Raw genomic sequence first — 72,089 nt, forward strand, 5'->3', positions numbered from 1 at the left:
GATTTTGCAGAGCTCTTTCAGGTGGAATCCACCCGGAAAAGACGCCGTGTGCACCTACCCTAAAAGCATAACAGGAGCCAACATGTTTTGGTAATTAGACCTTAGTCATTGGCTGAGTTAGCCAAAACTTTGTGGACCCTTGATTAAAAGGACTCTGTCAGCACAGAATGACTGTTCAAACCAAGTTCACTCGCTTGGTGCATTATGGTGGGGCTAATCATTTAACTACACCTTCCCAACTGCTTAGTTTCCATCTACAGTGGCTTGCAAAAGTATTAACCCCCTTGGCATTTATCATGTTTTGCCCCCCCTAAACTCAGTACTTTGTAGAGCCTCCTTTTGCGGCAATTAGGCTGTGTGCCCACGTAGCATTTTTCAAGCGTTTTTGATGCGGAATTTCCGCAGCGTAAACGCTTGAAAAACGCTTGGTAACACGCACCCCATGGTCCCCAATGGGATTCCGCAAGTTCTATGCACATGCTGCGGATTTTTCCGCAGCGTTTATGCTGTGTTCAAAAATCCGCAGCATGTCATTTAATTTTGCGTTTCCGCAAGCAGAATTGCCTTTGTTCAATGCATAAAAAACGCAAGGCAATTCCGCATGTGGAAAACGCGTGATAAACGCGCGAAAAAAGCGCGATAAACGCGTGCGGAATTCCGCATGCGTTTTTCCGGGAGAGGACTTGCATTTATGCAGCAGAAATTTTCTGCTTCATAAATGCAACGTGGGCACATAGCCTTACAGCTGCAAGTTACTTTGGATAAGTTTCTATGAACTTTCCACATCTTGCCACTGGGATGTTTGCCCATTCCTCAAGGCAAAACTGCTCCTGCTCCTTCAACTTAGATGGTTTCCTCTGGTGAACAGCAATCTTCACATCTGACCACAGAACAATCGGATAAGGTCTGGGCTTTGACTAGGACACTCCAAAACATTTACACGTTTCCCCTTAAACCAGTCAAGTGTTGCTCTAGCAGTATGCTTTGGGTCATTGTCTTGTGGAAGGTGAACCTCCGTCTCAGTCTCAAATCACTGACAGACTGAAACAGGTTTTGCTCAAGAATATCCCTGTATTTCGCACCATCCATCTTCCCCTCAACTTAGACCATTTTCCCTGTCCTTGCTGCCAAAAAACATCCCCACAGCATGACGCTGGCACCATGTTTCACTGTGGGGATGGTATTCTTGAGGTGATTAGGTGTGTTTGTTTGGTGCCAGACATAGCGTTTACATTGGTGGCCAAAAAGTTCAATTTTGGTATCATTTGACCACAGTACCTTTCTCCATACATCTGGGAAGTCTCCCACGTGTATTTTGGCAAACTCAAAATGAGCCTTACAATTTTTTGTGTGTAAGTAAAGTTTTTTTTCATCCACCTCTATGGAGTACTTATTGTGGTCATATGGACATATACTCCAGCTCTGCAGCTCCTTCAGGGTTACCTTTGGTCTCTGTTCTATCTCTCCGATTAATGCCCTCCTTGCCCAGGCTGAGAGTTTTGGTGGGCTGCCCTCACTTGGTAGATTTGTTGTGGTACCATGTCCTTTCCATTTGATGATAATGGTGCCTTTGGGGATCTTGAGAGATTGGTATATTTTTTTTAACCCCTAACCCTGACTTGTACTACTAAGCAACTTTGTCCCTGACTTGTTTTGATATCTCCTTGGTCTTCATGGTGTTTGGTTAGTGGTGCCTCTTGCTTAATGGTGTTGCAGCCTCTGTGGCCTTTCAGAAAAGGTGTGTATATACTGACAGACCGTGTGACACTTAGATTGCACACAGGTGGACTTCCTTTCACTAAGCATGTGACTTATGAAGGTAATTTTCTTGCACCAGAAATTTTTAGGGACTTCACTGCAAAAAGGGTGAATACATATGCACATAACAATGTTCAGTTATTTGATCTTATACATTTAATTTATGCCTATATTTTTCTCACTTCACTAATTTAGACTATTTGATTTTGATGCATCACACACAAATCAGATTACAATAATATTTAAACCCTGGTTGTAATGTAACAAAATAGGTAAAAAGCCAAGGGGGGAGCGAGAATACTTTGGCAAGCCACTGTATCTCCATCTCCCTGTTCTTTGATTGACAGCTTTGGCTTTATAGAGCCAGAGAAGGGTGGAGATAGAAGGAAACCAAGCAGGTGGGAAGGTGTATTTAAATGATTGGCCGCCATGATGCACCAGGAGCCTGTACTTGGTTTGAAAAGTCATTCTTTGCTGACATAGTCCCTTTAAAAACACTTATGCAAGCTTGTAAGACATATGATTTCAAATCCATGGATGGTAATATAAATTAGGCTCATCTCTTGGGGTCACATGACTCTTCCCTTCTGGGAAAGGATTCCACAAGATTTTGGTTGTGTTTTCAGCATTCAGCTTCCTTGCTCCAAAGCAGTGTTTCCCAAACTCCAGTCCTCACGGCCCCCCACACATCATGTTTTCAGGATTTCCTTAGTATTGCCCAGGTGATAGAATTATTATTAAGGCATCAGAAACTGCCACAAGTTCTCTCACCTGTGCAATACTAAGTAGATCCTGAAAACACAATGCGTTGGGTTCTGTGAGGATAGGGTTTGGGAAACACTGCTCTAAAGGTTTCTATGGTCTATTGCTTCAGGATTGTTGTCACACCTAGACTTTTTCACTATACTGTGGCGCCCTGCTGTTCACAGGTACCACAGGACCCAGGGTGCATGGATGGACTTCTCCAGAAGAGGCCCTCATTACATACAAACACCTCCACCCTTCCACCTCATACCACCAGAGGGAGCCCCTTAGGGATATATATATATGGAGTGTGGAGCCAGGCAGTTCAGTCAGAGTTGTTCAGTCAGACAGAGTCAGAGAGTCTGAGAGCGTGCTGATGCTGAGAGCAGCGAAGACGCAGCACGTCTGCTGCCGTATTGAGGGCACCGAGTGTGGCCGACGGCAAAGAGGAGGAGAGGAGAGAGGAGTTGAGGGGGCAGAGGAGCATCATAAGCTCACCCCCAATATACAAACCGGACACCGGGTCCTCGCCTACAGGGTCCTTTATACCCAGTAGGGATCACCGGCATACCAGGAGGACTACAAGTCCCTGGCTGACCTGAAGCTAAACCCTTAACAGGATCAGGAACCACGAAGGCCCCAGCGTTACCAGGGATAGTGGTTGCCAGCAGAAGGTCCTACTACCAAGCGACAGGTGAAGGAACAGCACAACACATAAGCTAGGCCCAGTTGCAGGCTGGCCAGGAGCATACAGAGAGGCAGACACGGACCAGGAGGCCTTATACCCGCTCACTGTGGAGAAGTCCTGAAGTGCACCCATCCTACTGAGTACCCTGGACCGTACCTGACATCCGCACCAGTAAAGGTATTGAAGCGAATCCCCTGTCTCTGTAAGTTACTCCTGCTGCGCCATCCGCCTGCACTACAGGTCCCAGGATCACCACCCACCATCAAACTCTACCCTGCCCTGAGGCCCGCTCCACCTGTGGGTAGCCGTTCCATCCCAGCTGCCTTATCAACTGCCTCAGAGGTCTGCAGCAGCGCTGGTACAAATTACAAGAAACCACAGGTGGCGTCACGATCGAACTATAAACCCCCTATAAACTTTCCCCCCTTTTTGTTGACCGCCCTGGGCCACGGACCGGGCCAGCCACTGTGACATATCCCTTTCCCCCAGCATCTATCGGCCCGGACTCCGAGTACCCCATTGCCCTGGGGGTGCGACGATACTACAATAGCTCTAATACTTGACCAAAACAGAACTAGTAGATAAGAAATTTCACAAACACTCACTTGTGGGAAAAGTGGGATCCTGTGACAGCAGGGCCAATCATTTACATGTAGTATAAGGAAGATGCCAGCTCACTTGCAGCAATTCAGAGAGTTGGAGCACGGAAATTGATCCTGATTCCTGACCAGACGGATGGCATTCATCAAAAAGGGAATGTTGCGTTTCAGATGCAACTCAAGCATCCTTTGTCAAATCTGCTTTGAGAAAGGACGCCTGAGTTGCGTCTGAAACGCATCACACTATTTGTCCATCCTTTTCTCCCCCTTTCCCCTTGGGATATGTCATATTTAAGGAATCATGAATAAATTTAATTATTTTTTTAATGGAACTGGAATACCTTCCCTTTTTTCTGAATGCCAATATACCTTCCCCCCTGCTTGTTTTCCCTTTATCTCAACCATTCCTCTTTGATTGACAGCTCTGACTTCATAGAGCCAGAGAAGGCTGGAGATAGAGGGAAAACAAGCATGTGGGTAGGTGCAGTTAAGTATTTGGCCATGCCTTTGTGCACCGAGCGCCTGTACTTGGTTTGAACAGTCAGTTTGTGCTAACAGATTCCCTTTAAAATCCCTAAACTCTTTAGAATAAACCATGCATCTATCAAATGTCAGGGTTCATTCAGATGACCATATAACCAGTGTGTGTGTGCACGACAGACCGCACACGGACCAATTATGGCCAGTGCTCATGTCCGATATTCATTCTTTATAATGGTCTGTGTGGGTCAAAATGGTAAAAAAAACAAAATGAAAAAAAAAAAAAAAAAATGCAGCATGTATATGCAATGAAAGGCAGCTCCGACATCCGTTCAGAATGAGCATGAGCACACAAAGCCAATCATGTCAGCAAGTTGTGGTCGCGACTGGTCCGACTTTTACACTATGGCTGTTTGTCTGAACCCAACCTTTGTCGGAGATCGCATGGCTATGTGCTTGATTATATGCTGCTTGCATTGGATTTGGCTGAAATATATCATTCTCCTCACTAATAAGGTGAGTGATAAAAAAAAAGGTACGTGTAGAAATAAAGCGTGTATAAAATATTTGTAAAACTGCAAAGATACTGAAGAGATCAAGATGAAGCCAAATCTGCATTTCCTGACGGCCCTGCTGCTTTTTAGCCTTTCTGCTGCTAATGTATCTTGCTGCGTTTTAAAGTGTATTAAATCATAAGAACATAGGAAATGTGCCTAGGATAGGCATCATTTCATGATTGGAGGAATTCTGGCCTCCGAGAGCCCTATAAATCCCCAGAATGATGAAGCAAATGGCCTTTCTGCAGCTTCTCTGCACAGAGCGGATCCCATCCTAATAATCCTACTAAAATGTCATTCAATGGGATAACCCTTTATTGCAGAAGCTTGCTGCTTTTGTAACATCCCTCCAAAAACAAAGTTGCACTTTAAATGAAGAAGTGTTAACAGATGCTGAGCGTATAATCATTTGTCGAGATAATAAACCATTCTTTATAGCTCATTCTTCTTTGAAGTACATTTTATCTGGATCACGGCTGCCAAGTTTTTTATGCATGAAAGGGATCAATCTTTCTATTGTTCTCTTGAATTTCAATGCATAGATAAATTATCTGCAAACTGGAAAACAGTTTTCTGTGCCAGCAAAAAGGCAAATCTGGAACTTCGTGAGAAGTAATTAATAGTGGCATACTAGATTCTACATCAGCCTCAGGTTACTGTATTACTTTTCAAGTTCTCATGATTATGAAAGGTTTACAATGCCAAAGAAAAAAAGATGTACCATACCTGGCACGCCAAGATAAATATCCAAGTAAAGAGTTGAAGAAATGCTTTGTTGCCTGGGCATGTCCAATACTAAAGTGTTACACACAAATTCTCAAATGAAGCCTGCAACATCAGTAAAGTTTCTCTTCTATTTGAGTGATATGTAACCCTTTAGTTAATTGGAAATTATTAATTTTTTTTCTATTCGTTAAAATTGGTCTGTTGAAATCCGGTCTTGCTTGCAGGAGATTTAGCTCCTGTAGTAATTTTGTCATAGGTAAAAAATAGTGCCAGATGTGCATTACGCAGACCTCATTAACCCTCAACTGGTGATGTGGGGTTTCCTATACCCCAGTGTTTAGAAATCTCTTATTTTTACAGAAAATGCAAAGATCATGTTTGTTTTAATCGTTTTCTTATTGGCGATTGATTACACATGAGTATAACAAATTTTTGACACCCACAAATGGATGGAAGCTAGAGAGACACGTATCCTCATACCAGCATTTTTCAATGAATGGCAGCCGAACAAAAATTCCCTGGGGTGTGACAAACCCCACCTCACCAGTTGAGGGTTAAAAAGGTTTAACGGCATGGTATAGGCGAGATGTCCATATGACCTATTAAGAGTATATAAACATAATAGAAAGGTTTTGCAAATAGGACTTTCTCACAAGGACCGTGCCAAGTTCATGTATTACAGAGAAGGCCTCATGTATAGGAAATGATTTGTCAGCAGCATCTGCTTTAAGAGGTAATATCAGCAGTAGGATGACTTCACAATCTGTTAGTCAGCCAACTGCTAATCTTTGGGATGGAGGCTGTGATATAAACTAAAGGTGTCCATTGGACTTAAAGATTGGTTGAACGAACAGTAGCCATCTTTCGATCGAAGTCGATCGCAGCATTCTGGGAACAAGGGGTGGTAAGCACGGCTTACTTACCTCCTCTCCGGTGTCCCACGCTGTCTATGCCGGGTCCTGGTAGTTGTTTTGGTGACCTGATGTCGTCATGATGACATCCGGGTTACCAGACAGCAAGAAGTTACTTTGCCCATGCGCAGTGCACAATCAAAGTAACTTCTGCCTGTGCAGCCCTGACACGCAGCATAGCATAGAGATCGCGCTCCATTCCTCCAAAGTCTTGCCGTGTGGCTAAGCAGTACTGCACAGCCACATATGGGGTATTTCTACATTCAGCAGAAAGTGTGACACAAATTTTGGTGCCATTTTTACCCATTTACCCTTGTGAAAATGTAAGATCTGGGGCTAAAACAAAATTTTTGTGGTAAAAATTTAATTTTTTTTTCTTCACTGCCCAATGGTATAAAATTCTGTGACACATCTGTGGTGTCAATAGGATCACTGATCTCCTAGATGAATTCATTGAGAGGTGTAGTTTGTAAAATGACATCACTTATGGCTCTACGTTATAAACTTCTGTGAAGCACCTGGGGTTTCAAGGTGCTCACCAGACATCTAGATATATTCCTTGAGTGGTCTCGTTTCCAAAATGGAATCATTTGTGGTGGGTTTCTACTGTTTAGGCATATTAGGGGCTATCCAAAAGCGACTTGGCATCCGCTCTCAATTTCGACCAATTTTGCATTCAAAAAGTCAAAATGATGCACCTTCCTTTCCGACCCCTGCCAGGCGCCCAGACAGTTGGGGTATCACCGTATTCAGAAGAAATTGCACAACAATTTTTTGTGGTTTGTTTTCTCCTGTATCCCTTGTGACAGTGTTCCAGAGTTATTACCTCATAAAGTGACATTGGTCAGAGTTAAAAAATGAGGCCTGGTCATCAACCAACAAAGTGGCTCGGTCCTTAAGGGGGTAATTACTGCACCACACCGACGGGGTATTGAAGCCACTAGAGTATTCAAGACATCTTGAGGGATCTTGCTTCATTCCATTTGCAAACCATTACTCTTTATTGCTTTGGGTACTGGCCTCAACTTGTCACCCTAACTCTCCTAAAGGTGCTGTATAGGGTTTAAATCAGATGATTGGCTCGGCCATTGAAACAGGCGAACATTTTGCTTTGTTAACCAATTTTTGACTAAATTGGATGTGTGCTTCAGATCATTGTCTTGTTGGAATGAGCAAATCATCCCATCGAAGTTCAAATCACCTCCTTTTTCCAAAATTATTATATGTTAGAATTGGGGTTGCTCTGCCACAATGCAAAAAAAAAAAATAAATAATATGTAAGACGATCAAAAAAAATGATATAAATAAAAAAAAATTTGTTTTGTTTTTTTCTCCACAATTTCTGATTTTTTTTTCCAATACTTAAAACAAAAACTATACGTTTCATATCTTTGTAACCGTACTGGAGAATCATACTGCAAGAAGAGCGTTCTAAAAAAAAAAATTGCAGAATTGCGCTTTGTTATTTTGCCATTTACATTTTTTTTCCCCCTGCTCTCCAGTGCATCACATGATAAAATGGATGGTGTGATTCAAAAGTATAACTTGTCCTGCAAAAAAATAAGTCCTCACATGGCTATATCAACAGAGAAATAATAAAGTTAAAATAAATAAAAAAAATATGAAGAGATGTAGTCATAACAAATATTTTTAAAGTCCGGTCTATCACAATATAAACTAACTTGTACTGTAACGAGAGGGAAAAAAAAAAAATAAAAAAAATCAGAAATTAAAAAAGTGCACTGACCAATAGAATGGTGTTCACAGGTCACTTTTGCTATGCAATGAATACCTTAAAAGCAAAAGCCAAAAAGCAACAACGGAATTTCATTTATTGAATGCAGGTTTATTGTGAATGCAGGGAGGGGAACTATTTGAATATTCACCTCGGGCAGCAAAAAAATAAAATAAAAAAGATACAATCAGCCGTGCCTCCATATACATGAGGTTGTCGGATGATTCCACCCAAAATAACCAAGTTTAGCCAACGTTTATCTGATGTGTTTGGGGGTTTTTAGAATTAGAAGATAACTTGCTGATCATTAGGGACCCAAAGCGATCAGGTCACAATATGGTGGCATTGTTTTAGTTACAGTATGGTGGTGCTAAAGTCATGTCATAAAGGTATCATTTTAACTGTATGGTAGTATTAGTTACAGAATAGTGGGATTATCCAGATCTGGTATAAATAGAATCGGTTATTGTACGGTGGTAAGGTCCAGTTAGCGTAGTTAAGTGTTTCTGACCTTAGGGGTGCGCACTGGAGGACCAGAGAAGATGGCAGATTACATTAATAAGTATCAGGACTGCAGGAGACTCAGCCATTCCGTGGCAGACAGTGGCACTTCGTTGAGGCAGCGCCAATCCAATGGATGTCCACAGTGTTTCTCAGGACTGAAGTTATCATCTAATACATGATCTGTGCTCAGAAAGTTATCACTGGATTAACTATGGTATCATGCTTATTTTTGGGGAGGAGGGGGAATTGGTTATGTGTTGGGGATTGAGCCCCCTGATCTCTTCTGACCCTAGCAATGCCCCTGCCACACACAAAACATTAGAGCTGATAGAATGTTGTTCCAGCACCAGTTGTAGGAGATGACCTTGCCCTACAGGGGTATTCCAGCCTTGACATGTTAGATACTTTAAGGATGCTGCTGTATAGGGATTTCATACATTGTGTTAATCGCACCAGATCGTATGGCAGGAGTGGAGAGAGGCAGGGAGGCTAGTGAGTGACAACTGCAGGACACCCATGGAGTCTCCTACAGAGGTCTGTTCTTATCAGTAGGCCTCATGCATCAGCAACTTTACCACATAATGGCTTCCTGCATCTCTCCACATCCAATGTAACTACTTTAAACTGTCTTGTCATCAGAACCACAACGGTAGATTATGGGCATTGTGCCATATGACCTACATGTAGTGTGTATGGAGTCCATACCCTCCATATAGGGTGTGACATGATTCAATCCCCCATGTTGGTGTCGGATCCAACATTGTTAACAAAGATGAAATATTTTTATTGAAGCTAAACTTATATTGGAGACATACAAGAACCATCAAGTTACTGGAATATGGCAGATGGAAAACACAAGTGGGAGCAAATATTAAAATTGGAGGAAGGGAAAGGTGTGGCCGTTACTCATACAGCCAGATACCAACTTCAAGCTCTGAAAATGAAAGAAGCACATTAGTTTTGAGCAACGCTGACACCAACACAAATGTGAATAAAACACAACACCGCTTCCATTATCAGTTTAATAAATAAGTTGCATTCAACATCATCCATAGAATCTCATGGTAATTGGAATCTGCTGCTAGACTATGAGGAAATCTATCAAACGTGTTAATGAACTTCCGTCTTTCTGTTTATCTTCTTAGCAGCTTCAAGGACAGCTGTCAGATTTGCTTTATCTCCAAATTCCTTCTCACGATGTTCAAGGAGAATTCCCTGGAAATTGTGAAATGCAAGGAGTTAGAAAAGCAAGGCTGTGGCATATGTGCCCACTAAAGCTGGTCACCACATTAAAACTGTAATATATATTATATATACACACGTACACGGCAATATCTGATAGATAGACTGGCCATCCATTTAATGTTTGAGGCCTCCAGTCTCTCCTCTGATGGTGCATGTTGAGGTAGACATGTATCGGGCAGTTACATTAATATCTCCTATCCCTTTTATTCTCAGACTTTGGCAGTGCATTTGTACTCTCTAACAAGCTGGCCGGACACATGTATGAGTTGAACCCATTGAATTTGGCAGGATCAGTGAACCAATTGACTAATGTTTAAAGGTGTCTGAATCTCCCCCTAAAGCAGATGTAACAAGAGATAAATATTGGGCAGTTAGATTTTAATATGCCCAATCCTTACATTTTCAGATGTGTAGTAGCAATTTCAGCCGAGACTACAAGGCGACTTTGCCCGCGTTGGTACACGGCAGTGTAGTACAAGTGAATGGAATCACATTACGACCCCGACACAAAAGTCGTTCAAACACAGATTTCTTTCCTGACTTGCTTGCTGCCAGTACCCTCGGTAAAGTCACATGTAGCTGTAGCATTACTTTCCTCTCTCGTTACAACACATGAATGCTCAGCTGAGCCTGCATGTGTATGGAGGGTTTGTGAGAGGTAGCCATTAGTCAAATGAGTGTTTGCCTGGCAATGATCTAATGTGACTGCTCAGCTTCAGATGCCATAATCTACACGCAGGCTTACATGAGTTTGAGACCAAGAGAGGAATGATCATTTTCAATTTAATAAGCTGCACGATTGTACCATTCATTTCTTTCATCTCTATATGAAATAACATAAGCCTTGAGGAAACAATATATATACGGCCAAGTCCACTGGAATGTGTGCAGCTATATCAGACATGAACTGTTGCACTGAGGCAATATTCTTGTTTTTACAGGAGTTAATCATTTAAATATTCAGGCTTTATAGTTTTGCTACCTACAAGTAATTTATTAAATTGCTCCACAATTTATGGAATATTTATGGGGAAACTGAATACCAAGTAGATTCTTAAAAAAGTTTCTTGGCAACTTTTTGACCACGTTTTTAGATAACAGACCGTTTTTAAAATGGGATATACCTAGTTGGGATAATAGGGATTCTCTGACTCTTGACCTACAAGGCAAAGTGCATACAGGCTAAAGTCAGACAGGACTTTGCTGCTCAATGGAGTGGTTCCAATTAGATCTGTGGGTTATGGAAACAGCCAACAGTAGCCTCATACCAAGTTCACTGCCCCCACTGCAGATGCCGTTGGCCCCATTGAGGATTTTATGGTCAGTGGCTGCCACCTATGGTATATAATATTTAGTTATGCTATAAATGGCCAAGGTGGAAAGATTGCTTACATGAATTACTGACTAGGAGGGATTGATAAGGAGCAGGAAAGGTTTGAAGGGGCCTCTGATTAGTATGATTGCACATTTGCCATTTTATTGTCTATAGACAGTGATGTCATTGTGAGAGGAGACACCCTGACCAAATGAACATGCTTCACAAAAAAGGGAGCAATCCAGAAAGCATAGAACAGCTGGAAATACATAGAGAGGGGAAAAAAAAAAAAACACTAAAATGAACAGTTGTAAAAAGAAATTCATGTTGTTACCTGTTTCCCAGAACCAACCACAAACACTCCACCAAGAATAAGGCCTTCCCCTTCCAGGTTTCCCTCGAAGCCCGCTTTCCAGGCTCTACGGAAATTCTGCCATACTCCCAACCGTATAAATCCCAGCAACATCATCTTCCTCTTCTGTGGTCCATAAAAACGTTTCTGCAGCGCGAACAAAAATAGATACAAATGGGAGTTGGATACAGGTACTGTAACTTTACAAAAAGTTCTTTGTTCCCTTCTACCAAGCTGTGCCATAAATGACTAGCAATTAGTACTAGTACCAAGTAACAGTGTATATTTGTTAGACTGTGTACTATAGTACTAGCAGTTGCAGCTGAGGAGGCCAAGTCAGCTTCGTAGTACAGTGCATCAGCAGAAGAACACCATACCCTTCAGTGAAGCATGGTGGAAGCAGTTTTTATTTTATTTTTTGTGCAGCTGGAACTGGTGGATACCCAAGGTCCTGCAATGCCTGCACATGAGGAAAGACCTAGAGAATCAGAAAAACTATACATTTCTATTTGGAGGCATTTGCTAATATTATTACACATACTACATATTGGGATAGGATCTTGGAGATGGGAACACCCTTTTAAAAAGGACATGTTCGGTATTTTTACAAATACTGATGTAAGCCAAAATTAGGAGGAGTGGAACAACCAGAGGAAGAGTAGAATAAAAAACAAGTGCACCACTTCTGCATTTTTCACCCACTCCTGATTTTGGCTTACAAATACTGAATGTGTGAACATGGCTTAAAGGTGTGACTATTTACACAACTACATGGGAAAAATGAAACTGCCAGTTCTTTATCATTTTCTAACCCCTTAAAGTTAAATAAAATGTAACAATAAAAAGACATCAGTACCTTTACGTCAAGAAAAAGATCCCCTTTAAAGTAAGGCTGGAAATCGTCGATCTCCGTTCCAATCTTCTCCTTCACCACACCATAAAGGGGGACTCCTAACTGGTCAAGCTCTGGCTTGAGTTGGGATATCTCAGAGGCCTCCTGCAATAGAAACACCCATGATATATTTTCTCTTCCTTTTCTCATACAGGCTTTGGTTAGGCAGTGCAGGCGGCAGATCAGGTTTAAGAGTTCAAACCAGGATTTTAAAGAATTAACTCAATTCCATTGCCTCATTTCTCATTGTGAAGAAATTCTCTGACATGCTTTGATGACATGCCTTATTGTTTACACAACCTCAGGAATTGTAAGAAATCATGCTTACGATCTTCAGTCCTATCCTCCGCATGGCTAATTATAGAATGCTAGTGGAAAAAAAAAAAATGCTACCATGCGGGTACGTCTGCAAATGCTGAGCTTAGAAATCCGAATCTTCATCTTATAAAAAAAAAAAAAAAAACACAACAACAACACACACACACACACACACACCTCACTACAATATGCTGTAAACTTATTTCAACTATGTTTTGCCTATTTTAGTTGATGGATACAGCTGCCTGATAAGTCTTCAGTTTTTTTCTAATTCATGTGGAATGCACTGTATAAGTGAGAAAGTAGCCTTAAGCAGTTCTTTTTTTCCCCTCAGGAAAAGCCAGTCACACGCATTTCACAGCAATAATGAATAAAACGACGTGCACCTACTGTATGCTTTGTGTGGCTCTGTAGAGCCCCATTACTGGGATACAGAGCCCCCTGTCTCACAACATCTTGGAGTCCCAGTAGTCGGACTCTAAGCCATCAGTACGTTATCTGGGAGTAGCCTTTTAAAGAACTATATTCTCCATCAGGCTACAGAAAATCTCACCCGTTACTACGCACAGATTACGGGTGCGGTAATTACCTTACTAGGCCTGACGACCATGCTTAAGTTTTGTATGTACAATTAAAAAACAGCTGCACAATAATGTATATCAAGTTACCATCGTAAATGAGAAGCGCTGATTACACACAATGTGGTCTCCTGGTTAGTATATTTTTTCATAAGCAGACAAAGGGCGATCTTACTCTATATGGGCATAGTTATAATAGGTGCAGAGGTGGCAGTCATGCCAGGTCCTGGTGCTTAAGGGGCCCTTTGGCCTCAAACGAGACCAGGATCCCAGGCAGCAAGAATCAACCAGCTGTGCTATTGCTGCCGTGTGTATAACTAGGTTTTCTCTGAAATTCTGCAGCACTGGGGTCAGAGCCATACGTCTCAGGTCAGGAGTCCAAGAGGTTGGTCCCCAGTGGCTTCCTCTCACCCCAATAGACTGTTTGGTCTCTCCTTATCCATGGTCATAGGTACGAAACCAGCATAGGAGCTAAATAAAATTAGAGAAAGCGGTCTGCATTTGTTTTTCTCAGAAACCTCACCACTCCTATCCATGGGCTGTGTCCGATGCGGCAGCGTCGCCTCGTTAGTGTACATAAGGCTGACCTACAAAACCAGAGGGGCGGATTCCAGGAGAAATCTCAGATAACCAATATGCTCATGTAATCTTGTAAGACAAAGGTGAGGTAATCAACACTGAAGGTTGAGGTGCACCAGGTGCCTTCACTATAGTAACCTGCAGCAGGAGATAAAACGGACACCTGCCGGCCATCCAGATTACATAATATACCAGACACAATAATCTGTGTGCTCAAATACACCCATTAGCCCCAAAGTGCAATGGGTCTATGAAAGCAGAAGTAGATACAAAAGGTTGGGAAAAATACCGGAACTGTATAGGGAGTTCTCACCAAGGGTTAATCACATCAAAATACAATAAGTGTCCCATATAGTGGTGCAACTTCAGAGACCATGTCCTGTGCATATGGCACGATCTGAGACCCAATATCTATCCACTGAATAAAACCTAGGGTCCACTACCAAAGAGTTCATTGTATGAACAGGAGACAGTCCTATCGGTTGTTGGGCATGTGGGGGTTAATGTATGGTTTTTGAGGGTGTACAATTCTCAATTCTTAACGACACAGAAGAAGGCTCCTATATGACACTGTATAGAACATTACAAGACTATCTGACAAAATCTTGGACTCCTCAAGTAGAAGACAGATTTGATTTTCCTTTTGCTGAATTACCTCTCTGCATAAAAAACAGCCAGGCCTGCGCACAGCCATGATCACCGCTCCATTCCTCTCCCACAGTTCTTTTGCTTTGAGGGTTCTGGATTCTATAGGAAAAAAAATTTAATTTGCAACAATTATATCAGTGTCCGTTGGTCAGTCAGCTCTGCGCTGTCCCGGATATATATTGTATATAGGAATTATACAATAGCTTTCTAAATTACAGACTGCATCTATTTAAATTAATATATAGTATTGCAAGAGATTAGATGAAATAATGACAATTAGACAAGGATTCTTACAACTGCAGTCCCTGCAGCCATCACGCGCAACTTCAGAAACCCATCTAACCCACCACTCCCACAAAGTAGTAGCCTTCTCAAAACACATGTGCCCCCCAAAGAGGGCAACTTTGGGGTGGGGTTCGTATAAGCCCTTCCCATTACGTGTGTGTATCTTTTCCTGCTTTATTGTTCAGGTAGAATCTTCAAATTATGGAACTGGAGCACCACCATTGTAGTCACTGGAAGCACCATCAATGAGGAGTGACCAAAGGAAACTGTGCCATTTTGTAGATGTTTACCATGTGGAAAAAGATGCCCCATAAGTCACTAATCCTGGAACATGTAGGCATTTACTAAAACAATCATGAAAATGATTGCAGGGGGTTCTCATGTGGGGAGAGGGCTCAGGAGAACAGTTCTCATCACACACGGCAGATGCCCAATAGTAGGAGCTGAACAATGTTCGCTGCCATTTACCACTACAACTGTGAACACTTGGTTTTCTTTTTATTGTGAAGCAAACAAATAGGACAAAATAACTGAAAACTTCAGTGTGCATAACTATTCACCCCCCTAAAGTCAGTACTTTAGACAGCCTACTATTACTGCAAGCACAGCTGCAAGTCACTTTGGATAAGTCTCTATTAGCTTTCCACATCTGGCCACTGGGATTTCTGCCCATTCCTTAAGGCCAAACTGCTCCAGCTCCTTCAACTTAGATGGTTTCCTCTGGTGAACAGCAATTTTCAAGTCTGACCACAGATTCTCAATTGGCATTAAGGTCTGGGCTTTGGCTAGGTCACTCCAAAACATTTACACGTTTTCACTTAACAACCCTGCGATTTTCCGTTTTTTTTTTTTTTTGCATTTTCGTTTTTTGCTCCCCTTGTTCCCAGAGCCATAGCGTTTTTATTTTTTGGTCAATATGGCCGTGTTATTTTTTGCAGGACGAGTTGTACTTCTCAACGCCATTACTAGTTTTACCATATCGTGTACGGGAAAAAAATTCCAAGTGCGGTGAAATTGCAAAAAAAGTGCTATACCACAAATTTAATTTTTATTTAAGTGGTGAAAAAAATTCCAAGGTTTGCAAAAAACAAACAAACAAAAAAAACTGGCGCCATTTTCCAAGACCCGTAGAGTCTCCATTTTTTCGGGATCTGGGGCTGTGTGAGGGCTTATTTTTTGCGCGCCAAGCTGAAGTTTTTATTGATACCATTTTGTGGTAGATCTGATGTTTTGTTGGCCCGTTATTGCGGCAACCAAAAAAAGTAGTTCTGGCGTTTAGAATTTTTTTCTCGTTGCACCGTTTACCGATCAGATTAATTCTTTTTTTATAATGATAAATCGGGCGATTCTGAACGCGGCGATACCAAATATGTGTATGTGTTGTTTTTTTTTAACCATTTTAATTTTGAATGGGGGGTGATTTAAACTTTAAAAATATTAAAATTAAAAAAATATAAAACATTTTTTTTTCACTTTATGCTTGCTTCTATGGTCTCCATAGGAGACTAGAAGCAGCACTTGTCTGATCACCTCTGCTACATAGAGGTGATCAGCAGATCACCTCTATGTAGCAGAAATGGTCCTGTGCTATGAGCGCCGACCACTAGGTGGCGCTCATAGCGATCAGCTCATGACAATTACTGGAGTCTGCTGCAGACCCAGGGTTGTCATGCCCACGCATCGGTGACGAGAGATCACGTGACGGGGTCACCGATGGGCGGGGTGACGCGTTTCCGGCGCAGTTAAATGCCGCTGTCAGAGACTGACAGCGGCATTTAACATGTTAACAGCCACGGGTGGATCGCGATTCCACCCGTGGCTGTTGCGGGTACATGTCAGCAATTAGCATGAACAAGTATACTGTGTTAGCAGTATACTTTGGGTCAATGTCTTGGGAACCTCCATCCCACTCTCAAATCACAGAGACTGAAACAGGTTTTTCTCAAGAATATCCCTGCATTTCACACTATCCAACTTACTTTAGACCATTTGCCCGGTCCCTGCTGCACAAATACATCCCCACAGCAGGATGCTGCCATCACCATGTATCACTGTGGGGATGGTGTTCTTGGGGTGAAGAGCCGTGTTGGTTTGGCGCCAGATAGAGCATTTACCTTAGTGCAAAAAGAGCTCAATTTTGGTCTCATCTGACCACAGAACCTGCCTCCATATACATTTGGGGAGTCTCCCACATGTCTTTTGGCAAACTCAAACGAGCCTTACACAAACATATTGTAAGTAAAGGCTTGTTTCTGCCCACTATTGCATAAAAGGCCATCTCTATGGAGTGTACGGCTCATTATTATCATTATAGTGCCCTTTATTCCATGACACTTTACATGTGAAAAAGGGGTATACATACAAAAACAATTACAATGATCTTTAACAAAAAGTGACGGCGACTGGTACAGGAGGAGTGAGGGCCCTGCCAGCGAGAGCTCGCAGTCTAGCTCATTGTGGTCGTATGTACAGATACTCCAGTCTCTGCTTGGGTACCCTGCAGCTCCCTCAGTGTTACCTTCGGTCTCTGTGCTGCCCCTCTGATTAATGCACTCCTTGCTCGTGCTGAGAGTTTTGCAGGCGGTTCTCTCTTGGTAGGTTTGCTGTGGTACCGTGTCCTTTCCATCTGATGATGGATTTTATGGTGCTCTGGGGTGGGGGATAATCAGAGATTGGGGTTTGTTTTTTTTCTCACCAAGGGGGTGAATACTTTCGCAAGCCACTGTATATGACTGAATGACTTCAGGTGCAAGTCCCCTAAAAGGACTTAGGGGAAAAAAAAAAAAAAAAAAAAAAGTGTCTTTATAGGGAACCTGTCAGCTAGAAAATGCAATCCAACTGCAGTGAGCATGTTTTAGAAAGCAGGAGGAAATTAACAGATTGATATGGTTTTGATTCATTTAAATCCTTGCTTTTTCTATGGCTAGGAGTCCAGTGGGTGGTCCCACTCTCCTAGATGACAATGGGATCGATTTTTTATACTTTTGTGACCCTAGCCTTACCGTGGATCTTTCCGCACAGCCTATATAGTAGACTCCTAGCTCTATAATATGCTGCCTGAAGATCAAATAAATTCAGTGTCAGGTTTTCAATGAGAATTGACTGAACAATAACCCAGTTTCAGATTCTACTGGTACCATACACTGCCTTTACCATCTGATATAGGCTTCAGATCTGTGTCTTCTAAATATTCCAAGGTAGCCTTGTCTGTTGTAGGGAGGAAGTAGTCTGTGTTTGCCAAAATAATCCCAATCACTGCCGCTCCAAGAGCTCCAACGCTGATCGACCACATAGCCATAGCGTAAATCTCAGATTCTGGCACACCCCACATCTCTGAAACAAAAGATTAGTAAAAATGACATTATATAAACCTACAAGACATAGCGGTTATAGATCAAATACTAATCAGGTTTCACTGTAATATTGCAGCCATGTCTTCACCGATAAGTCAGCTAAACTGAAGCCTTGTAGAGCGGAGCCTGATCGATGGATTGCCCTGTAGGAAGCCACTGACTGTGGCTGGCTCGGCAGCTCGTGCTGTCTACATCAGCATAGCCACTGAGCTCAGTGATTAACTGCAGTGGTGACATCACCACTGCATCACGTAAACAAAGACTGGCGCAATGTAGTGGGCGGGGGTTTAAAAGCCCTCTACTATTTAACCTAAAGCAAGTAGATCGGTTTATATTCCCAGACAGCCCCTTAAAGCTCTGTTGTGAATAACAAGTACTTTGCCCATCCTAGATTATTGCTAGGAAATCTGAGAACAAGAAGTATTTCTGTCCCAGCACGTCTACTCCCGTTATATTATATATGGCATCCATAAATGGATTGACAGCAGCTGTATACAGGAATTTTGATTTTAGGTATAAAAGCAGATAAAATGAAGAGACAATTAACAAGTAATATTTGTGCAATTTGATATAATATTTTGTGACAAAATTAGAATTTGGGTTCATGTAAAGCGGATCCATGTCACACGGTCCCTGGAGGTTAGAATATTTTTATTTCTAGGGCTTTAGGATGAGTGTCGGGTGGTTGGAGAAAGCGGCGATTAGTCCAGCATTCCTCTGTATGCAGATTATAGATAATACTGCTCTAATGCCCGAGGCCATTAAATCACTTAGCAGTGAGCTACTTACAGAGGAATGCTGGGAGGACAAAGATCATATGTCTTTATCCCCATCTGATAGGTCTGTAACCTCACGATACCATCACGTTTCCATTGGTTTTTATACAGGAATACAAGGACGTTTCCTGCATTCAGATCACAGGGCAAGATGCAGTAACACATCTGCTGCACGTTAAACTACAATAAAGCAGACAACTCACAGGAGCTCACCAAATTCAGTATGAAAGGAGAATTAGGTAGTGCCGATTAAGAAGATTTACAGGACCCCGGTCTAGAGACACGTTAGTAGCCCATGGCCACCAGGGTAGGTCTGCAAACGTCCACCTACCTGCTGGCATGACCAGCGCCTCTAAATAGCAGGCCCACCATGACATCATCATTGCGGTGTGAAGCTCGCATGACATCACACCAGACCTTCTAATCAGTAGAAGCACCAGGGATGCCAGGGAGGTAGGAAAGGCTCACAGGATTTATTCCAGTGGTCACGGACTACTAACTTGGCCACTGGATCAGGGTGCTGCAAATTATTTTGCTCAACTCTAATATAAGAATTTACAGACACCTCTCCACACTTCAATGTGCTAGAATAGAGAGCTACTTTATAAGGCCACGGCCCCACTATCAGTATTTGGTCAGTATTTTTTCTCAGGAGTGTGAGCCAAAACCAGGTGAGGAACAATCAGAGAAAAGATATAATAGAAACAAGTCACCAATTCTGCATTTATCACCCACTCCTGTTTTGGCTCCAACTCCTGAGAAAAAATACTGACCGAATACCGATAGTGGAGCCGTGGCCTTAGAGCGACTCCTACATGTTAATGCGCTACCGAGAAGGCCAATATTTTAAACTAGATGGTGGCCCGATTCTAACGCATCGGGTATTCTAGAATATGTATGCGGCCGACCGGGCGCGACTAAGCAGCGAAGCAGTGTTTAAATAGGTTGTGCACTACTTTAAATTAACCCCCCAATGTATCCCCCCGGGGCCCCTAATGAATTTTGTAATTACGTCATGTTTTCAATACTGCTTGTGACAACATCGCTGACCACGCACAGCCAGCTCGTAACTCCCCCGGCTGCAGCCGACTCTTGCTTCCGCTTACATCACGACTATTTGTGGCTGCAGCCGGGGGTCTGCTGTTCCGCGTACCACACTGACTGACCGAACGTGACCGAGGAACGTCACACTGACTGACCGAACGTGACCGAGGAACGTCACACTGACTGACCGAACGTGACCGAGGAACGTCACACTGACTGACCGAACGTGACCGAGGAACGTCACACTGACTGACCGAACGTGACCGAAGTACGTCACACTGACTGACCGTGTTTAGTACACGTGACTGAACTATGTCGCACTGTGACTGACAGAACGTGTTCATTAAACGTGACAGAAGTACATCACACACTGTGACTGACAGAACATGTTCAGTGCGTCATGGGCAGTTGGTGAGTCACATGACCACATGGGCGGAGTCAGCCCTGCCATCTCCAGACTTGTTCTGAAATCCCACGTCGCTGATTGGCCGCGGCCAGACCAATCAGCGACGCGGGATTTCCTGGACGGACAGGCAGACGGGATAAGCCGATTATATAGTAGATGATAATCATTTAAAGTGGATGTCCACGCTGAAATGAAGTCTGCAGTCACTGGAGATTTGTGACAGTATGCGATGTGCACAGTCAAGAATATCCTATATTCTGTGTGCAAGGCGGCGGTCACACGACTGCAGTTTATATACAGTCACATGTCACTGACATCACCACACTTCTCTCAAGTCCCTTCTATTGAGGGAAGCTGAGTGGGTATAGTATTGCACGCACGGGAATTCAGCAGCCTACAGTCACAAGGATCGACTGCATTTCCATCCAAATAAACCCCTCCCCTTTCAAAAAAAAAAAAAAGATATAAATATATATCTTTATCATATTTTTTTTTTTAAAAACCCACTATATTTAAGCTGCATATACAAAGACTTAAAATACTGAAATGGCCAAGTTAAGAGATGCTACTATAAGAAGAATTATTATTAGAATTTGGCAGCAAACAGTGCAGAGCTTCTCACTAATGCACAACATATGGCCAGCTGGCTAGTGGAATCCAGGTCAAGAAGGACTTACACATAGAAGAACCTTAATGAGCTGGCAAAGACACTGATTAAAAGTGTTTTAACTCTCCTGAAATCCCAAGTTTTATTGAGCCAATAGTGGCATGATAGACGGGTTTCTTAACATATTTTCAGCTTTAAACACTTTTACATAACACCCAACTAGGGTCTAAGGGGCAACATTTCTCCTTGTGGAGAGTGACATACCGGCTCTGGCATGCCAAGGTAAGGAGGCTTATTCGCCGTGCAATGCTCCGCTGGGAAATTTAATATGCAAATTGCCTCTTCAGAGAAAAAGAGGACTTGTACTCTATAGCGCCACCTATTGGAAGCAGCAGTCCTACAAGTCACAATCGACCCTTTAACGAGTCGTGCAATATGACTTAGGATAATATCCAAATCAGAATCTCAATTTGCAGACATGGTGTTTCGGGCTGTTGGCCCTCGCCAGTGCAAAGTATGCTTCCAACTATAGTGTTTAAGTCCTCTTCATCTCTGAAGAGGCAATTTGCATAACCCAACTAGTAATTTAGGTTGCCAACTATCCAGAAATTCCAGGACAGCCCATGAAAATAGTCCGGTCACTTTTGCTCTGTCTGTTAAAAAGAAAAAAAAAAGAAAAAATTTGAGGTGTTTGATTTTTGGAAGGTGAAGAGACAAATATTATTTTGCCTGTATTCTCTAACATTACACTATGAATGCAGTTGATGTCTTCATATTCATGTAAAATTCAACTCAAATGGCCTCATCTCTACTCTTCAGCTTTTTAATCATAGTCTTCACGGGATGGATTTGGACTTTTATGAAATCTGAGGTTGTGGAGGCAGAAGTTTAGGTGCAAACATAATTAGTTACGGTAGTTCCCAACAAATAGATTACAAGTTAATTACATTACCTACTATAAACATTCCTTGAGTTATACGTGTTGGGAGATATTTCAGAATAGAAGACTAATAAAGAAATCAAAATAAAGTATGTCAGAGGGGTTGTCTACTGTCTAAATTCATGGATAGTCCAAGGGGGAAAACGGGTGTCTATTTTTATTTATTAATTTATTTTATTTATTATTGTTCACAGTGAATGCTGGCATGGAGTTCATATCAGTATTCCAAGTATACCTATAATTTTTTTTTATTTTTTTTTTTTTTAAATAGCAACACAGTCACATTAGTAAAACGTATATTGCAGTCTGATTTTTAGAATTGTTGGCTAGAAAAAAAACAAAAAAAAAAACACATTTCATTACAAAGAAAATGATCTGCTAGTGTAATTGCACCTGACAGTGCAAGACCCGGCCTTCATGGGTGAAGTGGGGTCCCACCCTTCACTCCCCACTTAAACTAGACTCGTGTTTCAGGTCTTGGAGTCAACGCTGGAGATCTGTCCTGTCCTGTCCTGTCCTGTAAGACGAACTCAATTCAGCCAAGCGCCTGACAGGGAGTTTTCTTGGAAAATGTCTGACTTACCAAGCACCAAGAAGCAGATGATGTGATGTGCACGTCAGCTCATCCAATAAGTCTCTCTCTCGCTCTCTCCAAAGTTCAATGGTGTTAAAGGGAATCTGTCACCACTTTGGAGCTATCAGACCTCTACTATGGCCATACAGGGTATATAAAAGTAAATCTATACATACCTGTATGGCCATAGATTACCTTTATCAGACCTCTACTGTCACCAATTTGGAGTTAAGTGGTGATTTCAGACATGAACAGTGTGCTGTAATATAATGGTGTGCGCGATCGGTGCTTCAAGGGTCTGATCAGACACCAACTTCCTCAAAATATTAAAAGTCCTGATAAGAGAACTGTTTTATGTCCAGCACAGCTCAGGTGTAGGTACTTTTACGATATTATTGGCAGCCATCACAGCACAGGGTCCTTACTAACAAGACTAGCTATTGTTTCATCCTGAGTTACTCCTACAAAACCCAACACTCACTTTGCATGCACTTCCAGTTTGTTTTTAAATAAATGAACATGTAAAAGCTAGAGACTATCATGAGGACTACCTTCTCAGAATCACCACCATTACCAGTACTTTGCCTCAAACACTCCGATCATACTGGAGCAGCTTCTGCACATTGACCAGAGCCAGTAATATTGTGGGTTATCTTCCTATGCACTGGCACACAATTGTTAAGCAGTTCCAGAAACTGATCCTTTAAAGTGATGTATAACATGTGCCACTTCTCTTGCAATAAATTTAGATAGTGAATAAAAGTGTGAATGGTCTCACAAAGAAGCTAGAATAATTTTTTTTATTTTTATTTTTAATGAGCACAGCTCTGTATATGTTGCTTCAGGCTTCGAAGCAGATAGAACTGACCGCACCGTTCTTCAGGAGGTTTCTGCCGTGAAGCCACCATTACTTGATACAGAAGTTTATCTGCAGATCACTGCAACCAGTGAAGAGGCCGCTGCACTCGCACCAATGCCGTAGACTCCTAACAGTTGACTAGACCTCCGACTCAAACTCCCACAATCTAATTTTAATGGGGTTGTTCACTACTAAACAACAAGAGCCTAATCAATTCAGGCCCCAAAATTAAAATGCGACAACCTATACTCGCCTCCAGCAGCCATTCCAGCGATATTGGCGCCGCTGTTCCCGGAGGTAACAGGACAATGTTGTGTCAGGTGCTGGTTGTAACCAGTGAGCGGACACTTGTCAGCTGCAGCCGTGACCATTTCACCACAGCGGACATCCGCACTGAAGGAATACGGATCAGCTCCTGGCCTGCCAGCGATTACACAATGGAATTTGATTAGATTAACCTAAAGTAGTCTAGCAGTGGACAGCCCCTTTAATGGCTTCTCCCAAGGATAGGCTAAATGGACAATTACTACATCTTTCCCAAGCCATGTCATGCAACATTATTAATGCTTGATTTGATGAGCATTACATTTGTACCTTTACTGGCCAAGCAGAAGAATTAGATCTACGAGCTGGCGAAGCAGAAGAGCTCCCTCACCAGACAGGTTCTGCTCACCCCATAGCACACGTTCACACACGTGATGAGCATGTCACAAAGCCGACATTAGTGATTGACAGCAGCATTTTAATGCTGATTCACCTGCCTCCAGTCCCCGCCGCCTTGGGAAGCACAGCCACACACAGGCAGATCCCCACCGCCTTGGGGAGCACAGAAACAGGAAGAGCTTCTGAGAAGACCAGGATTTAGAATATTTACTGCAATATTCTGGTGTTGTAGTATATAGTGTATACGATGCCCTGAGGGGGCCAGAAAAAAAAGTTTCACATAGTCGTATTCGTACTGACCTGGAGACTGTTTTTAGGTCATGTGTAGAATGCAATGAACCCTAAACAAAACCCACAAAAACAATGACAGAATTACATTTTTTTGTTGTTAAAGGGGTTGACAACTATGACCACGTGCACACATTGAGTATTTGAGTTTTTTACATCAGTATTTATAAGTCAAAACCAGGAGCGGAACAATCAGAGGAAAAGTATAATAGAAACATGTCACCACTTCTGTATTTATCACCCACTCCTGGTTGTGGCTTACAAATACTGAACGTGTGACCGTGGCCTCAAAGGACAACCTCTTCTCAATTTGATGGTCGTCCCCCCCCCCCATGAAAATGGAAACATTACACTCACCTCCCGTGCTGGCGAAGCTGCATTGGTGTCAGCACTCGCGTATGTTATGATCCGTGAGCCCGGCAGCCAATCAGCGCTGGCGTCAATGCCCCCACCTTAGGCCGCATTAGTAATTGTAGGTAAGTGAGCGACCAGCCGCAGCTCTCACCTCCTCTTGATTATGTACATGTCCGGAGGCAGGGATAGTGAGGCCATCACTGATTGGCTGCAGGGTTCCCGCATCATAACATCCGCAATTGAGCCCTGGGACCGAGAGCGCCAACACCAACAGAGCGGCACCGGTATGGGAGGGGAGTTTAAGTGTTTGTTTTCACTGGGCCAAACATTCAGACTGAGAAGGCGTTGTCCTAGTGGTGGACGGCTGCCTCATGTACATTATATGGTAAAATGGATGCCATTATTCACAGCTACAACTCACCCTCATACAGACGTGTTCATGTGAAATATAAATCGGGCAAAAAAAGTTACAGATTTGGAAAAAGTGGCGAGAAACTTGCAAACATTAGAGACAAGACTGGCTACGGAGGCGAGGGGTAGCCATGGGGGATGGCCTCTTCTCACCAGTCTGACGCTCCCACAGCTAGCAGGGGCCTCTCTGGTCAGCCAGTACTGGGATCCCGCATGGAATATGACTACATACATACATATGTCCGGCTCACCCGCTGCCGCACCTCCGATGTACAAGGGGTGAGCACAGTTACCAACCAGGAAAACAAAAGACGTCTTGTCTGTATTTGTAGCTTCTCGTGGTCCCATAGGTGGTCTTCATGATTAGATTGTTACTATAGGAACTATAAGGGGGATATAGCATTGGGTCCAGGTCCACCTCCAAAGCAACTTGTTAGGTTATGTTCACATGGGGCATTAATGCAGCAGTTCATTTTACAGCTCCAGCAAAGTAAATGAGATCTCTAAAGTCTCATTCACACACACACACTGCAGTTTTTTTTTGTTTTGTTTTTTTTTTAAATCTGCAACATAACTCAGCATCTTTTCACCCATTCACGTGAATGAAAAATAATGTGCATTATACACAGCGATTACCCAGCCACCAAAATCAGTGTGAACATACCCTTACAGGTGCACTATTGGGCGGCAACCAGCACCTTGTTCTACGGGCCCTCGTCTGTCTGTGGCCACCCCTGAAGTTTTCAGATGGCTTATGTACACAGGGAGCGTGGGGAGACGCTGCGTGTGAATGAGGGTGAACAGCACAAACTGTCTGAACAGCAGGAGCTGGGAGAAAACGCACCTTTACAAACGGAGGATATCAGAAAGAAAGAAAAAACACATAAAACAAGACCTGAATGCAGGACAAGTGCTGGGAGCACCCGTGCACATGGAGCACTACAAATCCCAGCATACACTGGTGTAGGCTGCTGTGCCTGGACACGTCGCTGACCTCAGCAGCAGTCAGTACTCACATGAGCAGTAGATCGCAGGGGTCCGGAGCTAGAGCAGCATAGTTCAGCAGGTCCTGTGACGCTGCAGCCTCTCGGCCACAGCTTATCTCATAGAGCGTATTCAGGGGGCGTGGCCATGAGTCAGACCGAGGCTCTCCCAACTGCAGCGCCCAGCTCAATGTTCACTCCTAGGTCACAGGTACTTGGCTGTTTCGTCCTATGTTCTTGCCATAGACACGTGATATAAACTTGCAATGTTCCCCTAAGTATCTGTAAATTACAAATAAATGATAAATGTCCAGGAAATAAATCCGATTTTCGCATGGCAATCTTCAGTGACACATTTGATGATGAGCTCATCTCATCAATCACAGGCTGCAGCGGTTCTGGGACTTGTGAATAAGGCAGACACCTCTTCTGGAGCCAATGGAGTTTCCTACAAAGGTGAGAATGTCTTCATATAATTATTTTAAATCAATTCATGGCTATAAAATTAAGAAAAATAAAAAATTATATACACACACAAACACACACGTTACTGTCGGAGAACCCCTTTAAAGCCGGCCACACATGAGTTAGTCGTTGGATCAACGTTTATTTTGCAGACAGGTATCTCTCCCGAATCCCCTATAAACCCGAGCGCTCGGTCAAGTGTTCATCCATCTTCCACAGGGAAAGTTCCAGATTAATTCATTGCACACTCGGGTAGTGAATAATGTCATTTATTTACACCTTAAACAAAGAAATATCAAACCAATTGTGGAAGGCCACAGTAACAGTAACCGTGACATTAGTCTGGAACTGTTAACGGGACAACATATGCCCATTGCATCAGCACCTCATCTGTGGCAGAGTGCGTGCCAATGACTTCCTTAATACTGTTCCACAGGGAAAGATCGGGCCTGGCTCCTCTGAAAACAAAAGATTTGGGTATAGAAATTCCATCTGCACGATCTTTCTCTTCCCTGATATCATCTGTCAGGAGAGAGTCAGGCGACCCCAATACACCTCAGTCATCCATAAAGTATAATGCACAACCCATAGTCATCCATAAAGTATAATGCACAACCCATAGTCATCCATAAAGTATAATGCACAGGCCATAGTCACCCATAAAGTATAATGCACATCCCATGGTCACCCATAAAGTAAAATGCACAAAACATAGTCACCCATAAAGTAAAATGCACAACCCATAGTCATCCATAAAGTATAATGCACAACCCATAGTCATCCATAAAGTATAATGCACAGGCCATAGTCATCCATAAAGTATAATGCACAACCCATAGTCATCCATAAAGTATAATGCACAACCCATAGTCATCCATAAAGTATAATGCACAGGCCATAGTCACCCATAAAGTATAATGCATATCCCATGGTCACCCATAAAGTAAAATGCACAAAACATAGTCACCCATAAAGTAAAATGCACAACCCATAGTCATCCATAAAGTATAATGCACAACCCATAGTCATCCATAAAGTGTAATGCACAGCCCATAGTCATACATAGTAGTATAATGCACGGCCCATAGTCATACATAGTAGTATAATGCACTGCCCATAGTCATACATAGTAGTATAATGCACTGCCCATAGTCATACATAGTAGTATAATGCACGGCCCATAGTCATACATAGTAGTATAATGCACGTCCATAGTCATACATAGTAGTATAATGCACGGCCCATAGTCATACATAGTAGTATAATGCACGGCCCATAGTCATACATAGTAGTATAATGCACGGCCCATAGTCATACATAGTAGTATAATGCACTGCCCATAGTCATACATAGTAGTATAATGCACTGCCCATAGTCATACATAGTAGTATAATGCACGGCCCATAGTCATACATAGTAGTATAATGCACTGCACATAGTCATACATAGTAGTATAATGCACTGCCCATAGTCATACATAGTAGTATAATGCACGGCCCATAGTCATATGACGCGCCCCTGGGCCTGTGTCGCGCTGCGTTGCGCACGCGGGAGCTTACCCGGAGCCGGATCTCTTGAGGGTTGTAGTCTCGTGGCGGTGACCCGGTCCGTGTCCAGGGAGTCAAACTGAGCGGCGATGTATCAGCGGTAGATGTTGTACGACTACGCCACCCGTTGAATGCAGCTATGGAGCTGCCGCTGCAGGACAGTCCGCTGAGGCCGGTGGATGGATGGTGCAGCGTAGATGGTATAACCCCCAACGGGAGGGGTATGGCCTCAGGGCAGCAGATGTGGATGATGGGGGTAGCAGGAACCACTCGGAGACGGTACGGTGTAGTTCAGGGTCTTTACTGGTGACAACGATAGACCCTCCCGGAGTACTGGCTAGCGATTGGGGCCTGGTCAGTCCTTGAGCAGATGGGATCTCCCCTGGCCAGGCGGAGTTGTAGGCCTCCCAAACTGACTGTACTCTTCTGGCTACCTTGCTAGAAGCGGGTATAAGTAGCCCACGTCCCTGAGTGTACCGTGTGGTGCTCACCCGTATGGCCGGTGACTCGGGGCCTTCTAATGGCTTCCGCTCCACGATGGCGGTGCTGGTCCCACGCGTGTGACCGTGCCTTCGGGCTTCTTGGCCAGAGGACCTGAAATCCCCTGCCTGACGGATTCTGCTGCTGGGTAGGAGTTAGTCCCCACAGCCTCGGACGCCGGGTCCGGTAAGAAAGCTTCTCAGTCAGGGCGAGCTCTGCAGCTGCCAGCCCCTGACTCGTAGTAGTATTGCTCCCACTGAGCTTCTGCTGTTTCTTCCTATGCTGCTTCTTGTCTCTACTCTCCTTGACTGACTAACCCTGCTTCAGCCCCGGGTTTATATAGGGGAAGTCCTTCCCCTCCCAAGACTGGGCAGGAGGTGTGGCATGCACAGGATCCCTGACCAAAGGACCTCCCACCTGCTCTCAGACATAACATTACATTACTGTGGAAACCAGACCCCTGGGGTGCCACATTCCCCCCTAGTAAAATTTAGTACTCCGGGACTAAACACATTTTTGTAAACATAACAGAGTACAACCAACACATTATAATAAAGAGACACATAACAATGGTCACGGCGTGTCCGCAACCGGGTGCAGTCTTTGAGGGGAAGCAAGGTGTCCATTTCACCAAAACAGGGAGACGTAACCAGGTAGGGGTCTGTCCTACCCCGAGTCCTTAACAGTCTCTAGTCCATCCTGGGTTACGCTCCAACTATGTACAAGGATTCCCGGTAAATCCACCAAGGATTCCTAAAAATAACTGGAAACACAAAATTATACACAAGCAACAATACACAGGTAAACATAAATAAAACAATTTATACACTTCAAATCCTCCAACGTGCGGGTAACTGGCCTCTAGTGGCTCTAGTGGACCTACGGAGCTGACTGTCTGGCCCCGAACTACAGGGTGTAGGAGCTGTCAAGGGTAAACTGGGCAGCTGTCTACGAGTTCCCTGGCTCACTAGGGATATGGCAGGCTCACTGCAAGCAGAGGGTTGACCCTCCTGGTCTGCGGGTGCGGGGTCTTCTGCCTCCTGGACCGGCTGTTCTTCCAGCTCTACCTGTTGCTCCGTAGGTGCTTGGGATGCTGGTTGGAGGAAGGTGAGTACGGGTACCACAACTGCACCATTGACTTGAGTCCAAGACCGAGGGAAGTCCCCGAGCACAGTACTAACCATATCTTCCCTTTCCTCTACGGGTCGATGGTCTTCTTGTTCCTCTTCAGGGTTCCTCAGTTGTTCGAGACACTTCTTCAGGTGGTCCCGGGATACGATGGCTGTGGTTTCCCCTCCGTCTTTACTGATGGTACAAACCTTCGGGTTCTCGTGGCTTGAGGGCAGTACGGTGTACGGGTCCTTCTCCCACTGGTCGTCCAACTTGTGGAGCCGTCTCTTCCTCTTCAAGACCTGCTCTCCGGGTACCAGGGGAACAGCGGGAGCATACTGGTTGTAAGTTTTCTCTTGTCTTTCCCTAGCCTGACAGAGACTTCGCTCCACGCTCTCCTGTACTCTCCAGTACTGCTGCTGCCTCTCTGTGTCCCAGTCTGTTTCTGGTGAAGTGTCCTCGGGTGTCAGGACTCCCATTTCCAGGTCAACAGGTAACTTACCAGGTCTTGCCCTCATTAGGTATGCCGGGGTACAGTTGGTGGAACCTACCGGGATGTGGTTGTATAGGTCCACCAGATCGGGCAACTTCTCAGGCCACAGACTGCGTTCTTCCAGGGGCAACGTTTTTAGAAGATCCATTACCACCTGGTTCATTTTCTCACAAAGTCCATTAGTTTGCGGATGGTAGGGTGTCGTCCTTATCTTCCGGCAGCCATACAGATTGCAGAATTCCTGGAAGACCTCCGCTTCAAAGGCAGGTCCCTGGTCCGTCAGCACTTGGTCCGGGTACCCGTGTGGACGGCAAAAGTGCTGCTGGAAGGCTCTAGCTGCTGTTTGAGCCGTTAAGTCCTTGACGGGGACGACAACCAGAAACCGGGAGTAATGATCCACGATGGTTAACGCGTAGACGTAGCCACTTCTGCTTGGGGTCAGTTTTACATGATCCAAGGCTACCAGTTCCAACGGTTGCCGGGTGACGATGGACTGCAGGGGAGTCTTCTGGCTGGCACGGTCCTTCCTTCTCAGGTTGCACGGGCCACAGTCTCTGCACCACTTCTCAATGGTTCCCCTCATGCCTACCCAGTGGAACCGCTCGCGCAGCAGGAACTCCAGCTTCTTCCACCCGAAGTGCCCAGCTCCGTCGTGGTATGCCTCCATCACCATGGCTGCGTCCCTTCGTGGCACCACTACTTGCCAGAGTAATTCATGCGTCCGGGAGTTAACTATTCTGCGGCACAACTTCCCTTTGTAAAGGAACAGTCGACTCTTCTCTGCCCATAGTTGTTTGGCTTCCTCCGGAGCGTCTGGTTCAAGGCGAGCCTCCGGCCGAGTCAGCATCTCCTTCACCAGTCGGACGGCAGGGTCGCTGTCTTGCGTTTCCGCCCAGTTGTAGTGGGGTAAGGGGTTCAACGTAGCAGTCTGCTTACTCCTTACCTGGTGGGAATACTGAATAGTCCCATGACGGTGGAACGCAGGGAGTTCAACTTCTTCCAGTCCCTCCAGATCTTCTCCTCCGTCCGGCAGGTTGGGCATCCTGGACAGGGCGTCCGCGTTGGTATTGGAGCGTCCTGCCCGGTATTTGATTGTGAACTCGTAGTTGGACAGACGGGCCATCCACCTCTGCTCCAGGGCACCGAGTCTTGCCGTGTCCAGGTGTGTCAGCGGGTTGTTATCCGTGTACACGGTGAACCGGGAAGAAGCGAGGTAATGCTTAAAGCGCTCGGTGACTGCCCATACCACGGCCAGGAACTCTAGCTTAAATGAGCTGTAATTCTCGGGGTTCCTTTCGGTGGGTCGCAGTTTTCGGCTGGCGTAGGCGATTACTCGTTCTTTCCCTTGCTGAATCTGGGACAGTACGGCTCCTAGCCCGATGTTACTGGCGTCGGTGTAGAGGATAAAGGGCTGGCTATAATCCGGGTACGCCAGGATTTCATCCCCCGTGAGGGCCATCTTCAGCTGGCGGAAGGACTCTTCTTCCAGCTCCTCCCATTTGAAGGGCGGCTTCTGGTTCTTGGCCTTCCGGGACTGGCCTATCAGGAGGTCCTGCATAGGTGCTGCCTTTTTGGTGAAACCGGGGATGAATCTGCGGTAATAGCCTACCAACCCGAGGAACTGCCGCACTTCCTTTACACTGGAGGGACTTGGCCATTCCTTAATTGCGGTGATCTTATCAGGGTCAGGAGCCACTCCGTCAGCGCTCACCACGTGTCCCAGGTACTGCACCTTTGGCTTCAGGAGGTGACACTTAGAGGGCTTCACCTTCAGGCCGTAACTTGCCAGGGCTTCGAACACTTCCGCCAGATGTTTCAGGTGGTCCTCATAAGTCTTGGAATATACGATGACATCGTCCAGGTACAACAGGACCGTCTCGAAGTTTTTGTGTCCCAGACAGCACTCCATTAATCGTTGGAAGGTTCCTGGTGCGTTACAAAGTCCAAACGGCATGCAGGTAAACTCACTAAGTCCCATCGGGGTGGTGAATGCGGTCTTCTCCCGGTCCGCCTCTGCTACAGGAACCTGCCAGTACCCGCTAGTGAGATCCAAGGTGGAGAAGAAGTTAGCAGATCTTAAAGCAGCCAAAGACTCCTCTATCCTTGGTAAAGGGTACGCATCCTTGTGTGTGATACGGTTGATTTTCCGATAATCTACACACATCCTCATAGTGTTGTCTTTCTTTTTGACTAAAACTAGTGGGGCTGCCCAGGGGCTACAGCTATCTCGGATTACCCCAGCCTCCTTCATGTCTCTAAGCATCCCCTTGGCGTGTTGGTAATGTGCAGGGGGTACGGGTCGATACCTCTCTTTTATGGGAGGATGATCTCCCGTGGGGATGCGGTGTTCTACCCCCTTGACTCGCCCGAAGTCTAACGGGTGTTTACTAAACACTCTCTCATACTCTTGAACCACCCGGTAGACTCCCTGTTTCTGGTGGGAGGGAGTGGAGTCAGTTCCCAAGTGTAGTTGCTGACACCAATCCTCCATTACTTTCTTAGAGCCGTTACCTTCCTCCGGGTGAGATGGAGGCAAGGGTTCCACAGACTGTATAGAGTTTTGGTTGATGGTATATAATTTGGCTAGCGTGGCATACCGGGGCAGGTACACTTCCCTCTCCCCGATATTGATTATGCGAACGGGCACCCTCCCATGGCGTACATTGACCACCCCCCGTGCTGTCAAAATGGTGGGCCTACTGTCTGAGTAAACTGGTTCTACCATTGCCTGGTAATCTCTACCTCTCGGACCAATAGCTGCCCGGCACCAAATCATCATTTCACTTTTTGGGGGCATGGCAATAGGGAAAGGGTCACACATTCTTACGCTACCAATCTCACCGCCGGAGAGTTCCACCTGTTGCCGTCGCATCAGTGCCCGGATCTCTTTCTGGAGCACCCGCTGCTCGCCGGAGCTGGCGTTCTTGGCAACCTGCTGTAGAAGGAAAATCACCTCTGCAAGACAATTTTCAATTACATTAGTTCCTAGAGTTATTTTTGGGTGACTCTCATGCTTGTCAATATCTACATTGATCAGTCCCTGGGCTGCCAGTTCGACTCTACCGATTTTGATGGTCACCTCTTTAAATCCGATCTGTGGCACGGGCTGGCCATTGCTGGCGATGATACTCAAGTCGTCGTCAGGGTAGCGGGTAATATCCGAGTCATTCCAGTACTGCTTAAAGAGCACGTACGGGATGGTGGTGACCTGTGACCCGGTGTCCAGTAGAGCACTCATGGGAATGCCATCCAGTACCACAGGCAAGACTGGACGTCCTCCCACATATCTGTCGCGCCAGTTCGATGGGCCTGGTGATCTTTTTCCTGGGGGTTGGCCCTCTACCCCAGGTTGTGCCCGTTTAAAGAACAGTACCTTGCCATATGTCCGGGTTGATTGCAGCGGCGGCAGATGGGTCGTCCGTCCTCGCTGTATCGGTCACTGGGTCTTCCTCTGGCCGGTGGGGTCCTCCTTGGTCGACGCCACGGGATGTCCTCCGGTCCGGATGCCAGCTGGATCTTCCCTGGGATGGAAGCCTGTAAAGACTGCACAGTTCGGGTTAACGCAGCAACGCTCTTAGCTAGCTCTTGGACCTGATGGTGTAGGTCTGGAGCCGGGTCATTGTCCAAAGCCTGCGCATCAGCTCCCACAGGCCCTGCCGACAAGGGCGCCGCCTCCTGGTGGTAAGTGATAGCAGGGCGCCTGTGGGTCACAACGCCACCCGGTGCCGGTTCTCGGAGCACCCTGATGGCTCTGTCCTTGAACTGTGCAAAGCCCAGATGGGGATCCTGTAAGGCCATTGCCCGCAACTGGGTTCGGTGGGTATTACAATACAGTCCCTCTATAAACTGTTCGGTCAACAGCCTGTCCTCGTTTCCCACTCCATCAGGGTCGGTCTGCTTAATGGCCCTCAGGGCCTCTTGTAGGTTTAGTGCATAGTCCCTTATACTCTCATGCGCTCGCTGCTTGCACCCGTAGAATTTAAGCTTAATCTCGGCTGAGGTGCGGGTATCAAAGGTGTCCTTCAGCCGGGTTAGTATCCCTGCGACAGTCTTCCTCCCAGGTGGCCAGGATTTTACTTCCCTTTTGGCTGCCCCGGTTAGTTGGGCCACCAGGATGCTCACTTTTTGCTCTTCTGTGAGGGGGTACACCTGGAAGAGGCTATCCAGCTTTTCTCTAAAGTCATGCAGGGTATGTGACTCCCCTGAGTACTGGGGTAGCCAAGCTGCTCCCGGGATATAGGGCATGGTGAAGGGCATAACTGCAGCAGCGGTAGCGCTGGCGGGGGTTGAGGCAGTGAAGCTCTCCTCCGTATCCGACATCTTCCTCCCCCCTAGTGGACCGTGGCCTACCTTGCGATGATCCTCTTCCGTAGGCCGCGGCTCCGCAGTGGATCGTCAGGGTTGAGGACCTTCCGTCGCGCTCCTGTGACGTCGGCGTCTGCTGGGCTCCTTCCAGGACCTTACGCAACGTCCGGACGTGAGGCGGGGCTTCAGTTCTCGCGCGCTTTCGGAGTCCACGCCCCTCTTCTTCCCGCGCGGCTTCCTCAAGATGGCGTCCAATGGCGGGAAAACTCCACGGATGGCGGGAAGAAGGCTGAAGATGGCGCCGGATGGCGGGAATCTTCACCACAGGTAAGTTTGAAAAGTCTCTTTTTCAGGCACGCAGTACCCGGTGGTTGCGGGCACGAAATCCTGCCGACTACGCCAAAGTGACGCGCCCCTGGGCCTGTGTCGCGCTGCGTTGCGCACGCGGGAGCTTACCCGGAGCCGGATCTCTTGAGGGTTGTAGTCTCGTGGCGGTGACCCGGTCCGTGCCCAGGGAGTCAAACTGAGCGGCGATGTATCAGCGGTAGATGTTGTATGACTACGCCACCCGTTGAATGCAGCTATGGAGCTGCCGCTGCAGGACAGTCCGCTGAGGCAGGTGGATGGATGGTGCAGCGTAGATGGTATAACCCCCAACGGGAGGGGTATGGCCTCAGGGCAGCAGATGTGGATGATGGGGGTAGCAGGAACCACTCGGAGACGGTACGGTGTAGTTCAGGGTCTTTACTGGTGACAACGATAGACCCTCCCGGAGTACTGGCTAGCGATTGGGGCCTGGTCAGTCCTTGAGCAGATGGGATCTCCCCTGGCCAGGCGGAGTAGTAGGCCTCCCAAACTGACTGTACTCTTCTGGCTACCTTGCTAGAAGCGGGTATAAGTAGCCCACGTCCCTGAGTGTACCGTGTGGTGCTCACCCGTATGGCCGGTGACTCGGGGCCTTCTAATGGCTTCCGCTCCACGATGGCGGTGCTGGTCCCACGCGTGTGACCGTGCCTTCGGGCTTCTTGGCCAGAGGACCTGAAATCCCCTGCCTGACGGATTCTGCTGCTGGGTAGGAGTTAGTCCCCACAGCCTCGGACGCCGGGTCCGGTAAGAAAGCTTCTCAGTCAGGGCGAGCTCTGCAGCTGCCAGCCACTGACTCGTAGTAGTATTGCTCCCACTGAGCTTCTGCTGTTTCTTCCTATGCTGCTTCTTGTCTCTACTCTCCTTGACTGACTAACCCTGCTTCAGCCCCGGGTTTATATAGGGGAAGTCCTTCCCCTCCCAAGACTGGGCAGGAGGTGTGGCATGCACAGGATCCCTGACCAAAGGACCTCCCACCTGCTCTCAGACATAACATTACATTACTGTGGAAACCAGACCCCTGGGGTGCCACACATACATAGTAGTATAATGCACTGCCCATAGTCATACATAGTAGTATAATGCACGGCCCATAGTCATACATAGTAGTATAATGCACGGCCCATAGTCATACATAGTAGTATAATGCACTGCCCATAGTCATACATAGTAGTATAATGCACGTCCATAGTCATACATAGTAGTATAATGTGCTGCCCATAGTTATACATAATACTATAATGCACTGCCCATAGTCATACATAGCAGTATAATGCACTGCCCATAGTCATACATAGCAGTATAATGCACTGCCCATAGTCATACATAGCAGTATAATGCACTGCCCATAGTCATACATAGCAGTATAATGCACTGCCCATAGTCATACATAGCAGTATAATGCACTGCCCATAGTCATACATAGCAGTATAATGCACTGCCCATAGTCATACATAGCAGTATAATGCACTGCCCATAGTCATACATAGTAGTATAATGCACGGCCCATAGTCATACATAGTAGTATAATGCACGGCCCATAGTCATACATAGTAGTCTGGCCACTGATTAAAAAAATAAATAAATGCTCACCTTCCCTTCGCTCCCCCGCTGTGCACCTCCTCTTCTGAAGTCGGCAGCTGACTTCAGTGACCGACGAGAGCCATGTGCCCTTGGTGACGTTCACACCGACGCCAGCTGCTGCCTTCTGATTGGCCGGCTGCGTATATTGCCGAGCATGGCCCCGATGGGTCTGTGCGGTGCTGTACACTTCAGCTGGATGTGCCTCCGAGGACGCACATCCAGTTGAAGTTTCTGCTGGTGTCGGTGGGCCCCTGACCCGCCCGGACGCAGCAGAAACCGCTGCGACTGCGGTCATTACACTACTGATCCTTATGTTTTCCAATAGATCTGATGTTGAATTAGAGTGAACCTGATAGCTGATACATGCTGCCCAATGCATGGGACACTGGCTGTATGATCCCATGATCCCAGACAGGCATTTTGACTTTGAAACCCCGATATCTGCTATCGGGTTCCTTTTAATCTAACTTGATAGAAACCAATATTACTCTATAAGGATCTTTACAAAATATTTCCCATGAGTCAGAAATAATTTGGAAGGTATGTAACATCTGGTCTGTAGTTAGCCTGACTGATGTATATAGTCTTCAAGAAAACCAAAAGGTAATTTTCCGATTGCTTCAAAACAAACTCTGTTCAGTAGCTATTTACTGAGTGACTAACGCCTGGTGACACATTGTTCAGAAACTTTCATCTTTATCAGTTTGATAAATTACATGACAACCAATATCTTTACTATCTTCAGCAAGTACACGCTTGTCCCAAAAATGTGTGTTCATCAGCCTTTTACCTATGTCATAACTTCTCTGTCCATAATGTTTTCATATTGATGTTTCTTTGTTCCTATTACATTTAGTGAGAGAAGGCTCCACATAACAGCCCACATCTAGCCGGAAACAAGCAAAGCACAAGCCTCCCCTTCAGAGCTGCTGTTTGGTTAATGTAGGTCTCAGTCTTGGGCCGGGGTCACACAAGCATATACGGACCTCAATGCCCGGTCTGGCAGCAGGTCTCCCAACCTGAACTTACAGCCTCATACGTGTCTATGAGGCTGTTGGGACAGGAGACCTATGGTGGGCCCGAACATTGCAGTCTGTCTATGCACCATGAAATACGCTCGTGTGAATCCGGCACTAGATAAAATAGATATAATATACTTTCTAATAAACTGAATACATCAGACACTGATTTCTACATTATGCTCATATATATTATTTCCCCACGTGGATGCGGCAGGTCACTACGTTTATTCATACAGCGTCTACAGTAAAGATGTCTGAATATAATGTAACTACATATTAAGTAAAGACTTATCGGTACACCATGTCAGTGGGTTCACTCACTGTACCAGTGCACAATGCAGGGAATCATCATAAATACAAAAACCTACAAAGTTTCTCCATGTATAAATGCCATCTCTAAATAGACGATGTATAAAGAACCAAAAAACTACCCATCAAATAGAGATACCAGTAAAATAGCATCAGATTAAAAAGGAAGAAAAATATATATCAGAATATGTAAAACAGTCTTGTTTATTACACAATAATCAAAAAAGACAATATAGATATGGATGGTAGAAGATCTACTAAGAATCAATCAGGATAAAAATGGTAAATTTGATCAAAAAGTTACCTTAATAGAAAGAGACAAGGTCCCCCAATTTTGAGTACACTCCCGGTATGATGTACAATAAATCAACAATAATAACTGGCCATAAAGGATATAGAGCAAAAAAATGACATATGCGTTAAACAAAATGTAAAAGATAATACAATTATGTAAATAACATTACAGTGGGTATGGAAAGTATTCCGACCCCTTTACATTTTTCACTCTTTGTTTCAGTGCAGCCATTTGGTAAATTCTAAAAAGTTCATTTTTTTTCTCATTAAAGTACACTCTGCACCCCATCTTGACTGAAAAAAACAGAAATGTAGAAATTTTTACAAATTTATTAAAAAAGAAAAACTGAAATATCACACGGTCATAAGTATTCAGACCCTTTTCTCAGTATTGAGTAGAAGCATCCTTTTGAGCTAGTACAGCCGTGAGTCTTCTTGGGAATGATGCAACAAGTGATCACCATAACTTCAATCCAAAGGGCTTCCTTGTGCATGGCATTAATCATACGAGTCTACTTGGGAATTAGAGGTGGGGATCTAATGCATAAATTTCTCCAAAATGAGACATGCTCGATGGTCATTCTGAATACAGTCACACCTAAAGGTCTCAATGAAGCAGTTAGTTTCAAGTCTTTTCTGTAATCTAGCGCAATTTTTATTTTCTTGTGGGCCTTTATTTTTATTTTATATTCATTCTTTTTTTATTATTTTTTTTCATTTTTATTTTTTATCATTCTTTGAGTTGTTATTTAAACCCCTTCACTACATTTGCAGTATATATACGTCATGGTCGGGAAGTACTTCCAAATCAATGCAGTATATAAGCGTCATGGCAATCGCCCATGCCCAGGAGGCTGTGCGCAGGCTATTGCCGTCGGGTGTCAGCTGATTCTGCAGGTGACACCCAGCACTCACTCCCACCCGCTAAATGCTTCGACTGATATTGATCGCGGTATTTAGCAGGCATGCAGAGGGAGGGAGCCCCCTCGGCGCTCTGATCGGCCCCCCCGCGACGTCTTTGGGAGGGGCCAATCGTTGCCATGGTGACTCGATGTCGTCTTGACGACATCTTGGTCACCAGAGCTAGCAAACTTGTTACACCATGCTCAGAGCATGGTGTAGCAAGCTTGTGTGGCAGTGCAGCACTGACAGTTTACAAAGCATAGCAACGCTCTTACATTGCTATGCTTTATAAGCAATCAGACGGAATCAGAGTTAAAAAAGTGAAAGTCCCATAGAGGAACGAAGTAAAAAAAAAATTGTAAAAATATATGTTTAAAAAGAACTGTTCCACTAGTTAACCCCTTCAGTGAACACCGTAAAAAAGAAATTAAAAAACAAGGCAAAAAACAATTCTTTATCATCATACACAACAAAAACGCAAGAAAAAACATGAATGTAAATAAATATGGTATCGCTGAAAACATGATCTTGTCCTGCAAAAAACAAGCCACCATACAGCTCCATCTACAGAAAAATAAAAAAGTTATAGCTCTCAGAATAAAGCGATGCAAAAATAATTATTTTTCTATAAAATAGTTTGTGTACAAGCGCCAAAACATAAAATGTTTTTTAATGTGGTATCCCTGTAATCGTACTGACCCAAAGAATAAAGCTGCCTTATCAGTTTTACCATGGCATAAAAGAGCAATTCCTGAATTGATGGTTTCTGTTCATTCTGCCTCCCAAAAATCAGAATAGAATGTGATCAAAAAATGTCATGTTACATAAAACGGTACCAATAAAAACATCCACTCATCACACAAAAAAGCAAGCCCCCATATGACTATCAGCCGAAGTATGATAAAATTATAGCTCTCAAAATATGGCGATGGAAAAAGCGTCTTTTAGTGTGTGACAGCAGCCATACATAAAAAAAACAATATAAATCTGATATCGCTGTAATCGCACCGACCCAAAGAATAAATTTGTCTAATCACTTATACCGCACGGGGAATGGCATAAAAAAACAAATAAAACCAATTCTTCACCTGCTGTTGATTCTGCCTCCCAAAGCTCGCAGTAAGGTTCGGCTCAAATTTATCCTGCGTTCTACGCTGAGTGCTTACATGGCGTTTCCGTGTAAATCTCTGAAATACGTGATTCAGACGGAATCCCCTGGCGGAGGATTCACTATAATGAGGCAGATGAAGGCACTGTGGATGCCATCTGGCCTGTGATCCGGTGGTGTCTGTGTTTTTTAGCGTGCATATAGGGTCAACCACAGTTTTGTGCACTTCTGAATAGAAAGGCAACGCTGAACATAAGCCAGACGGTGCCTGCTGCCTCATTATAGTGAATAATGAAATAAATCCTCGGGGGTTAATCTAAATCGCATCACTTGGAGATTCAGATAGAAACCTCGATATAAGTACTCAGCGTAGAGCGTAGGATAAATGTGATCCCAAATGTTATGTAAAATGTTCCCAATAAAAGCTTAAACTCAATCCACAAAAAAAACAACAACTCCAGTCCATCCCTGTTAACGAAAATATAGGGGACTTCCATGTTACTGTTAGCACAAAGGCTCTCAAAAAGTGCTATGGCTCCTCGCCCCCCAAAAGAAATCCAGCAAATTCCTACGCTCCCAAATCCAAATCCCCCCTCTCTTCTGAGCCCCAGTGTGCCTAAACCGCAATTATCGCCCACATGTTTGGCATTTCTGTAGCGATGAGAGCTCACCTAATTTACGGGTGTGTGTCTCCATGAGCTGGGTACTACCACGTACTGGACACTACAGCATACTGGTGATTACAATGTACTGGGAGCTACAATGGCAGTTTGCAATTTTCACTCAGCAACATCCACTGCTGCTTGTTTCTGGAAAACACCCATGGAGTCAAAATCGACACTAAACTTGTAGATTAATTCCCAAAGGGTCTAATTTCCAAAATGGGGTCACTTGAGGGGGGAATCTTCTCTTCTAGCATGTAGGGGCTCTGTATATGGAGTCCGCAAACTATTCTAGGAAAATCTTCACTCGTCCCTCTCGAGTCTCGCCGTACGACTAAGCAATACTGTACAGCCACATATGGAGTGTTTCTACATTCAGCAAAAATTGTGGGACAAATTTTGGTGCCATTTTCACCCTTTTTCCTGTGTGAAAATGTAAAATCTGGGGCTAAATCAAAATTTTGGTGGTAAAAATGTAATTATTTTTTCTTCATTGCCCAATGGTATAAAATTCTGTGACATACCTAAGTTGTCAATATGATCACTGCACTCCTAGAGGTGTAGTTTGCAAAATGGGATCACTTATGGGGGGTTCTGCTGTTCTGGCACCTCAGAGGTTCTGCCAATGTGAAATGGCACCCTCAAACCAGTCCAGCAAAATATGAGCTCCAATATGGCGCTAATTCACTTCTGAGCTTTGCACTGTGCCTCAGAAGTAGTTTTCGACCACATATAGACTATTGGTCTAATCTGTAAAAATTGCACAACAAATTTTAGGGTCCATTTCTCCTGCTCTCTTTGTAAAAATGAAAAAATTTGGGGCTAAAACAAAATTTTTGTGGGAAAAATATTTTTTTCTCATTTTCAAAAGATCAACGTTGCAAAATTCTGTGAACCACCTGTGGGTTGAAGGTGCTCACCACACATCTAAATAAATTCCTTGTGGGGTCTAGATTTCAAAATGGGGTCACTTCTGTTTAGGCACATCAGGAGGTCTGCGTTACAAAACGTTACACCTTCCTCTCTGAGCCCTGCTGTGCGCCCAAACAGTAGTTTTCCACCGCATATGGGATATCGACATGCTCAGGAGAAATTGTACAACAGATTTTGAGGTCCATTTTCTCCTGTTACCCTTGTGAAAATAAAAATTTGAGGCTAAAAACATTTTTGTGGGAAAAATGTGATTTTATTTATTTTCACGGCTCTATATTATAAACTTCTGTGATGCACCTGGGGGTTCAAGGTGCTCACCACACATCTAGATACATTCCTTGAGGGGTCTAGTTTGCAAAATGAGGTCACATGCGGGTTTTTTCACTGTTTAGACACATCAGGGGCTTTCCAAACACGACATGGCATCCGCTAATGATTTTAGTTAATTTTGACCTATAAAAGTCAAATGGCGCTCTTTCCTTTCCGAGCCCTGCCGTGCGCCCAAACAGTAATTTTCCCCCACTTATGGTGTATCAGCGTACTCAGGAGAAATTGTACAACAAATTTTGGGGTCCATTTTCTTCTGTTATCCTTGTGAAAATAAAAAAAAATTCTGTCTAATGTAAAATTTTTGTGAAAAAAAGGTAAATGTTCATTTTTTCAGTCCACATTCCATTAATTCCTGTAAAGCACCTGAAGGGTTAATAAACTTCTTGAAGGTGGTTTTGAGCACCTTGAGGGGGTGCAGTTTTTATAATGTTGTCACTTTTGGGTGTTTTCTGTCATATAGGCCCCCTAAAGTCAATTTAAATGTGACTTGGTCTCTAAAAAAATGTTTATGTAAATTTTGCTGTAAAAATTAGAAATCACTGGTCAACTTTTAACCCTTCTAACTTCGTAACAAAAATTTTTTTCTTAAAACAATTGTGCTGATGTAAAGTAGACATGTGGGAAATGTTATTTATTAAGTATCTAGTATGACATAACTCTCTGATTTAAGAGTACAAAAATTAAAAGTTAGAGAATTTCTTAAATATCAGTACCACATCGGCTATCCTCCAATCCTGTGGCACTACCCCTGTTACCAGAGAGTCTAAGAATATGAGATACAGCGGTTTGTCAGTTACTGAGCCTGATTCCGTCAGTATCCGTGGATGAATGCCATCTGGGCCAGGGGATTTGTCAATGTTTAATTTGCTCAGTCACAGGTGTACTTCTTTTTGTGTTAAACTAGTTATATTAGGTGGTGAACTTTGATTTTTGCCCTGTTAAAAGATCACTGGAACGGACGGTTTGTTGAACATGGATGAAAAGTGCCTGTTTAATATCTCAGCCTTTTCTTTGTCCTCTATAATTATCTTGTTATCATTTTTTAAGGGGCCGATACCATCTGATTTTTTCTTTTTGGCATTGATGTACTGTATGTATAAAAATTTTGGGGATTTATTTTAATGTCTCTGGCGATAATTTTGCTAATCTGATTTATTTTTTACATTTCTTATTTAGGTCTTTATACTCCTGAAATGCTATTTCTGTATTCTCTGCCTTCAATATTTTGAATGCCCTTTGTTTTTGTCTTATTAAACTTTGTACTGTCTTATTTATCCATAATGGTTTCTGTTTAATCCTGGACATTTTATTACTTGAGGGTATACATTTTCTACAGGATTCTAGTGTAAGGTGCCCCAGCGAGGTAGTGCCCCAGCGATTTGTGGCCCCTGCTCGCTTTTGCACCTTACAGACAATTCGTGTCCTCCCTCTGATGTGTGGCTGTGCATGTGACATTCTTCACTTATTTCACACCATCCGGTCGCGGCTGTCTCCAGACATTTCTCTTCTGTGACCATGGCAGTAATAATTTCAGAGGACACAAAGTTATTAACCATAACTGGGGTTTTACTTGGGGGAAAGGAGTAATTACAATATTTACAGTCTGGTAGATTGGATAAGGCCCAACAGGTTATTGTCTCCCATACTGGTGCTAAAATCATCTTCAGCCCTGGTGTCCTCTTTAGGTGAAGCATCTCTCTGTTTCTATTCCTTAGCCTAAGAGACGGTTCCTCACCAGCGACAGTGTGCCCAGATCCTTTATCTCCCTCACTGCTTATCCTGGAGTCCTATTTTCCTCTGCTACCTGCAGACTAGAATTGCCCTGGGTCCTCAATACCTCCCTTGAGTTTCTCCGGCCGGCTAATGAGACTCCTGCGTGAGAAGATATTCACACTACGGATTCACTGTCTGACGGTAGAGAGCCCCCGTCTACCTTAGCAGCCAATTTCCCTGGACGTCCGCATGTAAGAGTTCCTGTCACGTGCCTGACAGGGCTTCAACTGACTCAAAAATAATGGCTGCAGCTATTTTTAGCACCCACTAAGCCATCTGCGTAGCATCTGCCTTGCCTCTCACTGACAACTGTGCCCAGCAGTGGCATTTTGTGGCTGATAAAAAGTACTGCAGCCCCACAAGGAATCATATCTAACCTCTAGACATGCCCAATGTCTATCCCTGTCACTACGTTTCCCCCTTACTTCACTGACTGCGCCACTGAAATTAACCCCGTAACTTGACCTAATAGCAGTTCAGAGAGTGCCTAACTATGGGGATATGTAATTCTAACTATTTCAGTCCCAGGGGAAGGTTACACCCTTCCTCACTATTACATTAGTAGTATTTCCTTGAACATGCCCCATTTACTTTCAGTATCCCCAGTTACCATGACATGGTCCTAGTCTAGACGATTAAGCTCTTCCCTTAATTTGTTGAAATCAGCTTTCCTAAATTTCCAGTTTTTTGCATTTCCTTTTTGAAATGTTTTATTGAAAATTACATTGAAACTTACCATATTATGGTCACTGCTTCCCAAATGCTCCCGGACCTGTATATCGGAAACAGTATCTGGTCTATTTGACAGAACCAGATATAGCAGATTACCTCCTCTAATTATTTTTTTTTAGTATCTTTAGGCTTTTTTACTGTCTAACTACGTGTGGGATCTTGGGAATGCATTTTGACATGCAGCAGTCAACCGTTTTATAGCCACTCTATATCACATTTTGTCTTTAATGCTTTATATATTATATATTATGTTTCTGTAGGGATGTGGACTGTTTTACCCTGTTCCTGCCCCTCAAGACAACAGACGCATCATGCGACTGTCATGCGGTTTTATATGTAGAAGTAATGGGTGTCTTATGTAATGTATTATGGTAATGTACAGTATGTAAAGTGTTAATGCATAATGTGAGTATAGCATAGGATAAGATTAGGATAGCATAAGACATAGAGTAAGAATAATAGGTTTAGCATATGACATAGGAAATGGTTAAGGGTAGAACCAGCCCAGTGGGTGGGCACTAGTGCTGATAAAAGGGGGACACTTCCTGGTTAGGAGGAGTTAAGTGGGAGTTAGTGAAGTGCCTAGTGAAAGCCAAGTTCAGGTGCAGTGGGTTTTTAGGAGCAGCATGTGTGCTTGTTCCAGGCTGTGGGAGGCATTACCGAGTTCCCAAACCGTAGCGCCTGTCATGTCTGAAGCCTAAAGTCTAGCATAGGGGCTTCTGGACAAATCGTGTATTCTGAAGCGCAGGGGAAGATGGACAGGGACCCACATAGACGTAAGGTGATGGCCAGCCCCGGTTGGACTGCCGAGGTGGACAAAATATCCCTGAGACTGACAAAATCAATGGGCTTGGGGATAGTCTAGAACGAGCTAGTGACAGGACTGAAGAGGAGTTGTGCTACCTTTATCCACCTGATGAACTTGGACTGTTTAGTAAAAGTTTGACTGTTGCAAAGAACTTAGTGTCCCATGCATTGTGTATGATGGCTCCTGAGGACAGGAGCCTGGAGACAGCGGAGGCCTGCGGCCTACAATTGAGTGTGATGCACCCCACACCCTACACACTGGGACCGGGAAACCCCTTGTCTGTAAAGTGCCAGAGTGAAACTGGACAGCAGCTCGGTCATGACTACCGGTCTGCAGCACTTTACATATCAGTAATTTTGTTACAGAATAATTGTAGTTTTCTAATTTAGCTTTTTATTTTAATTTTATTTCTATTACTTCCTTATTTTTATTTCATTTACATTTTCAGTATTTTATATTTTATTTATTATTTTTTATTAATTAATCTGTATAGTTCTTTTTTATTTATATTCTGTATTACGTTTTGTTTATTTTGATTATTATTATGTTTGTGTAATAATGCATATTTTCATTTATTATGTCTTTATTATTTATATTCTTTGTAGAACTGTTATCTGTATTTTATTGCTTGTTTCACTTTACACCATTCATTCTCTGTATTACTGCATCTGCCCTAATGCTTATGGGATCCACTTATTCACACAATTTTACACATTAACACTTTCACTCAGCGCAGACATGCTCTCGGTGTGCGCTGCTCTGTCCCTGATGTGGGCGTGGACTTGTTGGTTGCCGTGGGGATGAGGAGGATGACTTCAGTCTTCCCTCTCACATCACCATGGGGGGCGGAGCATCACGAGTGACGCGCTACGACTTGCTGCCCGACCCTTCAGCATTCACATGATCCGCAGTGTGCAGCTAACTCTCTCTGCTGGCCTAGCATCACTCACTACCATGGTGATGTTTACATCACATGATGCGGCGCACGTGACCTGCTCCATCACGGGGGTCGGCCCACACCATATTTAGATTATTAAATCATTATGTTCTGTCCTATATAAAGTGCCCTCATTATACTTAACTACGCCTCCTGATGAAGCCCAGTGCAGTGAAAAGCACGTCGAGGTGCTTGTGCGACCCCCTCTTGGTGTCTCTGCTGGTGTCTTTCATTACTGGCCTCATAATGTCTCTAGGTAATGACCATGTGTGTGACGCCTGAAAGCCCTACCTTGGGAGATGGGGGACTCGGAGCCGGGTCCTGTGTTGTAGATAGGGTGCAGCCGTGGCCCAGACCCGCTCCGTGCCTAGGGCCGTCGCACTAAAAAAAGATGGTATGGGCTTATCCGGGTTGAGTGGCTGATCTCGACTACGCCACCTGTGGCACCTGGTGAAGGCCACCAGCGCTGCTGCCGTCCTCTGAGGCATGGTGTTATTGCAGCCATAGTTGTTACTACTCCCCACAGGCGTAGCAGGGCAGAGGGGCAGAGGGACAGGATGGAGGGAGCAGTAGTCTAGGAGGTCTGGTGCTGCGTAATGCGGTGTAATGCAGAATAAAGAGTCCGGAGGCCATAGGGGTTAACTTCCAGGGTTTTTACTCACGATGGAGATGGCAGTAGGAAGGCGTCTCCCTGCTCCTCGCGGAGTTCTGCGGTCACCAGAGATGGGGGGGGGGGGTCCGACAACCTCCAAGTAAGTCCAGTGTTCGATCAGGACCCCGCACCAGAGTGTTCCTAGACTTCAGACCGGGTCCTTTCCTGTCTGTGTGTGTGTGTAGATAGGCCGGGTCTCCCTCTGAACTTCACTCAGAAAAAGGGTACGGGTGGCAGCTCCGCTCCTTCCGTTACCCGGTGGGATCCTCAGGGCCTACCGGACTTCCCTGACCAGGACGTAGAGTAGCAAGGTCAGGTGTCGGGGGCCGGTACCCCTCTTGCAGCCAGAATCCCTCTGAATAGATCAGCTTTGCGTATACCGCACCGTCTGCATCCCCCTGGGATCCATTTGCGGTGGAGCTACACTCCTAAGCTCCGGGCCTTTTTGGTCATGGTCCTTGACCGGGCTGAGACATACATTGTCTGCAGCCTGCCCCTCGACCCACGGCAGGGGTACGAGGGCCGTGTCTCCGTCCTCTGCAGGTCCACACAGGACCCATTCTCAGGGAGGAAGGTCATGATCAAAGAACAGTCAAAGAACGAACGAACCAAGAACCAAAATGGCTGTGGATTAAATATGAAATTTAAAGTGTCACTAAAGTGTGAATCCTCCACCCTCACCCACTAATTGGTTCCCCTATCTCTTGGTTCCCCAGTCTCCCGAGTGCCAGTAGGGGCAGCACCTAGTGCCTACTTGCCCCCTCTGGTGGGAGAAGTGTGGTGTTGGATATGGAGGTGGGGTCCTGACCATCACACTGTTCTTACCTCAGAGGAGGAACACCACACTCCATTGGAGAAGTGCAGCATCCCTGTGGCGGTCGAACCCTCAGGGGCGCCACACATGAATTATAGTTATGCACTTTAATTTGATTACTGCTACTAAGTCTTGGCTGCCCACTCTCCCCAGTCCCACAAGCTCGCTGCCTCGGGGTAACCCTGGACTCTGATCTCTCCATTCAAACCACATATTCAAACCCTTTCCACTTCCTGCCGACTCCAACTCAAAAATATCTCCCAGATCCGCACATTCCTCAGCCAAGACTCTGCAAAAACACTAGTGCATGCTCTTATCATCTCCCGCTTGGACTACTGCAACCTCCTGCTTTGTGGACTCCCTTCTAACACTCTCGCACCCCTCCAATCTATCCTAAACTGTGCTGCCCGACTAATACACCTGTTCTCCCCGCTACTCCCCGGCCTCTCCCCTCTGTCAATCCCTTCACTGGCTCCTCATTACCCAGAGACTCAATTTCAAGACCCTAAACTTGGCATACAAAGCCATCCACAACCTGTCTCCTCCATACATGTGTGACCTAGTCTCCCTGTACTTACCTACAAGCAACCTCCGATCCTCACAAGATCTCCTTCTCTACTCCCCTCTTATCTCCTCTTCCCACAGTCTCATATAAGATTTCTTCCGTGCATCCCCCCTACTCTGGAACTCTCTACCCCAACATATCAGACTCTCGCCTACCATGGAAACCTTCAAAAGGAACCTGAAGACCCACCTCTTCCGACAAGCCTATAATCTGCAGTAACCCTTGCTCCACCATACCGCTGCACGACCAGCTCTATCCTCGCCTACTGTATCCTCACCCATCCCTTGTAGACTGTGAGCCCTCTCCTCCTCTACCTGTCACTGACTCGTTTTGTTAAAGATTATTGTAAGTGTTTTTGCTATGTATACCCCCTTTTTCACATGTAAAGCACCTTGGAATAAATGGCGCTATAATAAATAATAATAATATTGCTATTATCACTGATTTGCTCTACGGTATATGACACAATGTCACTTTAACCTTTGCCTCACTTAATCGCTGACGCCATCTAGTGTGCTATACATTAAGATTCTTATTGTAGTACAATTATATATATTTTGCCCATGTTATATAAATATTATGTTGTTTACATCATTGTATTATCCATATGTAATATCTTTTACATTTCGATTATAAAGCATATTTCATTTTTCTGCTATATATCCTTTATGGCCAGTTATTATTGTTTTTATTGCTTTATTGTATATTATATACTAACTGGGAGTGTACTCAAAATTGGGGGACCTTGTCTCTTTCTATCAGGGTAACTTTTTGATTTCATATGATCAAATTTTCATCTTTATCCTGATTGATTTACTGTCTTAGTAGATCTTCTACCATCCATATCTATATTGTCTTTTTTGATTATTGTGTAATAAACTTGACTATTTTACATATACTGGTATATCCCTTTTTCTGCCTTTCTAATCTGATTCTATTTTAGCACAATACTGGTATCTCTGTTTCATAGGTAGTTTTTTCAGTTGTTTATAAAATGTTCCTAAATACAACTGCCAAGTTTCGTTTTATATTAAAGAGGATGTCCGCTACTTTATCATTGACGACCTCTCCTTAGGATATGTCATCAATGTCTGATCGGTCGGGGTCCAACACCTGGCACCCCCGCCGATCAGCTGTTCTCGGTGTCTGTGTTGGTGGTGGTGGCCACCGGCCAGACATGCTCGATTGCAGACCTGCTCCATCTTCTGATAGTGGCCACAGCTGGGTACTGCAAATCCGCCTCCTATTCAGACCAATAGAGGTGGATGTGCAGTACCCTGTCACGACTACTATATATATATATATATACAGTACAGACCAAAGTATGGACACACCTTCTCATTTAAAGATTTTTCTGTATTTTCATGACTTTGAAAATTGTACATTCACACTGAAGGCATCAAAACTATGAATTAACACATGTGGAATTATATACTTAACAAAAAAGTGTGAAACAACTGAAAATATGTCTTATATTCTAGGTTATTCAAAGTAGCCACCTTTTGCTTTGATGACTACTTTGCACATTATAGCCCCCAGTTCACATAGAGACCATGTACTTTACAATTGTGCTACTCAGCCCCTGGAACATTAGTCAACGACATTAGCCCATTCCTTAGGGACCTACCATTTGTCACTGTCACTGACTTCGTCAGGTCACCTTTCCGGGTCGTAACCTGCTCCCAGCGGTCAGTTGTAACCTTGTCAGGTCTCCCCCGCTCCCAGCGGTCAGTCGTAACCTTGTCAGGTCTCCCCCGCTCCCAGCGGTCAGTCATACAGCGGTGTGACTCACATGCCCTGGTATCTAAGGTCCGCTTCGACTCCGTACTGTCCCGTCCTCTATTGGGTCGTTTGTATGGGCTGCTCAAACCTGAGTTACTGGAGGTCTCACTACCTCTAAACCCACGCCCACTACTCTCAGGACATCTTGAAAGGTCCCTAACTCCAGCTATAGCTGTTCTGTTATTTAGGGGGCCCTTTCTCTGTCTGGTCTCATAATTTCTAGACGGCTGCCATCTTCTGCTACTCAGATGATGCTGTCTATCCACTCGCAGTCTAGCGAGATTCAACTGTTCTACCTCTCGCAGGTAGGTCACTCGGTACTCCAACAGCATGCGCATATATCCCAGGCTTTCTTCTGTTCCTACAGCGGAGAATGATACCTTGCCGTCTTCGTCTGGTATCCAGTCCTGACGATCACGTGGACTGCTTACTTTCACCACACCAGACTTCTTGTCCATCACCTGCATGGCTCGACCATTTCTCCCAACGAGCTTCCTCACCAGAACATGAGGCACCCGGATGACCTCTTCACGCATACTATGAGTTTTCCTCATCAACTCCAGTTGTCTAACGGCTTGTTCCGTCTTCAACCGGAGAAACCGCTTCGTGCGAATACATCGCCAGTGCATGTCACTTAGGATAGCCACCCTCTTCACTGTGACTTCGGTCGTGGACAGGACCACCAGCTGTTTAGCTTCTGAGGTCAGGTACACCTTACAGGCTCCCACGGCCTTCTTAAACTCCTCATGCACGGACTCACTGGTGCATTCTTCCCTCAAATCCTCGGGTACATCTACAAGACCCTTGTACCGAGACGTTTCGGTCTCACCAGTGGTTTCCAGATGATCAACCAGCTCAGGTTTCAGGGGCAACTGACCTCCAGCTTCTTCACCCTGTATGCTTCCCCTGAGCTGACTCACAGCTACAAATTCACGAATTTTCGTCTTGACCACTTCCATCTCATATTTATCTGTGGTTAACACTCTCTTAGCTCTCCTCAGGTCCTCCTTCTCATGGTATAAGGGAGTGAGTGCAACATATTCGCCCTTTTCCTTCTCCAAGAAGGCCTCGTTCACTGAGTGATACTTTGTCAGGCAACTTTTGAGCCCGGAAACTTCTTCCTCTAGCTCCGCCACACACCTCTCCGTGGCCCGTCTCTGAAGCTCTTCCTGCTTCAACTGCTCTTCCAGCAGCAGAGCTCTCTCAGACCTCTCCGTCTGCAATGCGCTCACTCAGCTCTCAATAGCCAGTCTGTCACGCTTCTCTTGCGTCCACTGGGTTTGTAGCCACTCCTTGAGCTGCTTGATCTCGGCTTCGACATCCACCGAACCCTCCGAGCCCACATCACTCGAGGAGGTATCTGCTTCATACCTCCCATCACCAGCGGTCAACTCCTGGCCCTGGTCTGTGGCTTTTCCGATGGACTCCTCCATCCTCTCTCGCTCAACTTCCATCTTGCTGACTGTTTCCTTAAGGTACGTCTCCGCCTTCTGGAGAGTATCACAGGACATCTGTAGCTCCTTCACCTGAGCTTCCAGATCTAGGGTCTTTCCCCGGAGATCATCATTCTCCTCACGGGTGTCTTGCAGAGTGGTCTAAACCACTTGGTGCACTTGCTCTGCACCCGCCTTATCCTCCTCTAGTTTTTTCTTCACCTTGAGGAGATCCTCATAATCTCTCTTACTCTGTTGCAGTTCCCTACTGCATTCACCACACTCCTTCTTGGAGTCACACAGCTCCTGGTTGAGCTGTTTGCGCAGTCTTTCTAGGATTTGTTCGCGTCCAGAAACACCAGCCTGCCGCGCCTCCTTCTCAAGCTTCAACTGCAAAACCTCTTCCTTGATTTTGCGGCGGTCCTCCTTAATTGCGTAGAATATTTCCTTCCACTGGTTAATTTCCTCGTTGCTTCCCTTTAGATCTCGCTGTAAGTTCTTCACAAGCTAGTGTATTTTCTGCTGTTCAGAATGCAGGATCAACTGGTCTGAGGACACGTTCCCCAGGTTTTCACATAATTGCTGCACGTCACTCTGACCCTGTTGGCCGATAGGCTCCAGCTCTTGGTCACGACTGGCCGCCTCCTCTTTCAGGGCTGTCAGATCCTTCTGACTCGGTACCGTACCGGAGGTTGCTACTGGCAATGTCACCTCCTCTTCTACCTCTAATGGAGGATCCACACTTGAAGCAAAGGCACACAGTACTACATTCTCTTTATTTTCATTTTCAGCCTAGTCTACAGGAGCAACCTTTTTGTGGCCCTTGCGCCGTCTACGAGATGGGGACTTTCTCACCTCGTCTAGCCCCTCCTGACTGACCTCTCCTTCTACTTTCGTAGTGTCACCGTCAGCTACGGGGTCTGTGTCACTCCCCATGGTGTTGTGGACTAACAGGTCACCTCCCACTTTGACGTCACCCCCTTCTACTGGAGCTGCCCCGTTATCAACGGTCACATTGTCATTTTTAGGAGGTACCAACCCACTACCAGTAATTTTTTTTGATTTTCTATCATCCACGCTGTTTTGAACAACCGCCCCTTTTTAGACTCCGCCCCCTTTTTAACAACCACACCGGCAGGGGAATTTTTACAAGAAAAATCAACAATAGTCTTAGGACTCAGTTCACAACAGCTCTTACCACCTCCCCGGGCACTCTGGGACAACACTGGCGCCCCTGTAGAGTTCATAGAATGGTCCACTGCCGCCATTCCATATGGTGCCCACAGCTCCTGTGGTTCCTGCACCATGTCCAGTTTCATGTCCAGTAGACGTTTGTCAAATACCTGCTCCGGTTTTAACAGGCACTTTAATCGCTCTAATCGCTCAATAGCTTCAGACTCAGTTGCTGCTCCTTTCACAGCCATTTTTATCTGCTCCTGCATTTCCTCAGGACACTATTCACACACCGCTCTCCCCGGAAAAATTTTCGTGGCCCCGCCGAGCCACAGCAAAACCGGATTTGAGTGCGATGACAACCTTCGCAACCCCGCTGAGTTGCGGCCAGATGCTTTAAACTTCGTGAGCCCCGCCGAGCCACAGCAAACCAGGTTTGAGTGCGACGACAATCATCGCAACCCCACCGAGTTGCAGCCAAATGCTTTAATCCACACTTGTCCTGTGCCGTTGCCCCTAGCAACCGGGCTGCAGTTGCCTCAAGCAACCAGACTGCAGTTGCACCTTGCAACCGGGTTGTCGTTGCCCGCATTCTCGAACCATATGTAAGGCAGCACTAGTCATCATAATGGGGGATACTCGCTGCATCGGGTAAATCAAAGCACACCAGCAATGTCCTTCCGGTATTTCACAACGCTGCAGTTTATTGCACTTCATAAACCGCAGTTCACCGGGTCCAAATGAGTGGCACGCCGACACACATATATATATAATGTTCACGAGCCAAGTGGCAGACCGGCCCACTTGCTCCAGGTACCGCCTTCAGCGAGGTAATGACATAGCAATGTCCATATTAATGTCCATATAACACAGGGTATTACCTTTGCCGGGTTTAGCTGCTGCAGTCCATTAGGCTTGCCACCACTGTGGCTTTGCGGCTTCCCAGGTAGGGGTCTCCAGCCGTCATTCCCTCAAAGGCCACTGACATCCACACAGGATCCAGGCTCTGCCTTTCAGGACTCTTCATCAATAATCCGCCACCACTGTGGCTTTGCGGCTTCCCAGGTGGGGGTCTCTAGCCGTCGTTCCCTCAAAGGCCACTGACATCCACACAGGATCCAGGCTCTGCCTTTCAGGACTCTTCATCAAAACCTCTGCCTTCCAAGGCCACTAGCATCCACACAGGATCCAGTCTCGACCTTTCAGGCACCAGGCTTCACTCGGCCTCACTAGGCCTCACACGGTCGGTGTCCCACACACACGGGAACAGGCCTTACGCCTCTCTCACAGAACACAGCTGTCTCCCATCAAGCAGGGTTTATATATGCATCCCGTGCACACACACACATACTGACAGGACCTTGCTGATGTCACAGTCATGTGATCAGACAGACATTCTGTGCGTGCAGGACCTGTGCTATGTCACAGTCATGTGATCAGACAGACATTCTGTGCATGCACGACCTGTGCTATGTCACAGTCATGTGACCAGTCACCTGAGGGGGAAGGTACATGGTCAGGTAAAACACATCCTGGACCATTACTGTAATGCCAGCAAGTCGCTGCATTACAATACATATACACAGTGGGTACGGAACGTATTCAGACCCTTTTAAATTTTTCACTCTTTATTTCATTGCAGCCATTTGGTAAATTCTGAAAAGTTCATTTTTTTTCTCATTAACCCCTTTACAACCCAAGGTGGTTTGCACGTTAATAACCAGGACAATTTTTACAATTCTGACCACTGTCAATTTATGAGGTAATTACTCTGGAACACTTCTACGGATCCCCCGGATTCTGAGAATGTTTATTTGTGACGTATTGTACTACATGATTGTGGTAAAATTTCTTCGATATCACTTGCGTTTATTTGTGGAAAAAAAACAGAAATTTGGCGAAAATTTTGAAAATTTCGCAATTTTCAAAATTTGAATCTTTATTCCCTTAAATAAGAGAGATATGTCACACAAAATAGTTAATAAATAACATTTCCCACATGTCTACTTTACATCAGCACAATTTGGGAACCAAAATTTTTTTTTATTAGGGAGCTATAAAGGTTAAAAGTTGACCAGCAATTTCTCATTTTTCCAACAAAATAATTTTTTTAGGGACCACATCACATTTGAAGTCACTTTGAGGGGTCTTTATGACAGAAAATACCCAAAAGTGACACCATTCTAAAAACTGCACCCCTCAAGGTGCTAAAAACCACATTCAAGAACTTTATCAACCCTTCAGGTGCTTCACAGGAATTTTTGGAATATGGAAGAAAAAAAATTAACATTTAACTATTTTCACAAAAATGTTACTTTAGACCCAATTATTTTTATTTTTGTAGGGGTAACAGGAAAAAATGGACCCCAAAATTTGTTGTGCAATTTTCCTTGAGCACGCCGATACCCCATATGTGGGGAAAAACCACTGTTTGGGTGCACGGCAGGGTTTGGAAGGGAAGGAGTGCCATTTGACTTTTTGATTGTAAAATTTGCTTGAATAATTAGCGGACGCCATGTTGCATTTGGAGAGCTCCTGATGTGTCTAAACAGTGGAACCCCCCCACAAGAGACACCATTTTGGAAACTAGACCCCTCAGGAAACCTATCTAGATGTGTGGTGAGCACCTTGAACCCTCAGGTGCTTCACAGAAGTTCATAACATTGAACCATAAAAATAAAATTTTCACATTTTTCCCACAAAAATGTTTTTCAGCCCCCAATTTTGCATTTTCATAAGAAAACAGGAGAACCCCTGATGTGCCTAAATAGTGGAAACCCCCCACAAGTGACCCCATTTTGGAAACTACACCCCTCAAGGATTTTATCAAGGGGTATAGTGAACATTTTGAACCCAGAGGTACGACACAGAATTTGATAACATTAGGTCATCATATTGAATAAGTTGTCATTAGTCTTGAGCGCAAGTGCTTGCTACTTGAGTTTGCATCGGGTACTCGGGTATGCACCATGTATCGCGCATGCTCAAGTCCCCGCCGGCATGTTTCACGGTTATTAGACACCCAAAAAAAAACAATGCTGGGATCACTCGTGCATAGCAGGCAATCCCCGGGAGGTTTTTTTGGCCACAAAGCATATGGGGCGGAGACTCGAGCATGTCACTCGAGCACCCGCGATACTCAGTGCATACCCGAGCACCCGATGCAAACTCAAGTAGCGAACACTTGCGCTCAACATTAGTCGCCATATCGTCATCTTTTTTTTTTTTACTTTTGAAAAAAATCCCAACCCTAACCCCAACCCTAATGCAACCTCAACCCTAACCCTAGTCCAACCCCAACCCTAGCCCAACCCTAACCCTAGCCCAACCTTAGCCCAACCCTAACCCTAGCCCAACCCCAACCCTAACCCTAGCCCAACCCTAACCCCAACCACAACCCTAGCCCAACTCTAACCCTAGCCCAACCCGAACTCCAACCCTAACCCTAGCCTAACCCTAACCCCAACCCTAACCCTAGCACAACCCTAACCCTATAGTTTATTTTTTACGCCGTTCTTCGTGCAGTATAAGTGATTAGATGACTTTATTCTTCGGGTCGATGCGATTACAGCAATACCAGAATCATATCAGGTTTTTATGATTGACAGCTGTCACACACTAAAAGACGCATTTTTTTGTAAAATCTAGTTTTTGCATCGCCATATTTTGAGAGCTATAAGTTTTCCATATTTTGGCCGACAGAGTCATTTGACGGATTAATTTTTGCGGGATGAGTTGACGTTTTTATTGGTACCATTTTCAGGCAAGTGACACTTTTTGATCGCTTTCTATTCCGATTTTTGGGAGGCAGAATAAACAAAAACAAACAATTCAGGAATTGTTTTTTTTTTTTTTCTATGCTGTTCCGCGTGTGGTAAAATTGATAAGGTAGATTTATTGTTCGGTCAGTACGTTTACAGCGGTACCACATTTATATAGTTTTTCTATGTTTTGGCGCTTTTACACAATAAAAGCTATTTTATAGAAAAAAATATTTTTTTGCATCGCTTTATTCTGAGAGCTTTAACTTTTTTATTTTTCGGCTGATGGAGTTGCATGGTGGCTTGTTTTTTGTGGGACGAGATGACGTTTTCAGCGGTACCATTTTTATTTATATTCGTCTTTTTGATCGCGTGTTATTCCATTTTTTGTTTGGCGGTATGATGATAAAGCATTGTTTTTGGCTTCGTTTATTTATTTATTTTTTTTACCGTGTTCACTAAAGGGGTTAACTAGTGGGCTAGTTTTATAGGTCAGGTCATTTCGGATGCGGCGACACCAAATATGTTTACTTTTATTTTATTTTTTTCATAATAATATTTATTGATGGGTACATTATATTTTTATTTTTGGTGGATTATTTTTTTTCAGTTTTTAACACGTTTTGGACTTTTATACTTTGTCCCACTATGGGACTTTCACTTTTTACATTCTGACCGCCTGTATATCATAGGGATGGAGCACCATCCCTGTGCTATACAGGCTGTCAGAGCTGCAGATGCAGAAGATACTTTGGTCATACACTGCGCATGACCAAAGTATCTTCCTGCTGTCTGGTGACCCGGATGTTGTCATGACGACATCGGGTCATCATGGCAACATCCGGGAAGCCGCGGCAGACAGCGTTGGAGGCCGGAAGAGGAGGTGAGTATTGTGATCACCTCCCCTTGCCCCCGCAATGCTGCGATCAACTTCGATCGCAGCATTGCGGGGGTTAATGTGCCTTATCTTGACTGCAAAAAAAACAGAAATGTATACATTTTTGAAAATTTATTAAAAAAGAGAAACAGAAATCACATGGTCTATTTCTGTTTCACTTTTTTAATAAATTTTCAAAAATTTCTACATTTCTGCTTTTTTTCAGTCAAGATGAGGTGCAGAGTGTACTTTAATGAGAAAAAAAAAATAACTTTTTAGAATTTACCAAATGGCTGCAATGAAACAAAGAGTGAAAAATGTACAGGGGTCTGAATACTTAAAAATTCTGTGGAAGCAGGCTTGAAAAGCAATGTCTGACTTTCATTTATTCATTTTCATAGATTTTTAATTTATTATTACTTTTGTCCGATTCAAATTATTGCTGTGACCATTGTGGGTTTTTCTTTCATTAAAGGAGGGGTACCAACAATTTTGACCACGTGTGTGTGTGTGTATACATATATTGTAAGGTTGCAGCTGGACAAGTAGTGGAGGGGAGGTATGTGTCGCCGAGGTACCAAGCCACGATGAGGTAGTACCCGGAGAAGCAGGCTCCAGCACACATAGTGCTGAGAGGTATTTAATGGGCCTGGATTATAGGGCCGGGTTTTACCTTCAGTCCAGGTCTTGTAATGTCCTGATTTAAGGCATCTGGGTCTGTCCCAGTCTGTCTGTGTGTTTTGCAAGGTGAGCAGTCCTTGCACGTGTTGCTCAGACCTGCTGAAGTCAAGGGAAAGCACTTGCATTTAAATGGCTGAAGCCGTGCTTTATATGGACTTGTTATTTTGAGTTTTGTTCAGTCGTACCTTTTTTGTACCTGAAAAGGCTGTTATCCTTTGGTATCTTGACCGGTTACTTGTTTTGGAGTAGAGCCTAAGAAAGAAACAGTCCTTGTAGAATAATGGCACTATTAAATGTTTTATTTCGATTTGTCACCAGATTTCACAATGCAAAATGCATACATTATTACATAGCTGTCTTAGACCTAATGAGACTGGGTTATTTACTTTGAAAATCATGGTCCTAATATTAGGATAAGCCTTTCATGAGTCCAGTCATTGAATGAATTAGCTCATGAGTCCAAGATTATTCAGTCTCCTCCTACCGAGCCTGACTGACAGCTGCAGCTTGTACTGAGCAGTGTACGATCTCAGCAATAGGATCACTGAGGAGCTGTCAATCAGGCAGACCTACATTGCTGTAATCCTTTATAAACTAAAGTATCCTTATCAGGTGTAAGAGGTCTAGCAATAGTTTATGCAGGTTCTATTGTGAAATCCATGTTAAAACAACATGTAACTAGATGAGTATCCATTTGCATCCTGCTGTTACTGACTACTATCTGACTACTGTTATTAGAAATACAGGATCATTCCGCATCTATTCAGCTCAACTAAAAGGAAGCGCATGAATATTTTTTGGCATACTTTTTTTTATCTAGGTGCCTCCAGTTTTAATGTTAAGTTTGACAAATTAAAAAAAAAGTAGTATTCAATAAGATTTAAAAATGTGGCGTGAACAGGAACCAATATTATATCCAAATAATAAATAAAGGGTTTGAACAGGCAATAAAAACATAAAAATGCTACATCCATTTAAACTTAAAGGGGTTGTCTGGTCATAACCACAGCTCCATTCAATTTGTAAGGGCCACTGCCAGGTGCTACAGAACATGTCCTATTCCAAAGAAGCAACTCTTTCCAATGTTTTTATATTTGGTGGCCGACAGAGCAGATTTCAGCTGACCCATGGGTAGGGTGCCTGATGTCAGACCCCCAATAATCTGAATGCTCTGTTGACAAGGAGCAGTTGAATCTCTGGCAGGAGCAGTCAGTGACCGGTGTGGGGTACAACAGGAAGGTAGTTGCCTCTCTTAGCAAATACATGCCTTTTTTCCAAAGTCCCAGATATCCCCTTTAATAAATCTGGGATGCTTCAAAATACCCCAGTGATTCTGAGATTGTTTTTTGTGACACATTGTATGTTATGTTAGTGGTAAATTTAGGTTAATATGTTTTGTATTTATTTGTGACAATATTAGAATTTTGGCAAAAATTTAGAATAATTCACAATTTTTAAACCTTCAATTTTTATATCCTTAAACCAATTAGTGATGCTATACAAAATAATCAATAAATAATATTTCCCATATGGCTACTTCACATCTGCATCGTTTTTCAAAAGTCATTTTATTTTGTTAGGATGTAAGAAGGGTTAAAAGTTGTGCAGCAATTTCTCATTTTTTAAATACATTTATAAACCCTGTTTCTTTAGGGACCTATTCGGATTTCAATGGACTGTGTATTGGAAACTCCCAAAAGTAACATTTTAAAAACCACAGCCCTCAAATACTTCGAAACTGCTGCCAGTATATTTTTTAATCATTCAGGTGCTACACAGGAATTAATGCAAAGTGGAATGAAAAATAAATAAATTGTAATTTTTCCTCTAACATGTTGCTTTAGCCCCAATTTTTTACCTTTTGCAAACAATAACAAAATGGACACCTCAATTTGTTACCCAGTTTCTGCTGAGTACGCTGGTACCTCACACGTGGTCAGAAACCTCTGTTTTGACAAACAGCAGGGCTCCGAAGGTAAGGAGCACCAAGTGAATTTTGGAACACAAATTTGACTGAAATAGATTGAGATTGCACTTACGCCCTTACACCCCTAAGGTGATTAACAGTAGAAACCCCGCACAAGTGACCCCATTTTGGAAACTACATCCCTATATCCAAGGGTATAATGAGTATTTTGAACTCACAAGTACTACACAGAATTTGATAACATTAGGTCGTCATATTGAAAATTGTCATTTTTCTCTCGAAAATGTTGCTTTAACCCCAAATTTTTCAATTTTTCAAGAGGTAACATGAAAAAGTGGACCCCACAGTTTGTTACTGACTTTCTTCTGAGTGCGGCAACACCCCACATGTAGTCAAAAAGTACTGTTTGGACTCACGGCAGGGTTCAGAAAGGAAGAAGCGACATTTGGTATTTGGAATGTAAATTTGTCTGGAATAGATTGCAGACACCATGTCTCATTTGCAGAGCCCCTAAAGTACTAAAATAGCAGAATCCCCCACAAGTGACCACATTTTGAAAACTAGACCCATCAAGGAATTCATCTGTGTGTTGAGCATGCTGAACAAATAGGTGATCCATAGAACTTTTTAAAATGTGGATGTAAAAACAAAAATTACTTTTTTTCTGCTAAAATGTTGTTTTCACAATGGATAATAGGAAAAAATATGCCCAATCATTTGTTTCATAATTTCTCCTGAACGCGTTGAAAGCCCATATGTGGTCAAAATCTGCTGTTTGGTGACATGGCAAGGCTCAGAAATGAAAGAGTGCTGTTTGATTTTTGGAGCGTAAATTTGTCTGATATAAATTGTGAATGTCATGTCGCATATGCAGAGCAAAGTGACCTCATTTTGGAAACTAGACCCCTGAAGGAATTAATCTATTAGTGTACTGAGCATTTTTAACCTACAGATAATTCACAAAACTTTATAACATTTAGATGTGAAAACAAAAAAACATACACTTTTTCCATGAAAATACTGTTTTAGCACCCAATTTAAATTTACTCCAGGGGTAATGGGAGAAAATAGATCCCATAGTTTTTTGTGCAATTTTTACCGAACGTGGCAGTATCCCATATGTGGTTGTACACTACTTAGTTACCGTACGGACTCAAAGGTTATGGACTTTTAATAACCGGGACTTTGTATGGACTGCGTTCGGAGCCTGACCAAGGAATGAACTAAGACTGTAAAGGACTTGGGGCTAGGACAGACCCCCACCTGGTTAAGGCTCCCCGTTGTGTTGGTGAGATGGACACCCGGTCACAGACCACACTGTGACCTTAAGAACTCAACCTGTGCGACGTTTGTCTACTAATGTTTTATAGTCATGTATATTATCTTTGTTTACTGTTTAGTCCCGGAGTACTAAATTCTACTAGGGGGGAATGTGTCACCCTGGCCTTGATGCCACAAATATAACAAAGCTGTGTCTGAGAGCAAGGGGGAGGTTCTCTGGTCAGGGGAATATTAGCATGCAATACCTCCTGTCTCAGGCCAGAAAGGGGAGCAGGCTGCCCCTATAAAAGCTGGAACTGGGGGCAGGGTTAGGGAGAACTGGACGACCTGTCTCTGGATTGAGAGGTGTCCCAGAGCAGTGAGGGACAGTTGTATTGCACCCTAAGAGGACGTGTGGCAGTAGGAGAGCCAGGGACAAGAGGTGAAGTACGCCTGTCCTGGCAGATAAAGAACCAAATTTACCAGACTTTGGCGTCTGAGGCTGTGAGGATTCCACGTCCTACAGCAGATAACCAGTTCGCAGGGGACTGTACGTTCCTTGGCCTAAGAAGCCCAGAAGCTCCGCCACAGCAGAAGGGACCAGCAGAGCCGTACCAGGCCGGGAGTAGAAAGGAACCCACATTGCAAACCATACGGGCGAGAGGACACGGTGAGCTCGGGACCGTGAGCTGTTACCCTACCAGGAGGAGATAGCCAGAAGGAGCGCAGAGAGCACGGTAGGCCTACACCCTCACCCTGACCAGGGGCAATTTCCCGTTTGCTCTCAGACGTCCAGGCCCCCTCCTAGCCGGGCCTGTTTGTGGGACAGTTCACCTGTTCTAGTAAAGACCCTGGACTGCAACCTGTTGTCTGTGTGCTCCTTGCTCCTCCAGCACTAACGGTACTGGGACGTCCTGCACCATCACGCCCATCTTCCATTATACTGCCCTGGGGCCGCACTCTTCCCGTGGGGAGTCACGCTATCCCAGCTGCATACATCATCAGCCCCAGCGGTCTACCTGGCAGCGACGGTCCGCACTGACCGCAATCCACGGGTGGCGTAGTCGGACGAATCAACAGCGCGTCGCAGACTACCAATGGTCTGACCACCCTGAGCCACGGAACCGGGTTGCCACTACTACCCCCATCGTTTCCCAATTGCCCGGCTCCGAGTGCCCCATGGCCCAGGGGGCGAGTCAGCTTTGGCGTAGTCGGCAGGATAGTAACCAACCTGCCACAAACGGGTATTGCGTGCCTGAAAAAGACTGTACACGTACCTGAAGAAGAGGTTTCCCGCCATCCGGAGCCGTTTCCCGCCATTTTCAGCCGTCTCCCGCCATCTTCAGCCGTTTTCCCGCCATCGGACACCATCTTCAGGACGCCGCGCAGGAAGAAGAGGGGCGTGGATGTCCAAACCGCGCGAGACCCGAAGCTCCGCCCCACGCACCGACGCTGCGCAAGGTCCTGGAAGGGAGAGAGAGCGACGCTGACGTCACCAGGACGCGACGCAAGGTCCTCGTCCAGAGCAGCACCAGCAGAGCCGCGGCCTACAGAAGAGGATCGTCGGAAGGTAGGCCACGCTTAACTAGGGGGGGAGGAAGATGTCGGACACAGAGGTGCCCACTACCACCAGCGCAGCTGCAGCAGCGGTGATGCCATTTTCCCTGCCTTACATCCCTGGAGCGGCCTGGCTGCCTAAGTATTCAGGGGAGCCCCATGCCCTAACTGACTTTAAGGAAAGGCTGTACAGTTTGTTCCAAGTTTACCCCCTGACAGAGGAACAGAGGATTAGCATACTGACAGGGCAGTTAACTGGCGCAGCCCAGCGGGAGGTAAAGTCATGGCCCGCTGAGGAGAAAAGAACTGTGAAGGGTATTCTGGCCCGGCTGCGGGGTACCTTTGACACACGTACCTCCGCTGAAATTAAAATGAGGTTCTATGGATGTAAGCAGCGGACACAGGACAGCATCAGAGACTATGCCCTAAATTTGCAGGAAGCCTTGAGGGCCATCCAACAAGCTGACCCTGGCAGCGTGAAGGATACGGATAAGCTACTAACAGAACAGTTTATAGAAGTTCTGCTGTCTAGCGCCCACAGGATCCAGCTGTGCCTCATGTTCTTTCAGAACCCTGATCTGATCTTTGCCCAATTTAAGGACAGGGCCATAAGGGTGCTCCGTGAACCCTCAACAAGTGGCGCTATAAACCCCCGGCGCCCTGCTCTCACCTACCACCAGGAGGCGGCGCCCTCCTCTATGGACTCTGTGGGGGCCGATGCACAGGCCCTGAACCAAGCCCCGTCGAAAGATCTGCATCACCAAGTCCAGGAGCTGACCAGGAGCGTCGCGACGTTGACCAGGACCGTCCAGGCGTTACAAGTGGACCCGTCAAGACCCATCGAGCTGGCTTCAAGTCCGGAGGATGTCCCGTGGCGTCGACAGAGGAGGATCCCATCGTTCCGAGGGAGGCCCACAGACCGCTACGCAGAGGATGGACAGCCCATTTGCGGTCGATGCAACCAGCCCCGACACATTTCCAGGTACTGTAATTTAAACGGGTCCAACCTGGGGCAGAGGGCCAACCCCCAGGCATAAGATCACCAAGCCCTTACAATTGGCGTAATAAGTACGTTGGGGGGCGCCCGGTTTTACCCGTGGTGCTGGACGGTATCCCCATGAGTGCCTTGCTGGATACCGGGTCGCAAGTAACCACTATCCCTTATGTACTTTTTAAGCAGTATTGGACTGATGCTGATATAACACGGTATCCAGACAGTGACTTGAGCATCATCGCCAGTAATGGCTTGCCCGTGCCGCAGATGGGGTTCAAAGAGATGACCATTAAGATTGGTAAAGTTGAACTGCCGGCACAGGGAGTGATTATTGTGGACATTGACCGTCGTGAAAGTTACCCTAAAATAACTGTGGGTACTAACGTGATTGAAAATTGTCTTTCAGAGGTAATTGTAATTCTACAACAGGTGGCGGTGAATGCTAGTTCCAGCCAACAGAGAGTCCTCAACAAAGAGATAAAAGCCCTGATGAGACGGCAGCAGGTAGAACTGTCTGGTGGTGAGATCGGTAGCGTAAGAATGAGTGACCCATTCCCCATTTCCATGCCTCCCAAAAGTGAAATGATGATCTGGTGTCGGACTGCAATCAGGTTGAGAGGTAGAGACTACCAAGCCATGGTAGAACCCGTGTACTCGGACAGCAGGCCCACCATTTTGACAGCCCGGGGGGAGGTTGATGTCCGTCATGGGAGGGTGCCCGTCCGTATCCTCAACATTGGGGAGAGGGAGGTACATTTACCCAGGTACGCTACACTTGCCAAACTGTTTGCTGTTGAGCACAAAGTTATCAGGGCCGTGGAACCCTTGCCTCCATCTCCACAGGCGGAGGGTAATGGCTCCCAGAAACAAAAGGAGGACTGGTGCCAGAAACTCCATGTGGGTGCTGACTCCACTCCCCTGCACCAAAAACAAGGAGTCTACCGGGTGGTACAGGAGTACGAGAGAGTCTTTAGTAAGCACCCGCTCGACTTCGGCAGAGTAAAAGCGATAGAACACCACATCCCCACAGGGAGCCACCCACCAATAAAAGAGAGACATAGACCTGTACCCCCTGCACATTATCAGAACGCAAAGGGCATGCTAAGAGAAATGAAAGACGCTGGGGTCATTAGAGATAGCTGTAGCCCCTGGGCAGCCCCCCTGGTTCTGGTAAAAAAGAAAGACGGCACCATGAGAATGTGCGTGGACTATAGACAAATCAACCATATCACCCACAAAGATGCATATCCGCTGCCTAGAATAGAAGAGTCTTTAGCCGCACTAAAATCAGCTAACTTCTTTTCTACTTTGGACCTTACTAGTGGGTACTGGCAGGTTCCTGTGGCAGAGGCTGACAAGGAGAAGACCGCCTTCACCACTCCGATGGGACTGAGTGAATTCAACTGTATGCCCTTCGGGCTCTGCAACGCACCAGGGACCTTCCAGAGGCTGATGGAATGCTGTCTAGGGCACCGAAACTTCGAGACGGTCCTCCTTTACCTGGACGACGTGATCGTCTATTCGAAGACTTACGAGGACCATCTAAAGCACCTGGCCGAGGTGTTCGAAGCCCTGGCAGGCTATGGCCTGAAGGTGAAACCATCAAAGTGTCACCTGTTGAAACCGAAAGTCCAGTACCTAGGGCACGTGGTAAGTGCGGAAGGAATAGCCCCCGACCCTGACAAGGTCACAGCAATCAAGAGTTGGCCAAGCCCCTCGAACATCAAAGAAGTGAGGCAATTCCTCGGGTTGGTAGGCTACTACCGAAGGTTCATTCCCGGGTTCACTAAGATGGCAGCTCCTATGCAGGACCTCCTGATAGGACAGTCTAAGTCCAGAAGCCAAAAGCCACCCTTCAAGTGGGATAAACCGGAAGAGGAGTCCTTCCGCCAGTTGAAGATGGCCCTCACAGGGGATGAGATCCTGGCCTACCCTGATTATGGCCAGCCTTTTATTCTCCACACGGACGCCAGTAATGTGGGACTGGGAGGCGTACTGTCACAAAACCAACAGGGCAGAGAAAGAGTGATCGCTTACGCCAGCCGGAAGCTGAGGCCCACCGAGAGGAACCCGGAGAATTACAGCTCCTTCAAGCTAGAATTATTGGCGGTGGTGTGGGCCATAACAGAACGCTTCAAGCATTACCTGGCCTCCGCAAAGTTCACTGTGTATACGGATAACAACCGGTTAACACACCTAGACAGTGCAAGACTTGGTGCCCTGGAACAGCGGTGGATGGCCCGTCTCTCTAATTATAACTTCGTGATCAAGTACCGGGCAGGCAAAACCAATGCCAACGCTGATGCCCTATCGAGAATGCCTCACTTACCTGAAGGTGATGAAGACCCAGAAGAGCTGGAGGAGGTAGAACTCCCCGCGTTTCACCGGTATGGGGCCGCTCAATACTCCCACCGCGTGAAGGAGGAAGATTTAACAACCGTTATGATCAATCCCCTAGCTCACCACAGCTGGGCCGAGACCCAAGATAGTGACCCTGCAATTCGCCTGGTGAAAGATCTGCTGACCCAGGAAGACGCCCGCTTAGATCCAGATGCTCCAGAGGAAGCCAAGCAGCTATGGAAAGAGAAGAGCAAGCTGTTGCTCTATGAAGGCAAGCTGTGCAGGAGACTTGTCAACCACCGGACACACGAGCTGACCTGGCAAGTCGTGGTCCCAAGGCGGGATGCAGCTATGGTCCTGGGGGCTTACCATGACAGAGCGGGGCACTTTGGTTGGAAGAAACTGGAGTTCCTGCTAAGAGGACGGTTCTTTTGGGTCGGCATGAGAGGGGCTGTAGAGAAGTGGTGCAGGGACTGTGGCCCTTGTAACTTAAGGAGGAAGGATCGTGCCAGCCAGAAGACACCCTTGAGGCCCATCGTCACCACGCAGCCTCTTGAGCTGGTAGCTCTGGACCACGTCAAATTGGCTCCAAGCCGGTCAGGATACATCTACGCCCTGACAATCGTGGACCACTATTCCCTTTTTCTAGTGGTGGTCCCGGTAAAAGACTTGACAGCCCAAACGACGGCCAGAGCCTTCCAGCAATACTTCTGCCGTCCACACGGGTATCCGGAACAGGTCCTGACAGACCAGGGTCCAGTGTTCGAAGCTGAAATCTTCCAAGAATTCTGCAACCTCTATGGCTGTAAGAAGATTCGGACAACGCCTTACCACCCACAAACCAACAGGATGTGTGAGAAAATGAACAATATAGTCATTGATCTCCTGAAGATGTTGCCCCTGGAGGAACGCAGCCTGTGGCCAGAAAAACTGCCGGATCTAAAAGACTTATACAACCATATCCCGGTGAATGCTACAAACTGCACCCCGGCTTAGCTGATGCGAGCTAGACCAGGTAAGCTGCCCATAGACCTGGAGATGGAAGTCCTAACACCTGAGGACACCTCCCCGGATGCGGACTGGGATACGGAGAGGTGACTGCAGTACAAGAAGGTACAGGAGAGTGTGGAGAAGAGCCTGGCCCAGGTGAGAGAAAGGCAAGAAAGACTCTTCAACCAACACGCCCCTGCTGGTCCCCTAGAACCTGGTGAGCAGGTCCTGAAGCGAAAGAGAAGGCTACATAAGTTGGACGACCAGTGGGAAAGGGAACCCTACACCGTACTGCAGTCTGACCATGATAACCCGAAGGTGTGCGTGATCACCAAGGACAGAGGAGAAACCACTAGTACCGTCTCCAGAGACCACCTCAAAAGATGCCTCGAGCAACTCCGTAGTGCAGAAGAGGATCAAAATGACCTTGAACCCGCAGAGGACAAGGAAGAGGACCGTTCTCGGAGAGTTCCCTCAGTCCTGGACTCAAATAAACGATGCCATAGTGGTACCCGTCCTGCATTTCCTGCAACCGGCTCAACAACAACCTACACCAGAGCCGGAAGGCGAAGAAGAGCAAGCAGTTCCAGAGGCGGAAGAGCCTGTACCAGCAGCCCAGGAGAATCAACCCTCTGCTGACAGTGAGCCTGCCATGCCTGCGGTAAGCCAAAGGACACGCAGACAACTGCCTGCCCTGCCTGTAAGTCCAGCTGGTAGCTGTACCCCTAACGCTAGTGGGGAAAGCCAGGTCGGTCCACCACCAGACAGTGGGTTACGCAGGTCAACCAGGAGCACAAAGGGGCAGTTACCCGCTCACTAGAGAATATAGGGTGCACTAAAATTGTAAATAACCCTGTTGCCAAGTGTTGAAATGTTTGCAAAGTTACATGCATGATTGGTAATTCTGTGTTTCAGTTTCTTACAGTTACCGTACAGACTCAAAGGTTATGGACTTTTAATAACCGGGACTTTGTATGGACTGCGTTCGGAGCCTGACCAAGGAATGAACTAAGACTGTAAAAGACTTGGGGCTAGGACAGACCCCCACCTGGTTAAGGCTCCCTGTTGTGTTGGTGAGATGGACACCTGGTCACAGACCACACTGTGACCTTAAGAACTCAACCTGTGCGACGTTTGTCTACTAATGTTTTATAGTCATGTATATTATCTTTGTTTACTGTTTAGTCCCGGAGTACTAAATTCTACTAGGGGGGAATGTGTCACCCTGGCCTGGATGCCACAAATATAATAAAGCTGTGTCTGAGAGCAAGGAGGAGGTTCTCTGGTCAGGGGAACATTAGCATGCAATACCTCCTGTCTCAGGCCAGTAGGGGGAGCAGGCTGCCCCTATAAAAGCTGGAACTGGGGGCAGGATTAGAGAGAACTGGATGACCTGTCTCTGGATTGAGAGGTGTCCCAGAGCAGTGAGGGACAGTTGTATTGCACCCTAAGAGGACGTGTGGCAGTAGGAGAGCCACAAGCCAGGGACAAGAGGTGAAGTACGCCTGTCCTGGCAGATAAAGAACCAAATTTACCAGACTTTGGCATCTGAGGCTGTGAGGATTCCATGTCCTACAGCAGATAATCAGTCTGCAGGGGACTGTACGTTCCTTGGCCTAAGAAGCCCGGAGGCTCTGCCACAGCAGAAGGGACCAGCAGAGCCGTACCAGTCCGGGAGTAGAAAGGAACCCACGTTGCAAACCATACAGGCGAGAGGACACGGTGAGCTCGGGACCGTGAGCTGTTACCCTACCAGGAGGAGATAGCCAGAAGGAGCGCAGAGAACACGGTAGGCCTACACCCTCACCCTGACCAGGGCCAGTTTCCCGTTTGCTCTCAGACGTCCAGGCCCCCTCCTAGCCGGGCCTGTTTGTGGGTCAGTTCACCTGTTCTAGTAAAGACCCTGGACTGCAACCTGTTGTCTGTGTGCTCCTTGCTCCTCCAGCACTAACGGTACTGGGACGTCCTGCACCATCACCCCCATCTTCCATTATACTGCCCTGGGGCCGCACTCTTCCCGTGGGGAGTCACGCTATCCCAGCTGCATACATCATCAGCCCCAGCGGTCTACCTGGCAGCGGCGGTCCGCACTGACCGCAATCCACGGGTGGCGTAGTCGGACACATCAACAGCACGTCGCAGACTACCAATGGTCTGACCACCCTGAGCCACGGAACCGGGTTGCCACTACTACCCCCATCGTTTCCCGATTGCCCGGCTCCGAGTGCCCCACGGCCCAGGGGGCGAGTCAATATGAGCTCTGGAGCTCAGCCTGCACCATACCAAGCAGATGAAGCCAGCTTTACACAGCTGGCATCTGCCTTTAACAGCAGCAACTGCAGATCGCTGTCATCACTGCTGTTTACCCTTTTAAATGCCACTGTCAATCATTAACAACAGCATTTACATGATGTGATAGCCCGTGAACTCATGCACCTGCTCCCATCAGCCCCTGTTACGGCAGCCGGGGAAATAAAAAGTTAATTAACGTGAACAAATAGCGCTATGCAGAGAAAAAAATCTAAATGCCAAAATTTGCTTTTCTTTGGTCACCACTCATCACATTTCTCAAAAAAAGAAATAAAAAGCCATCAATACATCATATGCAACTCAGAATGGTATGAATAAAAACTTCAGCTCGGCATACAAAAACCAGCTCTCACACCACTCCATCAATGTAAAATTTAGGATGTTATGTGACACAAACCATTTAAAAAAACAACACACTTTTTCTCCACTTAAAGTGCGTTGCAAATATCTTGTGATCAGTGAGAGTCTAGGTCTTGAGATACACTGTTTTATGCATGTGCTGCTTACCAGGGCTATGGAGTCGAAGTCGGTGGTTTGGCTTACGGACTCCACAGCCCTGCTGCTTACAAGAACAGCGCATTTCATAGCTGTGTTTTGAGCAATTAGTGGGGGTCTCAGGACCCAGGCCACCGCCGATCACAAGCTGGTTGCAGTGCCTATTGTATATTTAACAAAAAATTATTATACTAAATAAAATTACAGTTCACTTTAAAGGACTATACTAAATATTTTACTGTGGGCTAAGAAATAACAGGCAGGTAATTGCTAACTACATACCTGTCCTGCCCAGCGTAGATTTCGGCTGGCAGAAAGTGGTTACAGATGGCTCCTGCCAGTGATTCAGCGTCTTCTGTAGGGAGAAGCCCCCTGTCGATAATGATTACGATGGCAGTGATGTCCCATCAACAGAGCAGCCCGGAAAAAGAAGCGATGCCCTTGTTGATGTGATGCCGCAGAATCACAGGCAGGAGTCGTCTGTGACCGCTCTATGCCAGCACTGGGAAGGACAGTTAGTTAACAACAATCTGCCTATTAGGCCCATCGTAAAAAAAGAAAACAGTCCCTGATAATCCCTTAGGCTATGTTCACACACGTTGTGTTTTGCTGCGTATTTTGCAGCAGATTTTTATGCAAATTTTCAGCTGCGTCTAGCAGTACCAGCAAAGTCTATGAGAAACCAGAATTATCTGTTCACACATGTTGATTTTTGTTTGTTGCGTATTTTTTTTGAAAATAGAGCATATCACTTCCTTCAGCGTTTGTTCTGCGTTTTTGCTATGTTTTTTCACCCATAGGAAGTAATGGGTGGTGAAAAAAACGCTTCACAAACGCAGCAACAAAACGCACCTGCGTGTTTCAGCGTTTTTGATGGCAAACTAGAATGGGGTTCTTTTTTTCACAGAACTTTATGTACATGCATAAATAGAGACAGAAGGACAGTGAAAAAAACACTGCAAAAACGCATCAAAAAGCGCAGTAAAATCTGCATTTTTTATACAGCTGTTTTCCTGCCAGAGAAAAGTTGTCAGCAGATTTAGCTGCACAAAAAAATACAACGTGTGTGAACATAGCCTAACAGTTTTGAAAAACAAATCTAATTCTCCTAACTACAATATTATTTCCTCCAATATGTAAAGTAATGAGAGTCTGGACTACTTGATAAGTGATAGGCCACAATAAGGCTTATCAATGGCATGACTTACATTTATTGTTTACATTTAATAGTTGTGTTCTAACCTAGTAATAAATGTAACAATCTATATGTTTGCATAATTTTGTGAGCGCCCAGAAAGATTTCTTGCACAGGGACCCTCTGTAGTCTGTGTCTGCCCCTGAGTAACAACAATTGTACTCAGACTGTTTGCATAACTTTGTTGCAGTATGGGGGGGAGCGGCCCAGAAAGATTTCTTGCACAGGGACCCTCTGCAGTCTGTGTCTGCCCCTGAGTAACAACAATTGAACTCGGACTGCTCAGTAAAGTTAAACTGTTTGAAAAGAACAAAGTGTCTGTTGATTTTGCGGTTGTTCCAGGATCCTTGATTGCGGAGCAAGTGGAGGCCTCAGGCCAAAATGTGAGTGTTATCCAATTCACACAAAGCACAAGGGAGATGGGACATTATTTACTTGAGGGGTGTCAGGATGTGGGAACACAGCAGCCCTTCACGCATAACTACCGCCCTGCGCACCTTACACACTCACCAGGTAAATTGGTAAACGGATGGTCCGGAGGTCAAAGAAACTTAATCTAAATCCCTATCTATTTGATGCTGTATTCTAAACAGATGGCAATGACCGGCATCTGCGATTACGATCGCAGGGGTTGATCCTGTCAAAGGGGGTCTTTTAACCCCCTTTTAACAGTCTTGAGGAATAAAGCCCCTTAGTGACCGGCGTTAAAAGGCGTATTGGCGGTCATTAAGGGGTTAAAGGTAACTTGTCATCAATCACAAGTGAAGTGTACAGGACAGTAGCCGTAGGTGAGTTCTGATCCATTACGCCCTGGCACTTTACAAACAAATTATCTCCCAGTCCATATGGGTTGTGCTATGTAAGGTGCATTACACTCATTTGCAGGCCGGGGGCCTTCACTGTCTCCACGTCTTTGGTTCCAGAAACAGCTGCACACACATCATATTTGAAAA

At 45.4% G+C, this 72,089-nt stretch overlaps 1 protein-coding gene and 1 long non-coding RNA gene across 3 annotated transcripts; one reads left to right on the forward strand and one right to left on the reverse strand.

Moving 5' to 3' along the window:
• Positions 1-9,710: 9,710 nt before the first annotated feature.
• On the reverse strand, positions 9,711-26,366 carry PRXL2A (peroxiredoxin like 2A). 2 transcript variants are annotated; one of them, XM_073685982.1, is made up of 6 exons: positions 26,206-26,366; positions 18,068-18,247; positions 14,637-14,728; positions 12,471-12,611; positions 11,597-11,761; positions 9,711-9,917 (listed from the first exon to the last, which is right to left on the reverse strand). In XM_073685982.1, exons 2-6 carry the CDS (start codon positions 18,243-18,245, stop codon positions 9,813-9,815), a joined length of 681 nt encoding a protein of 226 aa, XP_073542083.1. In that variant the 5' UTR covers positions 18,246-18,247; positions 26,206-26,366; the 3' UTR covers positions 9,711-9,812. The 2 variants fall into 2 exon arrangements, with proteins under 2 accessions (XP_073542083.1, XP_073542084.1); XM_073685983.1 differs by lacking the exon at positions 26,206-26,366 and adding an exon at positions 24,437-24,458.
• Positions 26,305-48,763, forward strand: LOC141273714 (uncharacterized). Its single transcript, XR_012322126.1, has 3 exons — positions 26,305-26,383; positions 26,559-26,628; positions 48,442-48,763. It is a non-coding gene; the product is annotated as an uncharacterized lncRNA (long non-coding RNA).
• The last annotated feature ends 23,326 nt before the right edge of the window (positions 48,764-72,089 follow it).

The sequence above is a fragment of the Phyllobates terribilis genome, unplaced genomic scaffold (assembly GCF_046119375.1).
Source record: "Phyllobates terribilis strain yellow unplaced genomic scaffold, ASM4611937v1 Scaffold_5__5_contigs__length_657084704, whole genome shotgun sequence".
Taxonomy (NCBI): Eukaryota; Metazoa; Chordata; class Amphibia; order Anura; family Dendrobatidae; genus Phyllobates; species Phyllobates terribilis.

Bases quoted from the DNA above. Each gene is read 5' to 3' on its own strand.
- PRXL2A (XM_073685982.1), bottom strand. From the start codon at position 18,245: ATGTGGGGTGTGCCAGAATCTGAGATTTACGCTATGGCTATGTGGTCG. The intron at 14,729-18,067 runs GTAAAGGCAGTG...TTTTTCCTATAG, and splicing joins TCTGAAGCCTATATCAGATG to AATCCAGAACCCTCAAAGCA. The intron at 9,918-11,596 runs GTAACAACATGA...CACAATTTCCAG, and splicing joins TGGTTGGTTCTGGGAAACAG to GGAATTCTCCTTGAACATCG.